Source organism: Bubalus kerabau, chromosome X (assembly GCF_029407905.1).
Source record: "Bubalus kerabau isolate K-KA32 ecotype Philippines breed swamp buffalo chromosome X, PCC_UOA_SB_1v2, whole genome shotgun sequence".
In the NCBI taxonomy this organism is placed as follows: domain Eukaryota; kingdom Metazoa; phylum Chordata; class Mammalia; order Artiodactyla; family Bovidae; genus Bubalus; species Bubalus kerabau.
In genome coordinates, this window is record NC_073647.1 from 111161765 (window position 1) to 111233853 (window position 72089).

Here is a 72089-nt window from a genome sequence, read left to right on the forward strand (position 1 = left end):
GCTGCTGCTGCTAAGTCGCTTCAGTCGTCTCTGACTCTGTGCGACCCCATAGATGGCAGCCCACCAGGCTCCTCTGTCCATGGGATTTTCCAGGCAAGGACACTGGAGTGGGTTGCCATTGCCTTCTCCGAGGTAATATCTGGGCACTGGTATTTTAACCGCCCCCCCCCCAGGTGATTCTGAGATATAATCACACTGAAAAACTCTGCTTTATGTATTTGATTAATTTGATATCATTCATCAAAGTTGATAAGAGTAACTTTCTGAATCTATAAAGTTTGGAATTTACCCTGAGTAATTAGAACCAATTTAACCCTTGAAGCATCTTCAACCACAGCAACATGGCTATGTGTCCCCAAATAGTATGAGAAGTATATACAAATACTTCTTCCTAATACCTGAAAGATAGAAAATATTTATCAAGTTTTTGGGAAAATAAATTGCTATTGACAATGTCTTTTTCATATCTCAGTTGTATATTGATATAACTCTCATTTTGAGAGATAATAAAAATTAAAGGGAGACAAAAAAATAGAAGTATGATTAACTGTAAAGCTCTATTTCCTTGTAACAGCTTTGAAAGTCAAGATGGGCAACAGCTGTGTTTGAGTTATGTGGTCCATGTATATTGAAGAAAGCAGCATCTGCTGTTGTAGTACTGTGGTACTACTGTTGGACACTTATGTGACACAGCAGTGGTATATAGTTCCATTGACCCAGCTTTGCCACAGGTAGCTGGGCTTTTAGATCTGTTTATAAATCATCTTCAGTAGTACCAGCCAGGAACTGCTTTACAAAGTAACATAATAATAAATTTAATACCAGCACTTTTCCTTTAGGTGACAGTGAAAAAGCCAATCAAGGAAGTGCAAGTGAGGATGGTGACCTCTTGAACTCCATGCATTCTGGTGACTCTGTTTAATTCTATCTTTGTTGTTTCTTTCACTTGCTACATCTGTCTCTCAACCCCACCTTGTTGCTACATCATTCCAGTTGCTTGATGATCTATGAGAATGCAAGACTAATTTCACTATTAGGTCATCAAGGGCATTTCTCCATCTCAGTCAGCACCAATGAGAGTCCTTTAATTTCCCAACTTCTCAGTCATGAGGTTGACTATCATAGCTTACTGGAATAGTCCTTAAGAAGAAATTCTGATAATAACCTTAAGAAAGTGCTGAAGGTCATGAGATAATGACCTATGAAGCAAGGTAAATAGAACTGGGATTTTATATTATAGAGAAGAAAAGTCTGGGAGGAGTATTAAGGGAAGGGGACATTTTAGTTAGTCATGGAAATTCATGCTAATGGCACCTACCTATTTTTCTGTTAATATTTAGTTGGTTTAAGCTACCATACAAAACATATCCTGTACTGGATTTAAAGGTGATATTAACGGACATAATTATAAGTGATCTCTCCACTTCTCTGCTTTCAGACTAGTCTGAGTATATATAACATGGTGCTAGTATGCATGCAGCCTAGAAGTCTGGTCCATTTTAGTTCACTGATTTTTAAAAAGTCAGTGTTCACTCTTGACATCTCTTTTTTTAAGACTTGCAATTTACCTTGATTCATGGACCTTATATTCCGTGTTCCTATGCAATATTTTTCTTTACAGCATCAGATTTTACATACATCGTCAGTCACATCCACAATTGGGCATAGTTCTCGCTTTGGCTCCATCCCTTAATTCTTTCTGGAATTAATTCTCCACTCTTCTCCAGTAGCATGTTGGGCACCTACTGACCTGGGGAGTTCATCTTTCAATGTCAAATATATACATATACATATATATATATATATATATATATATATATATATATATATATATAGTCTCTTCATACTATTCATGAGGTTCTCAAGGCAAGAATACTGAAGTGGTTTACCATTCCCTTCTCCAACTTCAGCATTAGTGGTTGGGACATAGATTTGAATTGCTTTGATATTGAATGGTTTTCCTTGAAAATGAACATAGATCACCCTGTCATTTTTGAGACTACACCCAAATACTGCATTTCAGAATCTTCTTTTGACTATGAGGGGTACTCCATTTCTTATAAGGGATTCTTGCCCACAGTAGTAGACATAATGGTCATCTAAATTAAATTTACCCATTTCCATCCCTTAGAAGAAATGGAGTGGCCCTCATAGTCAACAAAAGAGCCTGAAATGCAGTACTTGGGTGCAGTCTCAAAAATGACAGGATGATCTCTGTACGTTTCCAAGGAAAACCGTTCAATATTGCAGTAATTCAAGTCTATGCCCCAATCACTAATGCTGAAGAAACTGAACTTGAACAATTGTATGAGGACCTACAAAGCCTTCTAGAACTAATACCAAAAAAAAAAAAAAAAAAACTGTATTTTTCATCACAGGGGACTGGCATGCAGAAGTAGGAAGTCGAGAGATATCTAGAGTAACAGGAAAGCTTGGCCTTGGAGTACAAAATGATGCAGGTCAAAAGATGGCAGAGTTTTGTCAAGTGAATGCACTGGTCATAGCAAAAAACTTCTTCCAACAAGACAAGAGACGACTCTACACATGAATATAGCCAGATTGTCAATACTGAAATCAGATTTATTATATTCTATGCAGAAAAGGATGGAGAAGCTCTATACAGTCAGCAAAAAAAGAAAAAGACCAGGAGCTAACTATGACTCAGATCATGAACTCCTTATTACCAAATTCAGACTTAAATTGAAGAAAGTAGGGAAAACCACTAGATCATACAGGTACAATCTAAGTTAAATCCCTTATGATTATACACTGGAAGTGAGAAATAAATTCAAGGGATTATATCTGATAGAGTGCTTGAAGAACTATGGATGGAGGTTCAAAACATTTTACAGGAGGTTTTGATCAAAAACAAGAAAACAAAATGCAAAAAGGTAAAATGGTTGTTTGAGGAGGGCTTACAAATAGCTGAGAAAAGAAAAGCAAAAGGCAAATGAGAAAAGGAAAGATAAATCCATCTGAATGCAGAGTTCCAAAGACTAGCAAAGAGTGTTAAGAAAGCCTTCCTAAGTGATCAATGCAAGGAAACAGAGGAAAAAAATAAAATGGGAAAGACTAGCGATATATTCAAGAAAATTAGAGATACCAAGGGAACATTTCAGGCAAAAATGTGCACAATAAAGGAGAGAAACGGTATGGACCTAACAGAAGCAGAAGATATTAAAAAAAGGTGGCAATACACAGAAGAACTATACAAAAAAGATCTTAATGACCCAGATAACTACCATGGTGTGATCACTCACCTAAAGCCAAAAATCCTGGAGTGCAAAGTCAAGTGGGCCTTAGGAAGCATCATTACAAACAAAGCTAGTGGAGGTGATGGGATTCCAGTTGAGCTATTTCAAATCCTAAAAGATGATGGTGTAAAAGTGCTGCACTCATTATGCCAGAAAATTTGGAAAACTCAGCAGTGGCCACAGGACAGGAAAAGGTCAGTTTTCATTGCAATTCCAAAAAAAGGCAAAGCCAAAGAATGTACAGACTACCTCACTATTCCACTCATCTCACATGCTAGCAAAATAATGCTCAATATTCTCCAAGGTAGGTTTCAACATTACATGAACTGAGAATTTCCAGATGTTCAAGCTGAATTTAGAAAAAGTAGAAGAACCAGAGCTCAAATTACCAACATCCGTTGTAACATAGGAAAAGCAAGTGAATTCCGGAAAAACATCTACTTCTTCTTTACGCTAAAGCCTTTGACTGTGTAGATCACAACAAGCTGTGGAAAATTCTTCACGACATGGAAATACCAGAACACCTTACCTGCCTCCTGAGAAATCTGTATGCAGGTCAAAAAACAACAGTTAGAACCGCACGTGGAGCAACGGACTGGTTACAAATTGGGAAAGGATTACGTCAAGGCTGTATATTGTCACCCTGCTTATTTAACTTATATACAGAGTACATTATGCAAAATGTGGGTCCAGTGAAGCATAAGATGAAATCAAGATTGCCGAAAGAAATAGCAATAACATCAGATATGCAGATAACACCATCCTTTTGTCAGAGAGTGAAGAGGAACTAAAGAGCCACTTGATGAAATTGAAAGAGAAGAGTGAAAAAGCTGCATTAAAACCAAACATTCAGAAAACTAAGATCTTGATATCCAGTCCCATCACTTCATGGCAAATAGATGGGTAAACAATGGAAACAGTGACAGACTTTATTTTCTTGGGCTCCAAAATCACTGCAGATGGTGACTGCAGCCATGAAATTAAAATACACTTGCTGCATGGAAGAAAAGCTACTACAAACCTAGACAGTATATTAAAAAGCAGAGACATTACTTTGTTGAAAAAATTCCATATAGTGAAACCTATGGTTTTTCCAGTAGTCATGTACAGATGTAAGAGTTGGACCAAAAATAAAGCTGAGCACCAAAGAATTGATTTTTTGAACTGTGGTGTTGGAGAAGACTCTTGAGAGTCCCTTGGACTGCAAGGAGATCAAACCAGTCAATCCTAAAGGAAATCAGTCCTGAATATTCATTGGAAGGACTCATACTGAAGCTGAAGCTCCAATATTTTGGCCACCTGATGTGAAGAACTGACTCATTTGAAAAGACCCTGATGCTAGGAAAGACTGAAGGCAGGAGAAGAAGGGGATGATGGAGGATGAGATAGTTAGATGTCATCACTGATTTGATGGACATGAGTTTGAGCAAGTCCTGGGATTTGGTGATGGACAGGGAAGCCTGGTGTGCTGCAATTCATGGGGTCACAAAGAGTTTGACACAACTGAGCAACTGAACTGAACTAGACCTCTAGTTGGTCTTTGTGTCTATGTCTCATTTTATATTCTCTGTTTCCTGAAAACATGAATACTTTTTACTCACTTTTGTAATTCTGTCACCAGCTTAGGTTCAGGCACATGGTAGGTACTCAAGAACTGAATGAGTACATGGACAGGAGAACAAAATCCAGCAGTGAATAGTTTTTGAGAAAAATATAGAGTCTTATTCCTTAGAATATATAGCCTCTGTGGGCTTCCCTGGTGGCTCAGTGCTAAAGAATCCACTTGCCAATGCAGGAGATGCAAGAGACCCAGTTTCAGTCCCTGGATCAGAAAGATCAACTCAAGAAGGAAATGCCAAGCCACTCCAGTATTCTTGCCTGGGAAATCCCATCAACAGAGGAATCTGGCAGGCTACAATACATGGGTTCACAAAAGAGTCAGACATGACTTAGTGACTGCTGCTGCTGCTGCTCTTAAGTTGCTTCAGTCGTGTCCGACTCTGTGCGACCCCATAGATGGAAGCCCACCAGGCTCCCCCGACCCTGAGATTCTCCAGGCAAGAACACTGGAGTGGGTTGCCATTTCCTTCTCCAATGCATGAAAGTGAAAAGTGAAAGGGAAGTCACTCAATCGTGTCCAACTCTTAGCGACCCCATGGACTACAGCCTACCAGGCTCCTCCATCCATGGGATTTTCCAGGCAAGAGTACTGGAGTGGGGTGCCATTGCCTTCTCCGGACTTAGTGACTAAACAACAATAAATGCTTTAGATACAGGTTTGATTCATGTTTGAGCCAGGAAGAGAATGAACAAGATCTTAGAATATTCATACATTTACTCACTCAACAAATATTTATTAACCCTGAGAGTTTCTGTTTTAGGAACTTATGACATCAGTAAACATAATACACAGTATCCCTGCCTCAGGGAGTTCACATTCTAGCACATAATAAAATTTAGAATCTACCTGTCAATGTAGGAGACACAGAGATCCTGGTTCAATCCTTGGGTCGGGAAAATACCCTGGAAAAGGAAATTGCAACCCACTCTAGTATTCTTACCTGGTGAATTCTGTGGACCTAGGAGCTTGGCAGACTATAGTCCATGGGGTTGCAAAGAGTCGACATGACTGAGTGTCTAACACCTGCCTTCTGCTCGAATATGTGTGATAATAAAATTTATACTTAAGGACTTGAATAATAAAAGCCAGATGAGGAGGAGAAATTGGTGAGGAGCTTTGCAGACTGAGAAAAGATAGTAAAAAGTTTTTTTTCTTGTAGATTTAAAGATAAATTTGAAATAGTTATGTCCATGAGGAGAAACTGTTAAGAGACCAACAGTGAGCTACACAGAACCTCAATAAGAAATTTGACCATAAGGATAAAAGGGTGAGAGCAACACAATGAGGCACCTGGAAAAGCAGAGGAAAGAAAAAGGAAGAGTACCTACTACCTCTAAGATTAGGGATAAAATATTAAGTATAAGCATTGGAAAATAATTGTTTAGAACATTTCTGTTGATCATGTTCATGAGGGCATGTTATTTTTCTCCATTTCAACATCTGTGCTCCAGCTGAGCTTTGTCAGCTTTTGCTATTTCTGCTTTGCTTTCAAACCAGTAAGACAGAATAAACTGATTTGCTCAAGAGTTCTCAACTTCTGTGGTCAGTGAAAGCCCATGACCTAGTAGGACACACTCTTGGCTCAGTTCAGAAATGTCCCAAAACAGAACATAGGGAGTTCTACTTCCACTTTCTAGTCCCTAAAGCAAAGAAATAGTCTTGGTGTGTGAAAGTTGATGGCTGTGCAAGGGACTAAGGGGATACACCAGGGAAAGTTTACTTGCTCTCCACTTGAACTAATCTGGACAGTGTCATATGATATGAAGCAGCACAAACTTGGAGGCACAAAGAACAGGTTTAGATTCCTGGTTCCAATATGTTTGACCCTGACCAAGATACTAAATTTAAGATCCTCTGTATCATATACAGTGTTAATAACAACAGATAGAGTTTGGATAATGATGTAAAAATACTTCAGTTTCCAATAATCCTTAAGAATATAGATCTAAGGCTTTTCCATCTAGTATGCACTTTTGTAGGTTACCAGATACTCTTCCTCATAGGGAGGATTTTAAATTTCTACTGACTTTACTGGCTACTCTGATAAAGCCACCAAACCATTATATGAATGTAGGTTGTCTATTTTTTTCTTCACCATTTTCTCTGATATCAGCAACAATGCATGAAATTATTAAAATCAGAATAATACAAAGCAGAAATAGCTGATATTTATTGAGCATTTATATGCATTTCCATTTTATCTTCAACACAGCCTTATGAAATATGCACAAATTTTAGCTCTCTATTACATATGAGAAAACTGAGTTTAGAGAGATGAAGTGATTTGCATAAGGTCCTAGGCCTTAGTAAATAGAATATCTAGGATTAAAACTCAATCCTCCTCCTTCATATAAAGTGAAAGTCTCCTGTAAATCCACCCTATAGATTAGAGTTTAAAATTTGCCCCCCCCATGTATATACATATATGTAATACATAAAAGAACTCATACATTTAAAATTTGCTCTTTATTCAGTTAAAAATATATTGTAGACCTTTCTGTATCTGTGCATATAGGTTGACCCCTTTCATTTTGTTATTTTTTTTAGTTATTAGGTGGGGAGAAATTAACAAGATAGCATCAGTCAGGCTCTCTTTCCCCACATTCTCACACCCTCTAGCCCCATGTTCTGTAAACAATGACTTTGTAACAGCTGAGATCACATATAGCACTGCACGTGTGCATCACAAGGTACTCACTTGGTCGTGGGCTTCTTTGTGCAGTACACTTATACATGGGCTACTTTGTGTGGTACACTTATATGGGCACCATCTGGGAAGGTTTTGCTGCTGCATTAGAGCTACATTAGAGTGACACCAAGGTTATGTTATGTGAGGTTACTCAATAGCTACATTATGGTTATGTTATGACTGCTGCTACAGCTGCTGCATCAGCAAGGAAAGAGGCTGTGTTATGTCTGCCATGCCAGCCAGGAGAGAATAAATGTCTCTGCATTTCCTACGGTTCCTTGAATCGTCTTCCAGCCTCTTAGCTTGAGCCTTACCTACCCTGTGTTCAGCGGAGTGTGTGAATAGTATACTTTTGTTATTTGAAATTTAGATCCCTAGATATTTGCTTTAGAAGTGTAAATATGAGCAAATAAGCATTGTGTCCATTATTAAGTATTAAACACTGCTATGTGGAGATATCTTTATCTCCCCCTTTCCTCATGTATTCTTTATTATACTGATAAACTGCAATTTATTTAAATTATATTAAATTATTTAAATAATTCTAAATTATAGTTTGTATCAATGGACATATTCACTTCTATATTGATTTGCTCCTTCTAATTTTCCCTATTATAAGGAATGATGCAATAAACATCCTTTTTGTATTTCATTGTATCATGTCTAAATGTTTCTGTACAATGATGTCTTAAAATTAATTTTAAAAATTCAATAGCTCAGTAAATATGCTTATTTAATACTGACAGATATTGCCCATATTGTCTTCAAAAATGGTGGCACACATCTACACTCTGGCCATCCTCATGAGAGACTGCATCTTTCCCCACACCTCTACCAACAATGGACAATAACAACTGCTTTTATCTTCTGTCTATTACAGGTGAGGTTTAGCATATTTCCATGTGTTAGCTAGCCAAATGTATTACTTCTTGTGAATTTGTCATCTAACAATTGCTAAAATTTTCATTGGTTCATATCAGTTCAATTGCTCAGTTATGTCCAACATTTTGCAACCCCATGGATTGCAGCATGTCAAGCTTCTCTGTCTATCACCAGCTCCTGAAGTTTGCTTAAACTCATGTTGATCGAGTCAGTGATGCCATCCAACCATCTCATCCTTTGTCATCACCTTCTCCTCCTGCCTTCAATCTTTCCCAACATCAGGATCTTTTCCAAGGAGTCAGTTCTTCACATCAGGCGGCCGAAGTATTGGAGCTTCAGCTTTAGCATCAGTCCTTCCAATGAATATTCAGGACTGATTTCCTTTAGGATTGACTGGTTTGATCTCCTTGCAGTCCAAGGGACTCTTAAGAGTCTTCTCCAACACCACAGTTCAAAACCATCAATTCTTCAGCCCTCAGCTTTCTTTATGGTCCAACTCTCACATCCATACATAACTACTGGAAAAAACATAGCTGAGCATAGGCCCCAGGGGTCGGACTCTCAAGGAAATCAGGACTAAAGCTGGCTGGGTGTCTGGACACAAACTACAAACCTAATTACACCTGAGGAACCCTGGGTATTAATAACTGTGGGGGGAGGAGCAATCAGTCAATTTTCTTTTGGACACTGGAGCAACCTTTTCTGCCCTCAGTGAAGCCCCTGGTCCACTTTTCTCCTGACACACTACCATAATTGGGCTGTTTGGATAAGCCAAACGTTATTGTTTCAGTTTTCCTCTAAGCTGCAACTTGGACTCTGTGCTGTTTTCTCACGAGTTTCTCATCTTGCCAGAGTCTCCCTCACTCCTTCTGGGGAGGGATATACTGAGCAAGGTTTAGGCATCTGTCTTCATGAATATGGAGCCTACTCTTTCTCCCATTAATTGAACAAAATGTAAATCCTAGAGTGTGGACTGATGGAAAAACTATGGGTCGAGCACAAAATGCTGTCCCTGTGGTTATCAAGTTCAAAAACCCTCACCTATTTCCACACCAAAAGCAGTATCCACTAAAGCCCAAGGTTTAGGAAGGGTTAAAACTCATCATTGAAAATTTTGTTAACATTTTTTTTATAGAGTATATGAAGAAGTGAAGTCGCTCAGTCATGTCCGACTCTTTGCAATACCATGGACTGTAGCACACTAGGTTCCTTGGTCCATGGGATTTTCCAGGCATGAATCCTGGAGTGGGTTGCCATTTCCTTCTCCAATCATTGAAAATTTAAAAGCACAAGGGCTATTAATTCCCTGTAACAGTCCATGCAACACTCCTACTTTGAGTATAAAAAAGTCAAATGCTAAGTGGAGACTTGTTCAAGATATATGAATAATAAGTGCCTAATCCTTATACTTTACTGTCTGAAAGTCCTGAATGAACCAAATATTTTTCAGTCATTGATTTGAAGGATGCTTTCTAGAGTTAAGCCTATACTAAATAATCCTCTACCTATGACTTCAAGACTACTAATAGGATTCTTGGACTTTACAGTCTATTGCTGCATTTGGATTCCAGATTATGGGGAACTTTTCTCACTTTTATATACACTTCTAACTGAAACTCAACAGGCCAAGACTGATAAGCTGGTTTTGTCATGAGAGACTCAAAAGGCTTTTAAGACTCTTCAAGCTGCTCTCTTGTAAGCTCCTGCTTTAAGCACCCACAGGGTTAGAATTTAATCTGTTTGTTACTGAAAAAAAGGTATGGCCTTGGGGGTGATGATACAATCCCAAGGGCCTCACCTACAGCCTGTAGCTTCTATTGGTTTGCTAGTGCCTAAAGCAAATATTTACTAATGGGTGAAAACTTACTGTACTGACTTCTAATGATATGAGCAGAACCTTAAACTCTAAAGTTCAGAGTGACAATGGCTCCACCTTTAAAGCTGCTGTAACTCAAATCATTTTTATTTACTGGTATATATTATTATATACAATGGGTATCATAGTTTTTTTTAAATGCTTTTTAAAATCTGTTTATTAAAATAATATATTTTAATTTCAGAAAATTATGAAGAGTAACAAGTACAAAAGAAAATTTAAGCCTGCCAACTAAAAGCACATATTAATATTTTATGCTTATTTTCCACTTAATATAATTACAAAAAGAAATTATTAAAGAAAATATATGATCATTGGGAAAAATGGGAAAATTAAAAAAAAAACTTTAAAGTTTTTTTGAAGCATTATAGTCAAGTACATCATATATTTAATCTAATTAAGATCATAACATGTATAGTTTTATACTACACTTCATTGCTTAATATTAGATTATAAATTTTTTCCTAAACCTTTAAAAATTTCTCCAAAACTGTAATGAACTTTTTTACAGCTTTATTGATATATATTTTACAAACTATAAAGTTTACTTATTCAGAGTATACAATTTAATCATTTTAATATATTCACTGAGTAGTATAATCATGATCCTAATCAATTTTAGAATATTTCATAACTCCCAAAAGAAAAATTTACCTATTAGCAGTCGCTCCTTATCCTTTCCCCTATCTCCCAGTCCTAGGCAACAACTAAATCTATCTTCTGACTCTGTATATCGTCCTATTTGTTAATGAAATTTTAATAATGACATATTTGTTTCTACCTACCAATATGGGTACGGATATTTTCTTAAAATCCTCCAGATGATGTGTGCTTGGGGAATGTAAACTTATGCTTGGCACAGTAGAAATGTTATCACATGGTGCGCAATTATGTAGCTTTTGGTGTGTCATAGGTCAAATCCTGTCTGAAGGCAAAATAGCTTCTCATATCTGAAGGCTAAAATCTAGCATGTTAGTCAAGGGTATAAGTGCTGAAGAGGAAGTCATCCATCCATGCAAAAGTGGCCCTGTTCCACCCTGAACTTGAGCTTGAAGAAACCACCATTCCCCCCAGTTCTTCCTATAGAAGATCCATCACATCTTCAAAGTTCATTTCAAATGTCAACACATTCTGCTCAAAAGTTTTCATAATCTTTTGGGAATTTAATTATTCACTCTGCTATGACTTTATAATATTTTAAACTCTTAGTTATAGCACCTTCTAATTTCAATTTTGTTAAACCTATCAGACACTAAGCATCTGGTACATACCAGGCCCTTGGCTGGGCCCAGAATTATATAGATTCAAGAGGGAGGACACATATGTACACCTATGCCTGATTCATGTTAAAATACAGCAGAAATCAAACACAATATTGTAAAGCAATTATCTTTCCGTTAAAAATAAATAAACTTAAAAAAAAAAACCTCATAGTACAAGACACAGTATTGATAGGAGTAACTCAAAATATGGACTCTGACTACAGACTGCATAGTGCATAGGTTTAGTTCTCAACTCTGATTAAAATTAGGTATAAAGCCTCAAGAAAGCCATCTACATTCCACAATGTAGATATATTACCCTGATCACCTGTAAAATATGAATAAAATTAGTACCTTCCTCTGGAGAAGGCAATGGCACCCCACTCCAGTATTCTTGCCTGGAAAATTCCATGGACAGAGGAGCCTGGTGGGCTGCAGTCCATGGGATCAGTAGAGTTGGACACGACTGAGTGACTTCACTTTCACTTTCCACTTTCATGCATTGGAGAAGGAAATGGCGACCCACTCCAGTGTTCTTGCCTGGAGAATCCCAGGGACAGGGGAGCCTGGTGGGCTGCTGTCTATGGGGTCACACAGAGTCGGACACGACTGAAGCGACTTAGCAGCAGCAGCAGCAGCAGCAGCAATTACCTCACAGAAGTTAAATTGGAGTCTTTTGACATGGGTCTCAGACACCAGTATTTTGTAAACTTCCCAGCTGATTCCAATATGCCTCCAAGTTTGAGAACCATTGCATTAGAGAGCAAAGAAGGCAATGGCACCCCACTCCAGTACTCTTGCCTGGAAAATCCCATGGACAGAGGAGCCTGGTAGGCTGCAGTCCATGGGGTCGCGAAGAGTCGGACATGACTGAGTGACTTCACTTTCACTTTCCACTTTCATGCATTGGAGAAGGAAATGGCGACCCACTCCAGTGTTCTTGCCTGGAGAATCCCAGGGACGGGGGAGCCTGGTGGGCTGCTGTCTATGGGGTCACACAGAGTCGGACACGACTGAAGCGACTTAGCAGCAGCAGCAGTACCTTCCTCATAACCTTAAGGTTTAAGGGTTAAATAAGGGACATAATCAATATAAGGAACCTAAGACAGACCTGACATAAGTCAGTAATCAAACATCTTAGTGAAATGAATTGGGATTAATTTGAAAGTCCATTCACGAGAGGGATGAAACTCCAGTACTTTGGCCACCTGATGCGAAGAGTTGACTCATTTGAAAAGACCCTGATGCTGGGAAAGATTGAGGGCAGGAGGAGAAGGGGACGACAGAGGATGAGATGGTTGGATGGCATCACCGACTCAATGGACATGGGTTTGGGTGAACTCTGGGAGCTGATGATGGACAGGGAGGCCTGACGTGCTGTGGTTCATGGGGTTGCAAAGAGTCGGACATGACTGAGTGACTTAACTGAACTGAAGAGAAATATTGGCAGGCCCAGACTGTCAGGGATCTTCCTAGACAATAGGATGTCAGGGTTTCTTGCTCAACTTTCCGCGTCAGTGGGTAAAATGAATGGAAGTAGCAAGCACATGAAATGTGGACAGTGTGTATACATCACATCCACCCACTTAGTCAGCACAAATGTCTCACTTCCTTTTTTCTGTGACTTTAAGAATCAGAGTAAGAGAAACTTTGCTTTTTATTGTTCAGTCCAAAACAAACGAACAAACAAACCTGGTGGCATATATTAATACTTGCTTCATTTTTAATTTTTTTGTTTGTTTTTCTTTCTTTGAACATACACGCAATCAATGAATCTAGTCTTGTGTGTGTGTTTATAACGTCCCCACATTTAAGGTACAGATATATCAACTCCAAAACTGTTTTTCCCTCTTGAACTTCAGGGTTTTCCTACTTAGCTCCAAGAGACATCTGACAACTCTTCTGTGCTTTTCAGAAATATTTTGCTTGGCTTCTTATTCTCTTATATACCCTTGTCCTTTCTATTCTAAGTGTTCAGTCATAGAAAGAGCTTTTGAATCAAGCACAGTTGAAATTGTAGCTCAGATTTGCTTGATTCCAAAGCTCTTTCTGTGACTGAAATCAATAATGCCTTCTCCATCCTCTTTGCCTAGCTAGTGCTAACAAAATCTCAGGTTCTAGTCCACATTTCAGCTATTCTCAGAAGTCTTCTTAAACCAGTGAAGTCCATAGGAATTTTTACCATCTCTGTGTACCCACTGCACAAATAAATTTCTATCATTCCCTTATCATTTAGTATGTGAGACCTGTTGTTAGTTTACTTTTAAATGGATCTCCCTCTTTTATGTTTCTTTGGTTAATGTTTGAGTTATGCTTTGTATCTGTGTGCGAGTGTTTGCACATGTATATACATGCTTCTGCTGTTGTCTTCTGTTTTGCTTGGATATATGGATCTGTGTTTCAATGCTTGTTTTTGAAAAGGTTGAAAGTCTTTAGGTTGTCCTATGGTTTATGGCTTCCCTGGTAGCTCAGTGGTAAAGAATATGCCTGCAGGAGAAGAAGCTGCAGGAGACACGGGTACAATCCCTGGGTGGGAAAGATCCCCTGGAGGAGGACATGGCAACCCACTCCAGTATTCTTGCCTGGAGAATCTCCATGGAAAGAGAAGCCTGGTAGGCTACAATCCATAGGGTCACAAACAGTTGGACATGACTGACAAAACTTAGCACAGCACATGGTTCTGTGTTTCAATCCTTGTTTTTGTGTTCATGTGTATGTCTGTGTATATTTGTGTGTCTATATGACTGTTTTATATGTCTGTATTTTGGTTTTTTTTTTTTTTTGCATGTATATTTCATGTGTTTTGTGGATAAGGAAATGGCAAACCACTCCAGTACTCTTGCCTGGAGAATCCCATGGAGGGAGGAACCTGGTAGGCTACAGTCCATGGGATCACAAAGAGTTGGACACGACTGAGTGACTTCACGACATGATGACAATTAATATTTATGCTTATGGTCATTATATACTCATATATATACATACATATGCATACATATATGGGACTTCCCATGCGGTACTAGCTGAGTGGTATGGGAGTGACTGTGAAGAGATACCCCACGTCCAAGGGCAGAGAAGCCTCAGCAAGACAGTAGGTGCTGGAGTGGTGGCTGCACGGTGCTCAATCAACTGTGAGGAGATATCTCATGTCCAAGAAGAAAGGAGAAGCCCCAGAAAGACAGTAGGAGGGGCAAAATCATGTTTAGAATCAAACCCCATACCCGCCAGAAACACTCAGAGAGCTCAAACAAACCTTGTGTCCACCAAGAACCAGAGACCCCACAGAGACACTACGGGTCAGCAGCGGACTGCCACAGGGGCAGGGGATCTGGGTGCAGTAGGCCTGCGTGTGGCATAAGCTCTCTTGGAGGAGGTTGCCATTAACCCCACCATAGAGCCACCAGAACTTACACAGGACTGGGAAACAAACTACAGGTGGGCACAAACAGAACCTTGTGTGCACCAGGATCCCACAAGAGACTGACCCAGACTTGCCCAAGAGTGTCCAGGAGTCTCTGGTGGAGGCATGGGTCAATGGTGGCCTGCTGCAGGGCCGGAGGCACTGAATGTAGCAATGCATGCATGGGACTTTTTGAAGGAGGTCAACATTATCTTCATTATCTCCACCATAGTTTGGCCGCAGGTCAAATAATAGGGAAGGAACACAACCCCACCCATCTATAGAAAATTGAATTAAAGATTTACTGAATATGGCTCCACCCATCACAAAAAGACCCAATTTCCCCCTCAGTCAGTCTCTCCCATCAGGAAGCTTCCATAAGCCTCTTACCCTTCTGCATCAAAGGGCAGACAGACTGAAACCCACAACAACAGGTAACTAACCAATCTGCTCACATGGACCGCAGCCTTGTCTAACTCAATGAAAGTATGAGTCATGCTGTGTAGGCCACCCAAAATGGACGGGTCATGGTGGAGAGTTTTGACAAAATGTGGTCCACTGGAGAAGGGAATGGCAAACTACTTCAGTATTATTGCGTTGAGAAACCCCTTAAACAGTATGAAAAGGCAAAATGATAGGGCACTAAAAGACAAACTCCCCAGGTCAGTAAGTGCCCAATATGCTACTGGAGAAAAGTGGAGAAACAACTCCAGAAAGAATGAAGAGACAGAGCCAAAGCAAAAACAACACCCAGTTGTGGATGTGACTGGTGATGGAAGTAAAGTCTGATGCTATAAAGACTAATATTGCATAGGAACCTGGAATGTTAGGTCCATGAATCAAGGCAAATTGGAAGTGGTCAAACAGGAGATGGCAAGAGTGAGCATTGACATTTTAGGAATCAGCCAACTAAAATGGACTGGAATTGGTGAATTTAACTCAGATGACCATTATATCTACTACTGTTGGCAAGAATCCCTTAGAAGAAATGGAGTAGTCATGATAGTCAACAAAAGAGTCCGAAATGCAGTACTTGGATGTGATCTCAAAAATGACAGAATGATCTCTGTTCGTTTCCAAGGCAAACCATTCAACATCCAAGTCTATGCCCCCACCAGTAATGCTGAAGAAACTGAAGTTGAATAGTTCTATTAAGACCTACAAGACCTTCTAGAATTAACACCAAAAACAAACAAACAAAAAAAAAGATGTCCTTTTCATTATAGAGGACTGGAATGCAAAAGTAGGAAGTCAAGACATACCTGGAGTAATAGGCAAATTTGGCCTTGGAGGACAGAATGAAACAAGGCAAAGGCTAATAGAGTTTTGCCAAGAGAATGCACTGGTCATAGCAAACACCCTCTTCCAACAACACAAGAGACAATTCTACACATGGACATCCCAAGATGGTCAATACCGAAATCAGATTGATTATATTATTTACAGCCAAAGATGGAGAAGTTCTATACAGTCAGGAAAAACAAGACCAGGAACTGACTGTGGCTCAGATCATGAATTCCTTATTGCCAAATTCAGACTTATATTGTAGAAAGTAGGGGAAACCACTAGACCATTCAGGTATGTCCCAAATCAAATCCTTTATGATTATACAGTGGAAGTGACAAATAGATTCAAGGGATTAGATCTGATAGACACAGTGCCTGAAGAACTATGGATGGAGGTTCATGACATTGTACAGGAGGCAGGGATCAAGACCATCCCCAAGGAAAAGAAATGCAAAAAGGTCAAGTGGTTGTCTGAGGATGCCTTACAAATAGTTGTGAATAGAAGAGAAGCAAAAGGCAAATGAAAAAAGGAAAGGCATACCTATTTGAATGCAAAGTTCCAAAGAATAGCAAAGAGAGATACGGAAGCCTTCCTCAGCCATCAGTGCAATGAAATAGAGGATAATAATAGGCTGGGAAAGACCAGAGATCTCTTCAAGAAAATTAGAAATACCAAGGGAACATTTCATGCAAAGATGACCACAATAAAGGACAGAAATGTCATGGACCTAACAGAAGCAGAAGATATTAAGAAAAGGTGGCAAGAATACACAGAAGAACTATACAAAAACTATTTTCATGACCCAGAAAATCACAATGGTGTGATCACCAATCTAGAGCTAGACATCCTGGAATGCAAAGTCAAGTGGGCCTTAGGAAGCATCACTATGAACAAAGCTAGTGGAGGTGATGGAATTCCAGTTGAGCTATTTCAAATAATAAAAGATGATTCTGTGAAAGTGCTGCTCTCAATATGCTAGCAAATTTGGAAAGATCAGCAGTGTCCACAGGACTGGAAAAGGTCAGTTTTCAGTCCAATCCCAAAGAAAGGCAATGCCAAAGAATGCTCAAACTACCACACAATTGCACTCATCTCACACGCTAGTAAAGTAATGCTGAAAATTCTCCAAGCCAGGCTTTAACAGTACATTAACCATGAAGTTCCAGATGTTCTAGCTGGATTTAGAAAAGTCAGAGGAACCAGAGATCAAATTGCCAACATCCACTGGATCATCGAAAAAGCAAGAGAGTACCAGAAAAATATCTATTTCTGCTTTATTGACTATGCCAAAGCCTTTGACTGTGTGGACCACAAAAAACTCTGGAAAATTCTGAAAGAGATAGGAATACCAGACCACCTGTCCTGCTTCTTGAGAAATCTGTATGCATGTCAGGAAGCAACAGTCAGAACTGGACATGGAACGACAGACTGGTTCCAAATGGGGAAAGGAGTACAACAAGGCTGTATATTGTCACCCTGCTTATTTAACTTATATGCAAAGTAGATCATGAGAAAAGCTGGGCTGGATGAAGCACAAGCTGCAATCAATATTGCCATGAGAAATATCAATAACCTCAGATATGCAGATGACACGACCCTTATGGCAAAAAGCAAAGAACTAAACAGCCTCTTGATGAAAGTGAAAAAAGAGACTGAAAAATTTGCCTTAAAACTCAACATTCAGAAAACTAAGATCATGTCATCTGGTTCCATCTCTTCATGGCAAACAGATGGGGAAACAGTGGAAACAGTAGCAGACTTTATTTCCTTTGGCTCCAAAATCACTGCAGATGGTGACTGCAGCCATGAAATTAAAAGATGCTTACTCCTTGGAAGAAAAGTTATGACCAACCTAGACAGCATATTAAAAAGCAGAGACATTACTTTACCAACAAAGGTCTGTCTAGTGAAGGCCATGGTTTTTCCTGTGGTCATGTATGGATGTGAGAGTTGGACTGTGAAGAAGGCTGAGCGCCGAAGAATTGATGCTTTTGAACTGTGGTGTTGGAGAAGACTCTTGAGAGTCCCTGGGACTGCAAGGAGATCCAACCAGTCCATCCTAAAGGAAATCAGTCCTGAATATTCCTTGGAAGAACTGATCCTGAAGCTAAAACTCCAATACTTTGGCCACCTGATGTGAAGAACTGACCCATTTGAGAAGACCCTGATGCTGGCAAAGTTTGAAGGTGGAAGGAGAAAGGGACGACAGAAGATGAGATGGTTGGATGGCATCATCAACTCATGGACATGAGTTTGAGTAAATCCCAGGAGTTGGTGATAGACAGGGTGGCCTGGTGTGCTGCAATCCATGGGGTCTCAAAGAGTTGGACAAGACTGAGCGACTGAACTGAAGTGAATTTATGTGGTACTAGTGGTAAAGAATCTGTCTGCCAATGCAGGAAACATAAGAGTTGCCAGTTTGATCCCTGGGTCAGGAAGATCCCCAGATGGAGGACATGGCAACCCACTTCAGTATTCTTGTCTGGAGAATCCCCATGGACAGAGGAGCTTGGTGGGCTACAGACCATAGTTCCACAAAGCGTTGGCCACAACCAAAGCAGCTTAGCACACACACATATTTATACATGTATATATGTATTTGTCCTTATGTATATTCACCTATGTTTGTATATGATATTTATGGGTTTATGGGTTTGTATGTATGCATGTTCTTGAGCAGGACTTGTGTGGATTTCCTTTTTGCACCACTGCTTCCTTCCAGCTCAGTCAAACCCAAGGTACTCACACACACTGTGCTTAACAATATCATTTTTGGAGACATACGTATATGCATTTGAATCTTGTCTAGGTAGCTCTATACAGGTAACTGATTTCAGTATTTTGGGCTTCCGTCTCATTTTTAAAATGGTAACTTGTGCAATTCATTCATGAAAAATCTTTTGAGTATCTATTATATGTTAGTCACTGTTCTAGGCACTGGGGATATCGTATCAAACATGTCTTCATAGTGTTTACATTCTAGAGTGGAGGACAGACAACAAACAAATAAACCAGTAAATATACAATCTGCCAAGTAGTGACAAGTTCTAGAAAGAAAAAGAATAATAGCATAAGGAAGAATAGAGTGACAAAAGAGACACAAGCATGAGTACAATAATACCATAATACCTACCTAGGAGATTGTAGATACTAAATGAAATAATCTGCACCAAGTGCTTAGTACAGTGCCTGGGAAAGCAAATGATTAAGAAATAGTAGCTGTCATTGTTATACTTGTTACTCTAAGTATATTATAGTTTGATTTTTAAATATCAGAAAAGATACAAATATCAAGTTTAGCAGTGCTCATGTTGCAATTGGGGAAGTTGAGGTACAGAAAGATTTAACTTGTCTAAAGTCTCAGAAAGATGCAGAGTCAGGTCTGTCTCTAGGATTTCTAACTTCACCTTCAATGGAATTTCTAACTTTCCCTTCAATGTTCTTCTTTCTCAACAGTTACTGAACCTACTTCAGGACTGTAAGTCTTCCCCAGAGAAATGTTGTGCATGCTCTTGAGGACCTTTATTTATGTTCAGATCTAGGAGATCCTAACAAGAGGCAAGAGGCAGTTCAATAATGCAATCACCAGGCCAGACAGAAATTGACACCAGTCCAAGGGGGCATGGGGTTCCAGCTCTTCATCAGGCAAAGACTGTCTAGGTGAAGAGGGGTGTGTGTGTGTGTGTGTGTGTGTGTGTGAATGGTGGTGATGGTAGTAGGATGTTGGTTGGAAAATACAAAAGCAGGGTTTTTCAAAGTTCAGGGTTCCCTGAGTTACCTGATGGGAAAGAATGACTAAAAGTTCCAGTGAGGTAGACTAAATGAAGTAACCAAAAAGCAAGGGACAGCCATACAAGGGAGACTGAATTTGGAAGCCAGAGGGACTTAAGAGAATCCCATGTGATAATGGCAGAATCTGAAATGCTAGAGTCGCCTCTTAGCCCTTGTCCAGCCCCAACTCATTTGTATGTAACCACTCCTTGACAGGCACTAGAGGTGGTTACACACAGGAGTGGAGGAGATGATGTCTCTCTTTGGAGACCCACTGCAGTGTGAATTTGTTGGGTGTATTTTTCCTCTTGGAAGTGTTTATATTTTCAAAGATTAGTGAACTGTTAGCAGTGCCAAACCTAGAGTTAGACTTCTGGTGGACTTAAAGTCACCCTGAGGCTTATGAAGAGAAGTAATTAAGCTTCTCATAAGGCTTAATATAACTTTTACGGGTCAGGTGTATGTATCAGTGTAAAACCATTTAAAAGGTCAATCTAATAGAGCATACCACTGTCAAATCAATTGGTAAGTACACTGAATGCCAGACCTAACTTTCCAACTAAAGAAATAAATAAAAGATTCCTTGTGAGCAGTAATGAAAACTTTACTCTTACCACCAAAGAGGCAGAGCTATCAGAGAAAGCTTTCCCTATAGGAGATGTGGGGGTATATTCCCCCATAACAGCATTATTCATGGGCTTACAAATTATTTAAGCACTGATATATAAAAATATATTTCATAAACTTAATCTCCTGCATTCTGAGGCCCATAGACACCCATCTCCAACCCTTTGTTTATTTGAATAGACTGAATAGACAGGGGTTAACAGTACGACTGCTGAATATTGCATAGTCCAGCAAAGTTGATCTATTCTACCTGGGCACACCAGGAAGGAAAATACTTCCATAGTGGAGGGAGCACACTTATCCCAAAGTTATTCCTCAACCTTATCTTGTTGAGGAAACACAAAATAAACACAGCTTGGGAAATCAAAGACCAGAAACTCCTATTGGCTCCAGGGAAAGTCAAGACAATACTTTAGCAAGGGGAAGAATTGCTTCACTCAGTTAAAACTCCAACCCCAGGCAGGGTAGGGAGGGGGTGCTCATGTGACTTGTACTGAAATAGGGAAGGAAGGGGAATGTTAGATGAGACTTGGAGTCTGTGTGAGAGATATAAGGAAGAAAAGGAAGTAAGCAAGCACAGACTCTGGAAGCCATCAGGAGTTCATCTATTTAATATCAGGAGGCTAGAAGAAAGGACAGAAGTGGCTCTGGCTGTGATGGGGCTCTTACTGGGCCTGCTGCTCCTGAGCCACCTACTGGTGGTCATCTATGGTAAAGTAGCAAAAGGGGGCCTGGCTGCCACTTTTGACACAGGCAAAAATGGGGGAGTGGGGAGAGGTGGGATTGAATACCTACTGAGGAAAGCCTACTCCTGCTAAATGAGTGACTGTTCTCAGCCAATGCTCCAGATTCTATCAGCTTTGGGCAGAAGGGAGGGAAGTGGTTGAAGGTTATTGAAGAAGCCAGGAGATAAGTTTGGGTAGAAACTGGAAAGGATCCTCCCCTGTAAAACATACACATTATTTTCTAGTATTTGTTGTATCTCAGGGACACTAAAAATGTTCCTAACTTCCTTGTGTTGAACTAAATCAATTCCTTTGTGGCTTCTATCAAAGGATCCCAGCCCTGTTTCTTGGAGACACAAAAAATATATCTTTTCAATGTTGTGACAGGTCTTTAGAATGCTGTGGACAGAATCAATGTTCCCTTGATTCATCTTTTCTCCAAGTTAAACAGCTTTAGCTCCTTCAACTGTTCTTCACAAGACTTGGTTTCTTATCATTTCCTAGGATGACTCACTTCCCTGTGGACATGGCCCAATTTGTCTGGGGTAATTTGTCCAACTTAATGCTGGACTTATATACCAAAAGAGGATTGACTATCTCATAGCAGCGTTATTTTCTGAAATCCTACTGTATCTTCATTTATACCCTTGAGAACTGAAATAGCCTTTTAGGAAACTGCTGCTGCTGCTGCTAAGACACTTCAGTCATGTCTGACTCTGTGTGACCCCATAGATGGCAGCCCACCAGACTCCTCTGTCCCTGGGATTCTCCAGGCAAGAATACTGGAGTGGGTTGTCATTTCCTTCTCCAATACATGCATGCATGCTGAGTCACTTCAGTCTTGCTTGACTCTGTGTGACCCCATGGACAACAGCCCGCCAAGCTCCTCAGTCCATGGGATTCTCCAGGCAAGAATACTGGAGGGGGTTGCCATTTCCCTCTCCAGTGCATGCTAAGTCACTTCAGTCGTGCTTGACTCTGCGATCCCATGGACAGCAGCCCTCTGGGCTCCTCTGTCCATGGGATTCTCTTGACAAGAATACTGCCTTGGGTTGCCATTTCCTTCTCCCTTTAAGAAACTAAGCCTGAGTAATAGCTAAGTGAAACTCACGATAAGGTAAAAGGATCCTTGATTCATCCCTGATTATTCCATATCCTTAGAGGGAGAGACTAGATGAGTGCTAACTTGGTGCTATTTATGTTGTTAGAAAGAATCCAACTTTCCATAACTGACTCAGATTAAATCACCTTGTCCTGGGGCTCTGTCATCCATCAAATTCTAGAACCTCAGAGTTAGAAGAGACACTGAATTAAGTCACCCAAGAAGGAAAATAATTTTTTCCAGGCCACAGAGCAATTATTGTTCTTTCTACAACTACAATATTTTCACTCTCTAATACACTTTAGAGTGCACCTCTCTACTTTCTCCAAATCAGTTGATTTGAGTTGGGAATTAAAGAGACAGGACTGGAGCTCAGAGAACCATTTTGCAAATGTTAAATTTAAATCACATGTGTGTATGTGTGTGTGTGTGTGTGTGTGTGTGTGTGTGTGTGTGTTGTTCCCTCCACAGCCTGTGGAGGTTATTTAGACCTAGAAGCAGGTCTATCATTTGTGTAGAGAGTCTTACACCACAGACCTGAGACTGGGAACAAACTGGCCGATAACACTTTCCTTCTCCCTTAATCTCAGTGTCCCCAGCTCATTTGTATAGTGAGGAGATCAGTTTGACTGATCTCAAAACACCCTGCCAGGTGGAAAGCTCTGAAGGACTGTGGCTTCACTTCTAAAAAGTCTCTCGATTTAAGACATATGTTTAAATAATAAAAATAAATCCTAACATTTGCATTTTATAAACACTATAAAAAATTTTCAAATATCTATTATGTAAGCTAATCCTCTATTGAGTGGTCATTATAATAGGGGGAGAGAGACCAGACACAGATGTTCAGGGTCATCAGAAGATGTGACTGCCTGTTTGATGATATGAGGATGAAAAGTTTAAATGGAGCCCATAATGGATCTCATAACCACCCAAACCAGGCCTTTCCTCGCTTTAGGATCAACACACAAGCCACAGATCTCTTTACTTTTTAAAGTCCAGGTCCCAGGAATAGTGTGGGCCTCAGTACTAACCCTTCTTTCTCAAGTCAAAACACTTTCCAACAAAGCCCTTTGAGTCAATGCCCAGCCCTTTTCTTTCTTCTGAAGGGATGAAATAGTTGAATAATATTCAATCTCCTGAGGGAGGAGAGCTAAGCTCTGAAGTTCTGGGAAAGATTTCTCAGAAAGCAGTTGGCAGATGAGAGAATTATTTTTTAGGCTGTCGAGAGGATATTTTCCAGTCCTAGGATAGCACTGTTCAGTTCAGTTCAGTTCAGTCACTCAGTCGTGTCCGACTCTTTGCGACCCCATGAATCGCAGCAGCCAGGCCTCCCTGTCCATCACCAACTCCCGGAGTTCACTCAGACTCACGTCCATCGAGTCAGTGATGCCATCCAGCCATCTCATCCTCTGTCGTTCCCTTCTCCTCCTGCCCCCAGTCCCTCCCAGCATCAGAGTCTTTTCCAATGAGTCAACTCTTCACATGAGGTGGCCAAAGTACTGGAGTTTCAGCTTTAGCATCATTCCTTCCAAAGAAATCCCAGGGCTGATCTCCTTCAGAATGGACTGGTTGGATCTCCTTGCAGTCCAAGGGACTCTCAAGAGTCTTCTCCAACACCACAGTTCAAAAGCATCAATTCTTCGGCGCTAAGCCTTCTTCACAGTCCAACTCTTACATCCATACATGACCACTGGAAAAACCATAGCCTTGACTAGATGGAACTTTGTTGGCAAAGTAATGTCTCTGCTTTTGAATATGCTATCTAGGTTGGTCATAACTTTCCTTCCAAGGAGTAAGCGTCTTTTAATTTCATGGCTGCAGTCACCATCTGCAGTGATTTTGGAGCCCCAAAAAATAAAGTCTGACACTGTTTCCACTGTTTCCCCATCTATTTCCCATGAAGTGATGGGACCAGATGCCACTGTTAAACCATATCAAATAGATCCAGATAAGAAGGTGCTGGTTTCAGTTGTGGCTGGTAGATTAATCAGTTTAAAAAGTAAGGAGGCAGTGTGGAATCTGAAAGACTTCATTCTAGTCCTCCAGGCCTGGCTGTGCCCTTACTTTCTGTATGACTTTGAGTAAGCATCTTTCTTTCACTGAGCCTCAGCTTGTCCATATGTACCATGAGGGAATTTGTCTAGGTGGATTCTAAAAGCCCTTCTAGCTATGCCATACTGGAAGCCTCCAAATTCCATCCTGCCTGGTACTTCAAACCCTGTTGTACCAAGTACCTCACCATTTGGTGGTTTGCAAGGATCCATAGTGGGCAAAGTGTCTCCCCAAGTGTTGGGAATTTCCTGAAATAGATTTTCCCCTACCCAAATTTCCAGGAAAGTGATGAGTATTTCTTAATTTGACCTACATTTCACATTGGCTGCCAAGCTGCCTTGTTGCTAAAGTGTCCTCTCTAGTTTTCCTACAACCAAGGGATGACTTATTACCTGTTCATAACTCGATAGGTCCCAGCAGGTTGTAAAGGAGATGTACTAGAGTGTCTGTTGAGGGCACAGGCCAAAGGCTAGACTTTAGTGTTCCCATTGATAGAAGCCCTGGTATTTGGCAATACATTCTGAGAGCTAGAACACATGCCCCCACTCTATCTTTCGTCTGTTTGATTAAAGCCTGGGAATCTTAGGCTATATAAAAATCTTTTATTTGATAAGGGTTTCCCTGGTAGCTCAGATGGTAAAGAATCTATCTGCAATGCAGGAGACTTGGGTTTGATCCCTGGGTCAGGAGCATCCCCTGGAAAAGGGAATGGCTACCCACTCCAGGATCCTTATCTGGAGAATTCTATGGACAGAGGAGTGTGGTGGGCTACACTCCATGGAGTTGCAAAGAGTCAGATATAACTGAGCGACTAACTCTTTTACTTTCTACACTTTGAAACTACCTCTCCTAAGAGAGATATAAAAATGTATCTAAATACAATCCCTGGTTCCTGACTCCAGTTAAATAAAACACAAAATTCTCAAGATATGAGCTTATGGATGGAAATTGTTGATGGAAGGTGGTATCTCTCTCAATATCCTCAACTTTTCCCCCTTAGTTTCCTTTCTCAGCAAGCCAAGAAACAATCACCCTTTGGCCCTATCACCATTCCTACCAGTCAGCTCTAAGATTATACTCAGAACCTTTTCCCTTCCAAATATTTTCCTCTCCATTCCTCCTCAGGATGAAATTTTCCAATGTACTTTTGCTGAGAACTCAGAGAAACAAAAATGAAGATAAAGAAAGGATAGAAATCAGAAAAAATATCAAGCTTACAAATTGTATGTTTTCAGCATTTAACAATAGCTGATGATTTTACTAAACAGAAATGCATCTTATACAAGTTTCCACCCTGAGAATTGTCCTTTGCCTGCCTCTTTCTTCCCTTCCAGAAAATAATTTTAGTGCAAGGACCCAATCACTGAGCCTTTCTGAGGGAGCAGTGAGGAATAAGCAGGGTAGATAGTCTTTTCTTTCTGAAACCTGAAGCCACCGCATTTCTCCAAGTGCATAATTACATGCAGTAAAATAGCTCAGACCCAATTGCTCAGCGTTTGCTCCCATACTTCTTTTGGAAAATGTTGAAAGAGGTTTTTCCCATGGATTTACAGAATATTAGAGTTTGTAGGATCCTTAGAGATCATTCCATTCAGAATTTCTATATAATATATGAAAAAAATAGGTCCAACATGGTGTAAATTGACTTATACAGGATCACTTCAAAGCAAGGAAGTGATAGGAAAAGAACTTGAAACTCACAAGTGCTAAAAACAAAACAAAACCAAAAAAAACAACTTTAGGGCTTTCCTTCTAAGGACTGGTTCTGATTGATAAGAGAGCTGGCAGAGAACAAAACGTCATGGAAAATATGAACGTATGAGTTAAGGGTGTGTTTCTCAGAACCCTCTTGAAGCCTGCCACTGCCATCTTAGCTCTCAGATGAGTGTACCATCTGTGTCTTCTCCCTTCTTCTGTTCCCTTCTCTTCAGGACATCCCATCCTGGAAGTGCCTGAGAGTGTGACAGGGCCTTGGAAAGGGGATGTAAATATTCCCTGTACCTATGGTCCTCTGCAAGGGTATACACAAGTCTTAGTAAAGTGGCTGGTAGAACGTGGATCTGACTCAGTCACCATTTTTCTACGTGACCCCTCCGGAGACCATATTCAGCAAGCAAAGTACCGGGGCCGCCTGCATGTAAATCATGAGGTTCCAGGAGATGTGTCCCTCCAACTGAATACCCTGGAGATGGATGACCGGAGCCACTACACATGTGAAGTCACTTGGCAGACTCCTGATGGCAACCAAGTTGTGAGAGATAAGATCGTTGAACTCCGTGTCCAGAAACGTGAGTCACTATGGGTGTTAAGAAAGTACTGATAAGCAAAGACCCAATAAAAGACTGCAATCTTAGAAAGTCCTAAGAAACCCAGAGACCTTGGTTTACCTCTACATAGTCTCTCTTCAGTTATATGTGCTAATCAGAGGTAGTGAACAGGATATTCTCAGGGTTATCACTCTCGTGGCAGAATTTAATAAATGTTGGGAAGGCTTTTTGGCCTTCAAATCTCTACCCCTTCACGTGTCCCAGAAATTCCAGGACCCATAGCCTGATTGTACCCTTGGACTCTCTTAAAACTCATAAAAATAAGTATATCTGATCAGGTTATCAGAGAATGTAAAAATGTTGGCAGAGAAACTCTGGGGAAGGGTATGCATGGATTAGTAAAAATAAGCTTAGCTAGCTTGACAATTTTACAAAAATCTAACCCCTGGTCATCCAAAACTTCAGATAAACCAAAAACTCTGAACAAAAACAAGCAAACAAAGCAAAATGAAAAATGAAACCAAAACAAAAAAACTGTTTGGGCTTTGTTTTAGTCAGTTTATTTTTTAAACAACAGATAGCACACATCCCCAAATAATATAAAATGACACTTACTCTTTCCAAGGAAATTATTTTTATTTAAGTTGTCTTATTCCCTTTTATTCCCCACATCAGCAGACCTTTTTTTTTCCCTTTGCAGAGATATTTATAACCCTAGACTCAACATGGATGACAGCCTTGTGTTTTCATATCCTTGTAACTTCCCAGAGCCTCCTCTTTTGTCTTCCCTTTGCAGTATCTGTTTCTAAACCCACAGTGATGACTGGCAGTGGCTATGGCTTCACAGTACCCAAAGGAATGAGGATTAGCCGTCAATGCCAGGCTTGGGGTTCTCCCCCCATTAATTATGTTTGAAACAAGGAATAGACTAACAACCAAGTACCCATCAAAGTAGGAATCTTCAGTATCTTACTTTTGAAGTCTGCAGTGGTAGATGACTCAGGTTCCTATTTCTGTACTGTCAAGGGCTGGTTAGGCTCTGAGCAGCACAGTCACACTGTGAAATTTGTGGTCAAAGGTGAGCAACATTCTTTCTTGATGAGAATCTCAGTGGACTACCTTGCTCCAGAGATATATCAACATAATGCCCTTATCCCAGAGAAAATAAATTGGGGCAGAGTGGGGAGGGAGTCCTGGGTTATTCAATTACTAAGTAAAAATTCTGGACTGGCACAATAACACTGGAGACATTTCCTGTCGTGTTGTAGGTTAAGTAGATGAAGATGGTAAAGGGAAAAGTAATAGTTACTAAGTACCCTTTTTTGCCATATACAATGCACAAGAAGTTGGCACATGTTTTCTCATTGAATCTCACAATTATCTCATGAGATAGCTATCATTACCCTTATTTTACAGAAGAAGAAACTACACATCAGAAAGGGAAATCTACTTGTCCAGGGGCTTACTGTTTGGAAGTTCAAGGCAGGATTTGTACTCAGGTTTCATGTTCTTCCACTATGTCTGATTGCCTCTCGTGATTGAACCTATATCAGTTTCTGGGCACCCTTTGGGATACTTTTTATTGGTTTGTTTTTGTTGTGCTTTGATTGTTTGTTTTTTTGCTGTTATTGTTTTTATTTTGTTGGTTGATTGTTCAGTTTTGCTTTATGAAATAAAGCCCAGATCTCTGCAGTTTCTTTAAATTTCCCCTCTTTTTCCCTAAAGCCAAATGCAAGTTCTGGTTGAAGTCTAATCAAGGTCTGAATGTTTATTACAGAATTATTTGGAAACACTGCAAACTGTGTACATAATGATTGTAGACTGGAATTTAAATGAACAGCCCAGCACTGATATGGCCAAATGAATCTTGTTGCACTTAAAGAAATCTCCTTGGAAGGGAAGATACTTATTCCAAGATGGTTTTTATTTCCCAAAACAAGTTGAGGGCTAACTTCCTTTATGAGATTACCCTCAGAGCCTCCTGAAAATTATTATCCTCAGAGGATGTCTCTGTGTAACAAAAGTAAGCAAACTGTCTCCTTCCACTTGGGTTCAGTTCAGTTCAGTTCAGTCACTCAGTCGTGTCTGACTCTTTGTGACCCCATGAATCGCAGCATGCCAGGCCTCCCTGTCCATCACCAATTCCTGGAGTTTACTCAGACTCATGTCCATCGAGTCATTGATGCCATCCAGCCATCTCATCCTCTGTCATCCCCTTCTACCCCTGCCCCCAATCCCTCCCAGCATCAGAGTCTTTTCCAATGAGTCAACTCTTCGCATGAGGTGGCCAAAATATTGGAGTTTCAGCTTTAGCATCAGTCCCTCCAATGAGTTTCCCTGGTAGCTCAGAGGTTAAAGTGTCTGCCTACAATGCGGGAGACCCAGGTTCAATCCCTGGGGTGGGAAGAGCCCCTGGCAAAGGAAATGGCAAGCCACTCCAGTATTCTTGCCTGGAGAATCCCATGGACAGAGGAGCCTGGTGGCCTACAGTCCATGGGGTCACAAAGAGTCAGACATGACTGAGCGACTTCACTTTCACTTTCACTTTCCAATGAACACCCAGGACTGATCTCCTTTAGAATGGAATGGTTGAATCTCCTTGCAGTCCAAGGGACTCTGAAGAGTCTTCTCCAACACCACAGTTCAAAAGCATCAATTCTTTGGCACTCCGCTTTCTTCACAGTCCAACTCTCACATCCATACATGACCACTGGAAAAACCATAGCCTTGACTAGATGGACCTTTGTTGGCAAAGTAATGTCTCTGCTTTTGAATATGCTATCTAGGTTGGTCATAACTTTCCTTGCAAGGAGTAAGCGTCTTTTAATTTCCTGGTTGAAATCACCATCTGCAGTGATTTTGGAGCCCAAAAAAATAAAATCTGACACTGCTTCCACTGTTTCCCCATCTACTTCCCATTAGGTGGTTGATATTGGTTTGAGAGTCCTGTTTGGCCTGAAGGGATTTGTTTGCCAAAGTTTAGATGTAGTGAGGATGTGTGTGCTGTAAGTTTTGGTCTGTTAGTTTAGGAAGGAATAAGGGGAGTCTCATCCTGAAAGAAATTTATGGACACTGGTCCAGTTCTTTGAGAGATGACAATCTGGTCAAGCAGAGAAAGACATGGCCAGAAAGCAAAAAAAAAAAAAAAAAAAAAAAAAGTGTGCTTCATAAAGAGACAAGTTGAACATTCTCATCTTTCTATAAGTGTGTTTCTAGCCCATTTGGGCATGACCTTGCTCACAACCAATCAGCCTGTCTATTCCTTTTCCAGTCCATGTTTACAGACAATAAAACTGTTAGGCAATGCTCACAACTGACCTCTAGTGACAGATAAGGAAATTGAGGCCCAGAGAAGTTACATCCTTTCCTGCTCTCTGATCCAAGTTACTTTCTCTTGGCTTCCTCTACCTGCCTTCTCTTCTACCTCAACATGGTTCCTTAAGTCTGGTCACCTGATTCATCTCTGTCCTACATACACTTCACACTCTGTGTTATTCCCCAATTCTGGAAAAAGTACAGAGATGCATTGGCCCCGCTTTAGTTTCATACTCTGTGTCATCTACTGCCTGTCCCTATGCTGTTTGTCAATCAATTTGCTCATCTCTTTCTGACTTATTTCATGTTTCAGCCCTGTTCCCAGAAGATGAGGTCACCTTCTTCTTAACTTGAGAAGACCCAGATCCCCACCCTCAGATGTGAACTCTATCAAGCACCCTCTCTGCTTCGACATTCCCTTGCTCATTCCCTCTTGGCTCAGTGTAAGTTATATCTTTTTCTCCACAGAAAAATCCTTTACCTCAGCTCTTAACCTCATCTACTCTAACTCCATGCTTCATCCATTATCCTCTACCTAAGCCTAATATATATATATATATATATATATATATATATATATCACACACACACACATATATATATGCTGCTAAGTTACTTCAGTCGTGTTCGACTCTGTGTGACCCCAGAGACGGCAGCCCACAAGGCCCCCCCACCCCCGTCCCTGGGATTCTCCAGGCAAGAACACTGGAGTGGGCTGCCATTTCCTTCTCCAATGCAGGAAAGTGAAAAGTGAAAGTGAAGTCGCTCAGTCGTGTCCGACTCTTTGCGACCCCATGGACTGCAGCCTACCAGGCTCCTCCGTCCATGGGATTTTCCAGGCAAGAGTACTGGAGTGGGGTGCCATCGCCTTCTTCGATTATATATATATATATATATATATATATATATATATATTATATATATATATATAATTGATGTATATGTGTATTATGTAAACCTAATGTACATATATATGTAAATAACATCCACAGTGGCTCAGATGGCAAAGAATCTGACAGAGAGACCTGGGTTCAATCCCTGGGTTGGGAAGATCACCTGAAAGAGAGCATTGGAACCCACTCCAGTATTCTTGCCTGGAAAATCCCATGAACAGAGGAACCTGGCTGGCTACAATCCATGGGGTTACAAAGAGTTGGACACGACTGAGTGACTAACACCTTCATTTCAACATATGTGTCATTAAATAAAACTTTACATCTGCCACCCAATCTCTCGGCTGTGGCCACTACCAACCTACTAAAACAGGTAGTTTTTATTGTCTGTCCCTCCTTATTTACCCCAATATAACTTTGTAAACTGGAGTCATCACTTACTTCCAAATCTCCAATTTCACATCTTTGCTCCTCCTCTCTATTCGCATCTTTGCTCCTTTGTCATAAATTAATTGTCCATGTAAGTGTGAGCTTATTTCTAGGCTCTCAGTTTTGTTTCATTGATCTGTGTGTCTGTTCTTGTGCCAGTATCATACTGTTTTGATTACTATAGTTTTGAAGTATAGTTTGAAATCAGAGAACATGATGCCTCCAGCTTTATTCTTTTTTCTCAAGATTGTTTTAGGTTATTCTGCATTTTTTTGTAGTTCCACATAAATTTTAGAATTGTTTGTTTCAGTTCTTTGAAATGTACCATTGGAATGTGGACAAGGATAGTATTTAATCTGTAGATTATTTTGAGTAGTATAGATATTTTAAAAACATTAATTTTTCTGATCCAGAAAAATGGGATATCTCCTTATTTAGTTGTGTTTTCAATTTCTTTTGTCAGTGTCTTACAGTTTTCATTGTACATGTCTTTTAACATCTTGGCTAAATATATTACTAAGTATTTTAATTTTTGATACAATTATAAATTGGATTATTTTCTTATCTTTCTGAGAGTTATATAAAAATACCACAAATTTCTGTATATTGATTTTATATTTTATTATTTTACTGAATTCATTTATTAATTTTAAAAGATTTTTGGTGGTCTTTAGGACTATCTTTATACAGTATCATGTCTCTTTTCAAATAGTGAGAATTTTGCTTCTTCCTTTCCAATTTGGGTACCTTTTTATTTTCAAAATTGTTTCCTTAATTTTATTTTTGGGTTGTTCATTGCTAGGGTACAGAAGTATATTGATCTTATATCCTACAATTTTGCTAAACATTTATTTGCTCTAATCATTGTTTTGTGGATTCTTTAGGTTTTTCTAAATATGATTTTGTCATCTGAAAATAGAAATAATTTTATTCCTTTCTTTCCAATTTAGATGCCTTTTATTTGTTATTCTGGCACAATTTCTCTGGTTAGTACCCACAGTTCAATGGTGAAAAAAGCATGGCAAGAATGGGAATCATTGCCTTCTTTGTGATCTTACAAGAAAATATTCTTTCTTTCAACATTAAATATGATGACAGATGCCTTTATTTTGGTAAATGTTGCTTGGGTTGAGAACATTTCCTTATTCCTGGCTTTTTGAGTGCTTTTATAATCAAAAGGTATTGAATCGTGTCAAGTCATGTTCTGTGTCTATTGAAATGATTGTGTATTTCTTGCCTTCTTTATTTTATTAAGAGAGTGTATTATCTTGACTCATTTTCAAATGCTGAAGCAATCTTGCATTCCTGGGATAAACTGATCATGGTACAGAATCCTTTTAATATGCTGCTAGATTTGGTTTGCTAGTATTTTGTTATGGAGTTTTGCATCTATATTCATAAAGAATATTGGTTCTTAGTTTTCTTTTGTTTTTTATGTCATTATACAATTCCATGTGATATGATAAAAATGATCTCATATACTGAGCTAGGAGGTGCTACCATACCCATTTTTTGAAAGAATTCGTGAAGAGTTGGCATTATTTAAAAAAAAAAAAAGTTTATAGAATTCAACAGTGAAACCACACCTGGGCTTAATCTTTACTTTATATGAAGTTGTTTGATTAGCAATCCAATCTTTTCACTCATTAAAAATCTGTCTTTTTTGATTTCCTATTTCTTCTGTACTCAGTTTCAGTAGATTGTGAATTTCTAGGAATTTACTGTTTGTGTCTTAGTTAATCCATTGTCATACAATTATTCATAGTATTCTCTTGTCATTCTTTTTACTTCTACAAAGTAGATACGTCTCCATTTTCATCAAAGACTTAAATAATTTGAGCCTTATTTCTTTCTTTTTAGTTTGGTCTTGCTAAAGGCTTGCCAATTATGCTGATCTTTTTCAACAATCAAACTTTGGTTTTGTTGATTTTATTTATTTATTTATTTCAATTTTCTATTTCATTTATCTCTGCTAAATATTTGATTTCTTCAATATGCTTATTTTCTGCTTAGTTTTCTCTTCTATTTTTAATTTTCTTTTTAAGGTGAAAGATTAAGTTATTAATCAGAATTTTTTTAATTTTTTGGTGTAGGTATTTATAGCTAAGTACTATTAGCTATAGTACCTAAGTAGTACCAAAATACTATTTTCACTGTGTCCAATAAGTTTTGATATGCTGTGTTTTTATCTTCAATAATTTGCAAGTATTTTCTAATTTCTTAATGATTTCTTATTTAACCCATTGATTATTTAGAAATGTTTGACTTTCACATATGTTTGCATCTCCCTAATTTCCTTCTGCTATTTTTTTTCTAATTTTACTGTATTATGGTACATTATTATAATTGCTTCAAATTTATTGAGACTTATTTTATGGCTTAACATATATGGTATATTCTGGATTATGTTCCATGTGCACTTAAACAGGATGTGTATTCTGCTGTTGTATTGTGGAGTGTCCTGTACATGTCTTTGGGTCCATTGGTTAACAGTATTTTTCAAGTCTTTGATGTCCTTGCTGATCTTTTAGCTAGGTGTTCTATCCATAGTTGAAAATGTAGTATTCAAATCTCAAGCTGTTACTTTTTAATCAACTACTTCTCCTTAAAATGCACTCATTGTTTGATTCATGTTTTGTTGTTAAGAGCATACATGTTTATAATTGTAGTGTCATTGATTGACTGATCCTTTCATAATTATAAAATGTGATTCTTTGTCTCTAATAACAATTTTTTGCTGCTAAGTAAAACTACTATTTTGTTTGATAGTAGTATAGGTACTCTGGCTCTATTTTGTTTACTGTTTACATGGCATATTTTTTTCTTTCTTTTAATAACAAATCACTTGTGTCTTTTGAATCCTAAATATACATAGCTTGTAGTTGAATTATGTTCCTTATCCATTCTGTGAATCTCTGCCTTTAAATTTGAGAATTTAATCTGTTTATGTTTAATGTAAGTGCTGATAAGATAGGGTTTATGTTTGCCAATGTGCTATATATCTTGTCTTTTCTCATTCTTTTGCTCCTTCATTACTTCTGTTTTGGGTATTAAATAGATATAATATAGTGTACTATGCAATTCCTTTTGTTGTTTCTCCCATATATATTTTGTAACTTTCTTGGTGGTTGTCATGGGGATTACTATTAATTCTTAATTTACTACAATCTAGTTTGAATTCTTGCTAACTTAATTTCAATAGCATATACAACTTTGTTTATTACATAATTCCATTCTCCCTCTTTATGCTGTTATTGTAACAAATTACATCTTTATGTATTATAACCATATCAACATAGGCTTTTAATTATTGTTCCTGTATTTGTCTTTTAAATCAGATAGAAAAAAGGGGTTACAAACAAAAAAATACATTTATACTCTTTCTATGTTTATTTAGATAAATTACCTTTATTTGTGCTTTATTTCTTAGCTTTGATTCAAGTTACCATTCACTGTCCTTACATTTCACCCTGAAGAATCCCTTCAGGATTTCCCACAGTACAAATGTGCTGGTAACACATTCTCCCCATTGTCTTGGAATGTTTTAATTCTGCTTCGTTTTTGAAGGACAATTTTGCTAAATATAGAACTATTGATTGATATAATATGTACTTTGAATGGGGCTTCTCAGTTGGCACTAGTGGTTAAAAAAACAAAAACAAAAACAAAAACCTGCCTGCCAATTCAGGAGACATAAGAAATGAGAGTTAGATCTCTGGGTTGGGAAGATCTCCTGGAGGAGAGCATTGCAACCCACTTCAGTATTTCTGCCTGTAGACTCCCATGGACAGAAAAGCCTGGTGAGCTACTGTCCACTGGATGGCAAAAAACTGGACACAACTGAAGCAACTTAGCCTGCACATACTTTGAATATGTAAGCCCTCTGCCTCATGACCTCCATTGTTTTCAATAAGAAATCAGCTACTGATTTTTTTTTATGGTTGCTAATATTTTATTTAGCATTTTTGCATTGATTTTATTGTGGTATTGTTGGTGTACAATATTAAGCTTCTGGTGTACAATGTCGTGATTCACAAATTTTAAAGGTTATACTCCCTTTACAGTTGCTATGAAATAGGGCTATATATTTGGGGTTCTACCATGTATCCTTGTAGCTTATTCATTTTATACATAATAGCTTGTAACTCTTAATTATCTACCCCTTCTTGCCCTTTCCTCTCCCCATTCACATATTATTTAATCCATTTATCTGATGATGGTCATTTACGGTCTCTCCATGTCTTGGCAATCATAAATGGTGCTGCAATAAAAATTGGAGTGCGATTTTTCTTTTTTTCAAATAAATTCCCAGGAGTGGAATTGTTGAGTCATATTATAGTTTTATTTTTAGTTTTTTTGAGAAACATCCATGCAGTTTTCCACAGTGGCTGTAACACTTTTACATTCCCTTAAAAAGTGTGCTACAGTGCCCCTTTCTCCATATCATCATCAACACTTGCTATTTGTGATCTTCTTGATAATACCCATTCTGATAGGTGTGAAGTGATATCAAATTGTGCTTCTAATTTCCATTTCTTAGATGATTAAAGATGCTGAGCAACTTTTCATGGGACTGTTAGCCATCTGTACACTTCTCTGGAAAAAAATGACCATTCAGATCTTCTGAAATGAAAACCACTAGTATTCTTTCCTTGAGAAACCCATGAACAGTATGAAAAGGCAAAAAGATAGGACACTGAAAGATTAACTCAGTAGGTAGGTGCCAATGTGCTACGGGAGAAGAGTGGAGAAACAACTCCAGAAAGAATGAAGAAATGGAGCCAAAGCGAAAACAGCACCCAGTTGTGGATATGACTGGTGATGGAAGTAAAGTCTGATGCTGTAAAGAGCAATATTGCAGAGGAACTTGGAATGTTAGATCCATGAATCAAGGCAAATTGGCAGTGGTCAAACAGGAGATGGCAAGAGTGAGCATTGACATTTCTTTTATTTAATTAATTTATTTATTTTACTTTACAATATTGTATTGGTTTTGCTATACATTGACTTGAATCCGCCATGAGTGTACATGTGCTCCCCATCCTGAACCTCTTCCCTCCTCCCTCCCCATCCCATCTCTCTGGGTCATCCCAGTGTACAAGCCCCGAGCACCCTGTATCATGCATCAAACCTGGACTGGCGATTTGTTTCACATATGATATTTTACATGTTTCAATGCCATTCTCCCATATCATCCCACTCTCACCCTCTCCCACAGAGTCCAAAAGACTGTTCTATATATCTGTGTCTCTTTTGCTGTCTCACATACAGGGTTATCATTACCTTCTTTCTAAATTCCATATATATGTGTTAGTATACTGTATTAGTGTTTTTCTTTCTGGCTTACTTCACTCTGTATAATAGACTCCAGTTTCATCCACCTCATTAGAACTGATTCAAATGTATTCTTTTTAATGGCTGAGTAATACTCCATTGTGTATATGTACCACAACTTTCTTATCCATTCATGTGCTGATGGACATCTAGGTTGCTTCCATGTCCTGGCTATTATAAACAGGGCCACGATGAACATTGGGGTACACGTGTCACTTTCAATTCTGGTTTCCTCAGTGTGTATGCCAGCAGTGGGATTGGTGGGTCATATGGCGGTTCTATTTCGAGTTTTTTTTTTAAGGAATCTCCTCACTGTGCTCCATAATGGCTGTACTAGTTTGCATTCCCACAAACAGTGTAAGAGGGCTCCCTTTTCTCCACACCCTCTCCAGAATTTATTGCTTGTAGACTTGAACCCAAAGATAGCAGCCATTCTGACTGGCATGAAATGGTACCTCATTGTGGTTTTTATTTGCATTTATCTGATAATGAGTGATGAGCATCTTTTCATGTGTTTGTTAGCCATCTGTATGTCTTTTCTTGAGAAATGTCTGTTTAGTTCTTTGGCCCACTTTTTGATTGGGTCTTTTGTTTTTCTGAAATTGAGCTGCAGGTGTTGCTTGTATATTTTTGAGATTAATTCTTTGTCCGTTGCTTCATTTCCTATTATTTCCTCCCATTCTGAAGGCTGTTTTTTCACCTAGAATAAGCAAACTAAAATGGACTGGAATGGGTGAATTTAACTCAGATGACCATTATATCTACTACTGTGGGCAAGAATCCCTTAGAAGAAATGGAGTAGTGATGATAGTCAACAAAAGAGTCTGAAATACAGTACTTGGAAGCAATCTCAAAAATGACAGAACGATCTCTTTTTATTTCCAAGGCAAATCATTCAATGTCACAGAAATCCAAATCTATGCTCTGACCAATAATGCTGAAGAAGCTGAAGTTGAATGGATCTATGAAGACTTACAAGACCTTCTAGAACTAATACCCAAAAAAGATGTCCTTTTCTTTATAGGGGACTGGAATGCAAAAGTAGGAAGTCAAGACATACCTGGAGTAACAGGCAAATTTGGCCTTGGAGGGCAGAATGAAGCAGGGAAAAGGCTAATAGAGTTTTGCCAAGAGAATGCACTGGTCATAGCAAACACTCTCTTCCAACAACACAAGAGAAGACTCTACACGTGGACATCACCAGATGGTCAATACCGAAATCAGATTGATTATATCCTTTGCAGCTAAAGATGGAGAAGTTCTATACAGTCAGCAAAAATAAGACCAGGAGTTTACTGTGGCTAAGACCATGCACTCTTTATTGACAAATTCAGACTTACATTGAAGAAAGTAGAAAAAGCCATTAGACGATTCAGGTATGACCTAAATCAAATCCCTTACGATTATACAGTGGAAGCGGCAAATAGGTTCAATGGACTAGATCTGCTAGATGGAGTGCCTGAAGAACTATGGACGGAGATTCATGAAATTGTACAGGAGGCAGTGATCAAGACCAACCCCAAAGAAAAGGAATACACAAAGGCAAAACCGTTGTCTGAGGAGGTCTTACAAATAGCTGTGAAAAGAAGTTAAAGGCAAAGGAGAAAATGGAACATATACTCATTTGAATGTAGAGTTCCAAAGAATAGCAGGGAGAGAAAAAAAGCCTTTCTCAGGGATCAGTTCAAAGAAATAGAGGAAAACAATAGAATGGAAAAACTAGAGATCTCTTCAAGAAAATTAACATTACCAAGGGAACATTTCATACAAAGATGGGCATAAAAAGGACAGAAATGGTATGGACATAACAGAAGCAGAAGATATTAAGAAGAGGTGGCAAGTATGCACAGAACAACTATACAAAAAAGATCTTCATGTCCCAGATATTCACGATGGTGTGATCACTCACCTACAGCCAGACATCCTGGAATGTGAAGTCAAGTGGGCCTCAAGAAGCATCAGATCAGATCAGATCAGATCAGTCGCTCAGTCGTGTCCGACTCTTTGCGACCCCATGAATCGCAGCACACCAGGCCTCCCTGTCCATCACCAACTCCCGAAGTTCACTCAGACTCACGTCCATCGAGTCAGTGATGCCATCCAGCCATCTCATCCTCTGTCGTCCCCTTCTCCTCTTGCCCCCAATCCTTCCCAGCATCAGAGTCTTTTCCAATGAGTCAACTCTTCGCATGAGGTGGCCAAGTACTGGAGTTTCAGCTTTAGCATCATTCCTTCCAAAGAAATCCCAGGGCTGATCTCCTTCAGAATGGACTGGTTGAATCTCCTTGCAGTCCAAGGGACTCTCAAGAATCTTCTTCAACACCACAGTTCAAAAGCATCAATACTTCGGCGCTCAGCCTTCTTCACAGTCCAACTCTCACATCCATACATGACCACTGGAAAAACCATAGCCTTGACTAGACGAACCTTTGTTGGCAAAGTAATGTCTCTGCTTTTGAATATGCTATCTAGGTTGGTCATAACTTTCCTTCCAAGGAGTAAGCGTCTTTTAATTTCATGGCTGCAGTCACCATCTGTAGTGATTTTGGAGCCCAGAAAAATAAAGTCTGACACTGTTTACACTGTTTCCCCATCTATTTCCCATGAAGTGATGGGACTGGATGCCATGATCTTCGTTTTCTGAAGGTTGAGCTTTAAGCCAACTTTTTCACTCTCCACTTTCACTTTCATCAAGAGGCTCTTTAGTTCTTCTTCACTTTCTGCCATAAGGGTGGTGTCATCTGCATATCTGAGGTTATTGATATTTCTCCCAGCAATCTTGATTCCAGCTTGTGTTTCTTCCAGTCCAGTGTTTCTCATGATGTAGTCTGCATATAAGTTAAATAAACAGGGTGACAATATACAGCCTTGATGAACTCTTTTTCCTATTTGGAACCAGTCTGTTGTTCCATGTCCAGTTCTAACTGTTGCTTCCTGACCTGCATACAGATTTCTCAAGAGGCAGATCAGGTGGTCTGGTATGGACAAAGCTAGTGGAGTTGATGGAAAAACAATTGAGCTATTTCAAATCCTAAAAGATTATGCTTTGAAAGTGCTGCACTCAATATGCTGGCAAATTTGTAAAACTCAGTAGTGGCCACAGGACCAGAAAAGGTTAGTTTTCATTCCAATCCCAAAGAAAGACATTGCCAAAGAATGCTCAAACTACCACACAATTGCACTCATTTTGCATCCTAGTAAAGTCATGCTCAAAATTCTCCAAGCCAGGCTTTAACAGTACATGAACCATGAAGCTCCAGATGTTCAGCCTGGATTTAGAAAAGGCAGAGGAACCAGAGATCAAATTGCCAACATCTGCTGGATCATCGGAAAAGCAAGAGAGTTCCAGAAAAACATCTATTTCTGCTTTATTGACTACACCAAAGCCTTTGACTGTGTGGATCACAACAAACTCTGGAAAATTCTGAAAGAAGTAGGAATACCAGACCTCCTGTCCTGCCTCTTGAGAAATCTGTATGCAGGTCAGGAAGCAACAGTTAGAACTGGACATGGAACAACAGACTGGTTCCAAATCAGGAAAGGAGTACATCAAGGCTGTATATTGTCACCCTGCTCATTTAACATATGCAGAGTAGATCATGAGAAACGCTGGGTTGGATGAAGCACAAGCTGGGGTCAAGATTGCCAGTAGAATATCAATGAGCTCTGATATGCAGATGGCACCACCCATATGGCAGAAAGTGAAGAAGAACTAAGAGCCTCTTGATGAAAGTGAAAGAGGAGAGTGAAAAAGTTGGCTTAAAGCTCAACATTTAGAAAATGAAGATCATGGCATCTAGTCCCATCACTTCATGGCAAACAGATTCTGCAACAGCTGAAACAGTGAGAGACTTTATTTTTGTGGGCTCCAAAATCACTGCCGATGGTGACTGCAGCCATGAAGTTAAAAGACGCTTGGTCTTTGGAAGAAAAGTTATGACCAACCTAGACAGCATATTAAAAAGCAGAGACATTACTTTGCCAACAAAGTTCCATCTAGTCAAAGCTACGGTTTTTCCAGCAGACATGTATGGATACGAAAGTTTGACTACAAAGAAAGCTGAGCACCGAATAACGGATGCTTTTGAACTGTGATGCTGAAGAAGAGTCTCGAGAATCCCTTGGACTTCAAGGAGTTCCAACCAGTCCATCCTATAGGAAATCAGTCCTGAATATTCATTGGAAGGACTGATCCTGAAGCTGAAACTCCAATCCTTTGGCCACCTTATGTGAAGAACTAACTCATATGAAAAGACCCTGATGCTGGGAGAGATTGAAGGTGGAAGGAGAAGGGGATGACAGAAGATGAGATGATTGGATGGCATCACGGACACAAAGTACATGAGTTTGAGTGAACTCCAGGGATTGGTGATGGACAGGGAGGCCTGGCTTGCTGCAGTCTATGAGGTTGCACAGAGTCAGACTTGACTGAGCGACTGAACTGAATTGACGATTTTCCAATCAAGTTATTTTTTTGTTGTTATATTGAGTTATATGAGCTCTCTATATTTTAGGCATTAACACTATCATTCTTAGTTGCAAATATTTTCTCTCATTCAGTAAGCAGTCCTGTTTCATTGATTTTTTGTTTGTTTGTTTGTTTGTTTTGCTGTACAAAAGGATTTAATTAGGTCCCATTTGTTTATTTTTGCTTCTTTTGTTTTAGGAGACAGATGAAAAATAATACTGCTATGTTGTTGTTCAGTTGCTAAGTCATGTCTGAACCTTTGCGATGAGACCCCATGAACTGCATAATACCAATCTCCCCGGTCCTTCACTATCACCTGGAGTTTGCTCAAACTCAAGTCCATCGGGTCAGTGGTGCTATCTAACCATCTCACCCTCAGCCACTCACTTCTCTTTTTGCCTTCAATCTTTCCCAGCATCAGAGTCTTTCCAATGAGTCATCTTTTCACATGGGGTGGGCAAAGTATTGGAGCTTCAATTTAAGCATCAGTCATTCCAATGAATATTCAGAGCTGATTTCCTTTAAGATTGACTGGTTTTATCACCTTGCAGTCCTAGGGACTCTCAAGAGTCTTCTCCAGTACCACAATTTGAAAGCATCGATTTTTCAGTGCTCAGCATTCTTTATGGTTCAACTTTCATATTTGTACATGACTACGGGAAAAACAATAGTTTTGACTGTACGGAACTTTGTCAGCAAACTGGAGTCTCTACTTTTTAATATGTTCTCTAGGTTTGTCATAGCTTTCCTTCCAAGGAGCTAGTGTCTTTTAATTTCATGGCTGCAGTCACTATCACCAGTAATTTTGGAACCCAAGAAAATAAAATCTGCAACTGCTTCTCTTTTTTTCCCTTCTAATTGCCATGAAGTATAGGACCAGATGCCATGATCTTTGTTTTTTGAATGTTGAGTATTAAGCCAGCTTTTTCATTCTTCTCTTTCACCTTCATCAAGAGGCTTTTTAGTCCCTCTTTACTTTCTGCCATTACAGTGGTATCACCTTTGTAAGCATAGTGATGTATCTGCATTTTAACACATTGTATATGCATTTATTTAACTTCTATGCAAAGTACATCATGTGAAATGCCGGGCTGGATGAATAACAAACTGAAATCAAGATTGCCAGGAGAAATATCAACAACATCAAATATGCAAGCAATATCACCCTAATGCAAGAAACCAAACAGGAAATAAAGAGCCTCTTGATGAAGATTAAAGAGGAGAGTGACAGAGCTAGCTTAAAACTCAGTATTAAAAAAAAAAAAAAATGAAAATCATGACATCCAGTCCCACTACTTCATGGAAAATAGATGGGCAAGCAATGGAAACAGTGACAGATTTTATTTTCTCAGGCTTCAAAATCACTGCGGATGGTGACTGCTGTCATGAAATTAAGACATTCTCTCCTTTGAAGGAAAGCTCTGACAAACCTAAACAGTGTATTAAAAAGCAGAGACATTACTTTGCCTACAAAAGTCTTTTTAGTCAAAGCTATCATTTTTCCAATAGTCATGTACAAATGTGAGAGTTGGACCATAAAGAAGACTGAGCACTGAAGAATTGATGTTTTTGAACGGTTGTGTTGTAAAAGACTCTTGAGAATTATTTAAATAGCAAGGAGATCAAACCATTCAATCCCAAAGGAAATTCATCCCAAATATTCATTGGAAGGACTGGTGCTGAAGCTGAAGCTCCAATACTTTGGCCAAGAAGACTCATTGGAAAAGACCCTGATGCTGAGAAAGGTTGAGAGCAGGAGGAGAAAGGGCTGACAAAGGGTGGGATGTTTGGATGACATCATGGACTTAATGGACATGAGTTTGAGCAAGCTCAGGGAGATAGTGAAGGACAGGGAAGCCTTGTGTGCTACAGTCAGTGGGGTTGCAAAGAGTCAGATGGACCTGCAGTCAATGGGGTTGCAAAGAGTCAGACACAACTAAACAGGAATAAAAAAGTAATAAAAATAAAAATGTCAATAAAAAATAAAAATGTCAAAAATTTTTTGACATTACATAGCATTTTAAAATATTTTGTCTGTGCTTTTCTATCCTCTTCTGTAACTTCCATTATGTGTATATTGGTACACTTGAAGATGACCTGCAGTTCTCTGAGGTGCTGGTCATTTTTCTTCATTCACTTTCCTTTCTGTTTCTCTAATCTGCTAATTTCAATTGTCACCAGTTTTACTGATTCTTTATTCTGCCTGTTTAAATCTGTTTTAGTGAATTCTTCTTTTTAGTGGGTTTTATTCTTTCAGTTGGAGCTTTTCAGATGTCAGAAGTGGTAAAGAACCCAACTGTTAATGCAGGAAATATAGGAGATGCCAGTTTGATTACTGGATCAGGAAGAGCCCCTGAAGGAGGGCATGCTTACCCACTCCAGTATTCTTGCATGGAAAATCTCATGGAGGGAGGAACCTGGCAGGCCACAGCCCATAAGATTGCAAAGAGTCATACATGACTGAAGCAACTTAGCATGCATGCATTTTGTTCAGTTATTGTATCTTTCATCTCCAGGATTTCTAGTTTTTTCCTGTTTTATAATTTTTGTTTACTGACATTTTCTACTTGGTTTGAAGTCTGTAACATTGCACAGGAAGATGTGACCAAAACTATCCCAAAGAAAAAGAAATGCAAGAAGGCAAAATGTTTCTCTGAGGAGGCTTTCCAAATAGCTGAGGGAAGAAGAGAACTGAAAGGCATGGGATAAAGGGAAAGATATACCCAACTGAATGCAGAGTTCCAGAGAATAGCAAGGAGACATAAGAAGGTCTTCTTAAGAACAATGCAAAGAAGTATAAGATGACAATAGAATGGGAAAGACTTGAGATTTCTTCAAGAAAATCAGAGAGATCAAGGGAACATTTCTTGCAAGGTTTGGCATGATATATGACATAAACGGTAGGAAGTTAACAGAAGCAGAATAAATTAAGAAGTGGCAGAACTCTACAAAAGAGGTCTTAATGACCCAGATAACTATGATGGTGTGGTCACTCACCTAGAGCCAGACATTCTGGAGTGTGAAGTCAAGTCGCCTTAAGTACATGACCACAGACATAGCTAATGAATATGATGGGATTTTATCTGAGTTATTTAAAATCCTAAAAGATGATGCTGTAAAAGTTCTGCACTCAATATGTCAGCAAATATAGAAAACTCAGCAGTGGCCACAGGACAGGAAAGGCAAGTTTTCATTCCAATCCCAAAGAAGGGCAATAACAAAGAATGTTCAAACTACCATACAGTTGCACTCATTTCACATGCTAGTAAGGTTATACTCAAAATCCTTCAAGCTAGACTTCAGCAGTACTTGAATTGATAATATCCAGATGCACAAGCTGAGTTTAGAAAAGGCAGAGTAACCAGAGATCAAACTGCCAACATTTGTTGGATCACAGAGAAAGCAAAGGAATTCCATGAAAATATCTACTTCTGCTTCATTGACTACACTAAAGCCTTTGACTGTGTGCATCACCACAAAGTGTGGAAAATTCTTAAAGTAATGGGAATATTCATTGGAAGGACTGATGCTGAAGCTCCAGTACTTTGGCTATCTGATACAAAGAGCAAACTCATTGGAAAAGACCCTGATGCTGGGGAAAATTTGAAGAGAAAAGAAGAGCATTTCAGCAGATGAGATGGTTAGATAGCATCACTGACTCAATGGATATGAATTTGAGCAAACCCTGGGAGATAGTGAAGGACAGGGAAATTTGGTGTGCTGCAGCCCATGGGTTCACAAAGAGTCAGACACAACTGAGTGACAGAACAACAACTTGGTTTGAATTGCCCTCGTTATTTTAGTTTTTTGGACATAGTTTCCTTTGATTTATTTCTTTTTTTTTTTTTAATAACAAATTTAGTTGATTTAAAGTATTTTTTTCTAATGAGTCCAGTATCTGTACTTCCTCAGAGAAAGTTTCTATTCATTGCTTTTTTTATATATGTTTACAGACTATATTTTCCAGTTTATTTTTTTAATTTTATAAATTTATTTTTAAATTAAACAAAGATGAATATTTTTAAAGATAAAAAGTACAATTCACAAAGATAGATATCATAAACCATGAGGTACCTAACAGAAAAGAAACAAAATACATAAAGCAAAAATCTCAGAAGAAATATAAGGGAAAAGAAAAAATATATAATCATAGTGAAACATATTAACATTTCTCTGAGAATATTTTATCAAATGCAGAAAAAAATAAGAATAGGAGCATATTGATGATGTAGTCAATAATTTAAATACAATTGATTTCTATTTATATAAATGTACATAATTTTATATCCTACAAAATGTATTTAAAATTTTATATCTCTTACGTTGCTATTAGATGTCCATAGTACATTTATAAAAACTGGTAAACAATACTAAATTTCAAAATGTAGAAATTGTGTGTGATTCAGTTATGCATATATTCATATATTATCTTTGAAATTATTTTCCATTATAGGATAATATAAGATATTGACTATATTTCCCTCTGCTACATAGTAAACCTTTGCTGCTTCTTGCCTATCTATTTTCTTAAATTATAAATCTAACATTCTATTCATACTAAATCAAATAAGTGGAATCAAACTGTCACACATTTTTTTAGTTAGGCAAAAGTTCATAAGTTTTCTAAAATATATATACATATTATTTACAGTTGTGCAAGCCTCATGATGGGAGGGACTGGTGGTGGGAAAAACTGAATACTCTACCCAGCAAGACTCTCTCCTTAAGATTTGATGGAGTAATCAAAAGCTTTCCAGACAAGTAAAAGTTAAGAGAGTTCATCACCACCAAACCAACTTTACAACAAATGCTAAAGGAACTTCTCCAAGCAGGAAGCAAGAGAAGGAAAAGATCTACCTACAGAAAATGAACCTAAAACATGAAAACTGTAGTTTTGCACTTAAATGCAAATGAATTAAATGCACCAAACAAAAGACATAGACTGGCTGAGTAGATGAAAATATGTGCATGTATGTACTTCCACTTATCACTCTGCTTGATCCTCCCCCCGAGTTGTATGTAATTATTTTATATTATTAGGCTAATCATGTTCCCATTATGGCTTGACATTGCAATTATCTTTTATTTATTTTTTTTTTGTCTGTCTGTCTTCATTTCTTTTCATTCTTTTCTCTATATTCTGTTCTCCTGCAGTGATTTTCACCTTTCTGTCCTCCAGGTCAGTTATCTGTTCTTCTGCCTCAGTTATTCTGCTATGGATTTCTTCTAGTGTATTATTCACCTGTTTGTTCTTCAGTTCTTGTAGGTCTTTGGTAAACATTTCTTGCATCTTCTCAATCTTTGCCTCCATTCTTTTCCTGAGATCCTGAATCATCTTCACTACCATTACTCTGAATTATTTTCCTGAAAGTTTGCCTATCTCCACTTCATTTAGCTGTTTTTCTGGGGTTTTATCTTGTTCCTTCATCTGGGACATAACTTTCTATTTTTTTTATGATGATTAACTTTCTGTAATTTGGTCACCGTCAGACTGTGCCTCTTCTCTCTTCTCTGTTTGCCCTCTGATGAAGGATTATAAGAGGCTTGTGTAAGCCTCCTGATGGGAGGGACTGGTGGTGGGAAAAACTGGGTCTTGCTCTGGTGGGCAGAGCCTTGCTCAGTAAAGCTTTAATCCAATTATCTGCTGATGAGTGGTGTTGCACTTCTTTCCTGGTAGTTTTTTGGCCAGAGGTGACCCAGCCCTTGGGTCTACAGGTTCTGTGGTCTGGCTAATGGCAACCCAAGAGGATTTACACCAAGGGGGACCTTCCCAGACTGATGTTGCCAGTGTCCCCATCCCTGTGGTGATCCCCTGCAGGCACATGCCTCCACAGGAGACCCTCCAACACTAGCAAGTAGTTTTGATTCAGTCTCCTGTGGTCTCACTGCTCCCTTCCTCTGAGGCTTAGTGCACACAAGCTTTTGTTTGTGCCCTCTAAGACTGGAGTTTCTGTTTCTCCCAGTCCTGTGGAAGTCCTATGATCAAATACTGCTGGCCTTCAAGGTCAGATTCCCTGCATATTCCCAGTCTGTTTGTTGGGTCCCCAGGCTGGGGAGCCTGACATGGGGTTCAGAACCTTAGCAACAGTGGGAAAACTTCTTTGGTATGATTTTTCTCCAGATTGTGTGTCACCCACCTGGTGGGTAAGGGATTTGATTTTATTGTGATTGTACCCCTCCTCCTATTTTGCTATGGCTTCTTTGTCTTTGTATGTGGGGTGTCTTATTTTGGTAGGTTCCAACATCCTCCTGTTGATGATTGTTCAATAGCTAGTTTCAATTTTGGTTTTCTCGCAGAAGGAGATGGTGCTCTACTCTGCCATCTTTAACCAGAAGCTCCATACTTTCTAGTTTCTTTGCATGTCTCATATTTTGTTGAAAATTTGACTTTTTAAATAATATAATGTGACAAATTTAGAATTCTGAGTCTCTGTCTCTCTCCAGGGCTTGCTTTTGTTGCTGCTTTCTATATTAATTGCTATTTATTTGTTCAATAACTGTCTGAGCTAATTCTATGTAGTCTCTTGTATTCTTTGTCATGGATTGCCACTTAAGTCTCTGATCAATTTAGTGGTCAAATATTTATTGGACAGATATTTCTTTAAATAGTTGGAATCAATAAAACTCCAAGGGTTCTGTTGCTTGTTTAACTGTTTTCAATGCTTACCTAGGAAGTTTATAACTGTGCTGTAGCCTTCATTTCCTGCTAATGCAGAGCCTCAAGGCTAGTCAGAGATAAGAACATATGACATTCTCATGTCTTTCCTGAGCATGCACACAATACTATTCATGTCTTGGCTTTCCAGATTTCATGAATGTGTCAGAGATTTTCAAAGTCTCTGAACATTTAATTACTTTTTTAAAAGCTTTTTGGCAAGTCTCTTGTTTACCTCAGTTGTTGTTTAATGCTCCAGGCACCTGTCTGACAAATACACCCCTTCCCTGGCAAAAGTTTTAGCACTAGATGATCAATGAAGATAAGCCTTTTGAATCAGGTCTTTCAGGGAACTGCCACAGAAGTCAAATAATGACAATTTTGGGGGGAATTAAATCTGTTCTGTTCAGTCTAGCACCTTGAACAAGGCTTATTTTCAAGGCTACTACTGGCCTGGGACAGGGTAATAGAGCTGGGGTAAATTAAAATGCAACAATACTTGCTGTACTTAACAAGATTGGAGTGTTTTTCTTCCATAAATGCTACCTGGGTTGATTCAAATCTTTGGCTATTTTTCCAAAATCTTAAAGAAAAAAAGTTAAAAAAAAAAAAGTGTCAGTCATTTCACTGCTTTTGTGAAGAAGTAAGTGTTTGGAGGTTATTACTCTATTATCTTTACTAACTCACTACAGACACCTTCTTTGTAATATTTCTAAGACCCTCTCAAGAGAATAAGTAGCTAAATTTCAACTGGAAGTTAGTTAAAACAAAATATTTTCCCCATCCAGATTAATTAAGTATCTGACTGGCCATTAATTATTTTCCATTTTTTCCTAAAACATTCAACTGTCCACTCAGGGGTGCCAGGGCCCTTGAAAGGACTCCCTTTTCCTTGCAGATTCCTCAAAGCCACTTGAGACCAAGACTAAGTCACTTCCAACCACGCAAACCCCCTTGGAAGGTGAGTTTTACTGGCGTTCTGTGGGAATAGGGAAGGTCTGAAATGGTGTCATGGAAGCCAAGGGAGGAGGCTCAATGCCATTAGACAGGTAATAAGAGGTCACTGGGTTCTTCAGAAGGAACATAGTAATAAAGACATGGAAATAAAAAGACCTAAGGGTCATGAAGAAGTGAATCATATATATATATATATATATATATATATATATATATATATATATATATATATATTCTCTGTAAAAATGTCTGAGGCAAAAAGGATAGAATTTGAATAACTCTATAGGAAAAGTGAAAAAAGAAAACTGACTTCTGCTCTGCTTCTAGTCTGAATTGCTATGGGACTTCAGGTATATTTTCTCTCCTCTATGGGCCTTCTTCCCACCAACAGTAAAAAAGCAAAATAAGCTATCACATTATTGTATTGAATTGGCCAAAAAGTTCAATCAAGTTTTTCTGTAAGATATTATGGAAAAACCCAAATGAACTTTTTGGCTAACCCAATAATAGTGGTTAATGACATGGCCAGGAATTCTGGAAATCTTAGCACAGATACCCATAGAAGAACTGCAATCTTTGTAGCCACCCTCCATCTTGAAAGTTCCTATCTGGAAGACAGATCTCTGACCCTAATAATCCTGTTGTTATAGTAACATACACAGTGAATATATCCTGGGGCAGAACAACTGAAATGGATGGTGATATTGGAAAGACAAGTGCTGGACCAGGTAAGGGAAATGTTAACACATCTATTCTTCCTTTTTGGCTCTTAACTTTGCAACAAAAAGTTTCCACTATACACACTATTCTATGCCATTCTACTCTGCAAACTGTTACCTCCTATGTTCCAGGCTATGATCAAAGGTCCTAGAGACAGATGAGATGGATAGAATGGAGAAAGGATAGGGAAAGATACAGATACAGGGATGTTCAAAGTCAGAATGGGTTTAAGGGTAGTGATATCTGTGTTCTTATTTCTCTGTTGGCATGATAATGTACTTCCTAAACATTCTATGTAAGAATTGGAATGGGACTATGGTTTCAGCCAGCTCTCCCAGGGAGACAGGCATTGGAACAGGTAAGGGTAGTGGCAAGGCTTCATTACTTGAGTTATTCTTCAGAGGTCACCAAGCAGCTTGTAGCTGATTTCTGATTCCTTCAAAGTTTCAAGGATCCCTAAGTCAAAGTCTCAGAGATGCAAACCCCAAATATAAGTTCTTTGGGTTTTCACCTGGAGCTAATAGCTGGTATGCAGTGGTTTGAATACATTGATTATTAAAACAATGAAATACTTATATTTTATATCATTTTATTTCATCAACAATACTAGTTGATGCTAGATGTTTCTTTTAACCACTGTTTCCCATTATCACCTTGGCTGCCTTGGCCCATCCCTCAGAACTCTCTAGACCACCCCCATGGTCTGGCAACAAAAGTATTGATGCCTGGAGACCTCTAAGACTCCAGGTCTACAGTAGGTATCTGTTTTGATTGATAGGTACATAATAGTTTGATGACTATCACTCCTGGTCTTATCCTCTGGTTGTGTGTCATTGATGGTGGACTTCTTAATGCCTCTGTACTTCTGCCCTCCTGGTTGCAGAGTTTCTTGGTAGTCTCAGGTCACAGCTGAAGCTTGTTTTGTGTTCCATTTCTGTGTTGTCACTTTTGGCTTGAAGACTTCTATAGTTCCATGTCTCCCCTATGGCAATATCCATAGAAGAAGCGGGGCTAGAAGATACTTCTTACGACAGTTGATTTGAGAAGATGGGAAAATAACTTTTGGAAGAATGGATACTCTAAGATTTGGAGTTTATGCTCTACATCCTCTATTATTTATTTTACAACTTGACTCTCTCCAATGAGGAACCTTCCCTTGATCTGTATCATTTTATAGCTTGGGTTCTCTCAACTCCAATCAGAGCTCTAAGGACCACAAATACCAGATATCTAAGATATAATATTTGGGGATCTAGAGAAAACAAAGTCAGTTGCAGCAGTAAATCCTAAGGACACTGGGATTCCTTTCCCTCTCCATCCATATCCCTGACCTCACTCCCTAGATTCAGAATATTATAGCTACAAGTGCATTAAACATCATCCAATCTTTTCACTGAACTTATGGGGAAACTAAGGTATTAGTAAAAAATCTGATTAAAGTCACTGTATTTATTCTTCTATGACTTCTATGTATTTAGCCTTCTAGGACTACTGAAAAAGTACCCCATACTTAGCACCTTAAAATGACACAAATGTATTATCCTATACTTCTGGACATCAGAAGTCTGACACACTGGGCTAAAATCAAGGTATAATTGGGCTGTGTTATTTTTGGAGACTGGGGATAATCAGTTTCTTTGTCCTCCTTTCAGTTCCTAGAGGTTACCTTCTTTCTTTGGCTTCTGGTTACCTTCCACCAGTTTCAAAACTAGCAATGTAGCATCTTCAAATATCTCACTATCATCCCCTTTTCTGTTTCCTTCTTCCACTTTGGGGAGACCCTTGAGATTCCCTTGAGCCCACCCAGATATTTCAAGATAATCTCCCCACTTCAAAGTCAATGAATTAACAACCTTAAATATATCTGCAATCTTAATTCTTCCCTACAATGTAAACTAACATACTGGGGATATGAATATGAGCATCTTTGGAGGACCCTTATTCTGCCTACCACAGTCATACAGCAAATAAATAACAGACCCAGGACCAGAAGCCTAGTCCAGGGGTTTCCTTCATGATTTAGACAGGTAACCCAGGAGACAGTGGAAATATGTTTTGAGGATTAAGAAACCTGAATACTTGGGCAGAGAAGTAATTGATCGTAATCTCAATACGGTAGTATTTTTGTGAAGCTGGGAAGCACTTTCTCCTAAGAAAATGTGAGAAACCTCTTGTCTTGGCCCCATGGAAAGCATGGAGTACTGGTTCAAATGTCCAGGCCAATCAGCCATCAATGAGTGGACCTGAAATAACTTGCATGTACATGGAGTCTCTAGCTTCTCTCAAGTCTTTCTCATGGATCCAGGGTTTTGTTTGTCTCTCTGTCTAGCTAAATAAGTTAGGAGAAGATGAAAAAGAAAGAACTGTGAGCTAGTCTAGACTGATCCTTGGAGTCTCTGTTTCTGGACTGTTTTCAACCAGATACCACTTGGTTTTGTTTTGCCCCTTAGGAAAAGGCCTGTCTATCTTTGCCATAATTCTCATCATCTCCTTGTGCTGTGTAGTGTTCATCACCATGACTTGTATCATGGTCTGCCGGAAGACATCCCAACAGGGTGAGTGATGAATATGAATGGGTGGCTTTTGCTTATTATTTCATTCAGCAGTACAGATCAGATCAGATCAGTCGCTCAGTCGTGTCCAACTCTTTGCGACCCCATGAATCGCAGCACACCAGGCCTCCCTGTCCATCACCAACTCCCGGAGTTCACCCAGACTCACGTCCATCGAGTCAGTGATGCCATCCAGCCACCTCATCCTCTGTCGTCCCCTTCTCCTCCTGCCCCCAATCCCTCCCAGCATCAGAGTCTTTTCCAATGAGTCAACTCTTCGCATGAGGTGGCCAAAGTACTGGAGTTTCAGCTTTAGCATCATTCCTTCCAAAGAAATCCCAGCATAAACTCTGTATCAAGCACTATGTTAGGCACTTCAAAGGGTCCCCAGCCTAACCTGAAAGTGAGTATAGGAAATCCATGGAGACAGACATGCAATAAGAGTACAACATATGAAAGTTAATTCACAAATCTTTTTACTCAACCTGGCACAGCATCTACATAGTCACACACCACATAGTGGATTTTTAATGAGGATGCAAGAGAAGGAGAAGCAACAATTACTTGCCTCAAGTTATTTACAGTTTAATTAATGTAATCAAGGTAGAGTCATGGAGTTTATCAATAACAATACATAGCTATAAAGGTTGTGAACTCAAAGCTTGGAGAAGATAATCAATGCTAAAAAGATCCAAAGGATAGGAGAATCAGTTAGGGGTAGAATAATTATCAAGGGCTTTCAGGAGGAGGCAGGACTTAGACCATACCTTGGAGGATGAAAGCCATTGATAGGGGACAGTATTCTACAAATACAAGAAATTACATGAATAAAGGGGTGAAATTGTAAAAGATAAATGTGAGTGGAGTCATCAATAGAGAAAATTCATGTAGCCAAGCAATAGAGAAATACAAAGGAAAAGATAAGTTCATTCCTGATTCTAGAAAGTCTTGAATGACAGGTTAAGGAATTTGGAATTTCTTCTCTAAGCCTTGCATTAAAAATCACTTAAAAAATTTAAGCCAGGCAGTGACATGATTACACTATAGTTGTCAGGGTCATTTAACATCTGTTTGCCAACAGAAGAAAAAGAGACTCTTAATGTTTACTTCTAAGTAAAGCCTAACTACACCTCAATTCCTTTTGCACTAGTCATTTTAACTAGCATTTATGTGTCTCTTCCTTTGAAGTAGCTCCTACTCCCTAATAGTCTGATTTCTACCATAGGTCTCTCCAACCCAAAAAGAGGAGGAAGTCTTGGGTTTCTCCTTGTCCTGGGTTTGAAGTAAAAACTCTTGTCTTGGCCAATTACCATGGCTATGATCCATGAGGCTAAACTTGGAAGTGGAGATATCTTAAGTTGCCATAAATCCTAGGTGTACTAAAAGGAAAACATTCATTATAGTCTCAATAAGACTAAGTATAAACTGTAACAATATTAGATTATTTCTCTTTCAAAAACAGTCCAGGGCTCCCTATGACTCAGAGGACAGAGGTCAAAATGTAGCATCCCATTGAAGGCCCTCTGTAATGTGGCTCTGGCCTATCTTGTCAACCCCCACCATTCTCTTAGACCTAGTTTCATTCCCAGTCACTGAAGTCAAACAGGCAAATAGGTGACACACCTCATGTCTTTATACTTTTTCCTCCCTGGATTGCCTTTCCAGAATTCCTGCATTCTATCTCTGTATAAGGGAGACAGCCTCAGGGCATCATCTTGATTTAACAGGTAGCTTCTGAGTACCTACTATGTACCATGCACTAGGCATATAAAAATGAAAAATATCCTACAGTATGAAAGCTGCAGAGCCAATCAGGGAGGTAAGGCATGGAAATGTAAGGCTTTATCACAAAACAAAAGACCTGCAGCATTCTGTTTTTGCTTTGTTGTGGTTTAATGCTTACATTCCCAGTTGCATCTCTGAAAGATTACAAGCACCTAGAGGGCAGTACTAAGAGACATCCATCTTTGTACCAGGCTATAGAGCTTCCCTGGTGGCTCAGAGGTTAAAGTGTCTTCCTGCAATGTGGGAGAACTGGGTTTGATCCCTGGGTTGGGAAGATCCCCTGGAGAAGGAAATGGCAACCCACTCCAGGATTCTTTCCTGGAGAATCTCATGGGCAGAGAAGCCTGGTAGGCTACAGTCCATGGGGTTGCAAAGAGTTGAACATGACTGAGCGACTTCACTTCTTACTTATAGAGCTTTTAAGCCAATGTAGAATGTAGAATGTAGGTACTTCTCCTCCACAGACACTAGGGGGCAATGGTGATTTATTCCAAGATCCTTCCTGGATGCAGGATGGGGATAAATGCACTTGAGAATGACTCAAGCTATAGTCTCTATAGAATGTAGAATGTAGGTACTTTTCCTCCACAGACACTAGGGGGCAATAGTGATTTATTCCAAGATCCTTCCTGGATGCAGGATGGGGATAAATGCACTTGAGAATGACTCAAGATATAGTCTCGGGCATCAGACTGATAATTCAGGCCCTTTTGTCTGGGGTCTGAATGGCTGCCAAGTTTTTCATAAAGACTCCCTGAAGGATATTTGGCAAGACTCCTGGGTGGAGAGTGGATCCAGTTCCAGTGTCCCTCCCCCCATCACACCAAGCTCTAGCCCAATGTCCAGAGTCAGACTGTGCCAAAGATGACAGTGATCAAGTGTGCTTCCTCTTCCTTTCCAAGATAAATCTGCATCTGTTGAAAAACAGGTAAATCTGTATTTCAACCCACCTTCTTAACAATTTCTATTTGTTGGAAGGCTGAGACATATTGAGATTCCCCCTTTCTGTCTCTTCTTCCCTTTTCTTTTCACAAGGACTTGCATTTGGCCCTTACCCATTCCCTATGGAGACTTCTGACTTGATTCTTGTTTTTTTTTTTTTTTTTTTCTAGATCATGTCTATGAAGTGGCCAGGTAAGATAGCTTCTCATCTTCTATCTTCTGACCTGTTCCTTGTCCTCAAGTTTGTTGATTATTGGCATAGAGGCAAAGGGGTTTGGTACAGACCCAATATTAAGCCTAGAGGCCTTCAAGGTCAGGGCACAACTTTCTTCCTTCTCAGAAGCACCTCCTGTGGTACTGTCCTGACCCAGTGAACACACAAAATAATCCAAGTCCATCATACCTCTGTTCCAAGAATCCTTGGGTGGCAGGTGCCTGGTGGTCAGTTGTCAATAATTGGGGCAGAAAAGTGGGAAACCAAGGTACCAGATTCAAGTTTCTTCTCATGGGTGGTGGGCTCTTGGACCACAGGTTTCATGCCAGGGAGGCCAGTGACTCTGGTGAAACAATGAGGGTGGCCCTCTTCACAAGTGGCTGCTCCGATGAAGAGCCAGCTTCCCAGACTCTGGGCAATGACTACTCTGATGAGCCTTGCCTGGGCCAGGAGTACCAGATCATCACCCAGATCAACAGTGACTATGCTCATCTGCTGCATACAGATTCCCTGGATTATGAGCTTCTAGCCACCAAAGTCAAGAATGTCTGCTAAAAATGTCCTACTGAGGTGATGTCTATTGACATAATTGCCTATTCAGCCCAGGAATTCTACATGGCCCCTTTCCCTGCTGTTTCTTCCTGGTTAGTCCAACATCTCTTCCTTGCCAACAATGGGGTTCCTAAAAGTAATCGGTTTTGCCTAAGAAGTTGCCATATGTACCTCAAGCAAGCCTGCTGCTGGGCCATGCCCTAGACCCTTCTAGTTGTCCTGCCTACAGCTTCCATTGCTTTTCTCCAAACATCAGAAGAAAGTGCACATAACACTAGGACTTGGTCACCATGCCTCCAGATGCCACTCAACTTTGGCCTCTTGGCACTGAACGACCAGAGAGAGGCTCAGCTCTGCCAGGTCAGAGGATGAGTTAGGTTCAGGTCACTTCCCTTTCCCTAGTGCCAGATAACTTTGAATCAAGATTATCATGAAACAGACCAGGATTCAGATCTGCTCCTGTACTATGAGCCTAGTGCTCTGGTATTCTTTTGATGCTCAATAAATATCTAAGCATAATAACATTGGTCATATTGGTCCTCTCTCAAGTACCTACCAAGAGTGATTAAAGTAAGACTAGTTGAGATGATTGAGGCCCTGGGAGTATGGATAGAACCTTTTCTTTTTTTGTTTTTTCTTCCCTTGCACCCATGCTATCCTTACTTCATTTCAGCAGTGAGCTCACTGAAACACAATAAACCTTTGGTAAGAGAGTACTCAACTGCCTTCTATTCTTCTCTTAATCATCCCTCCAGCTCCACCTGGGTGACTCTACCCAGGTTAATTGGAAACCATAAAAAAAGGAGTCTTTCTTCTGTCTCAGGGACTGTGGGTCTACAGATAAAGAGCTCTCCTTCTTTTCAAACTATAGATGCATCACCCTCAGAGATTTTTACTTCCTAGATTCCTGACATCTTTGGAAAAGTTATACTTTTCATAGGTCATCTTTATCTCCTGACCCCTTCTTATAATGTGAGGTGAAGGTCACAGCATGAAAGTCTTTCTTCTCAAGCAGGAATAGATACTAGGAGTCTGTGTGTGTGTGTGTGTGTGTGTATCTTTCTGAATATGTGTTCACGCAATGTACTTTTTAAATCATTCTCCTGGGTGAAGACCTGTTCTGGACAAGTTCAACTTTTCCTCAGGTAATTCATGTCAAATCAACTTCTTCACCCTCTGTGGAAGCTGACGTGTACCACTTTTGATTACAATGCAACTCCAAGGTCATTTCAGATTTAACCAACAGCTGCCCCCCATACACTGATTACAAAAGTCAAAATTATACACAAAAGTGAGCAAGGAGCCCTTTGTTTTATAGGAATGAAAGTAATGAATCAAGAAGCACTTCCATCACCAGGGCCTGTATGCATTTTTTTTGTTGCTACATAAATTGTTCCAGAGTAGAAAAAATTGAAAGCAAACATTTAAATTATTTTAATGATGCCAGTTAACATGGATGCTACAAGTTGATTAAATGTCACACAAAAGATAAAATTACAGACCTAGGATCATATATATATTACAGCAGGAAACTTCCAGAGATCGTCTCTGTCCAAAACCTGATAATTTTTTACATATAAAATAAGTTAGTAAGAAAGTCCTAAGTATAGACCTAGTCCAAATATACAGTATAGAGTAAACAAAAATGATGTGATAACATTGGACCTGTTTTAGGCAAGTAGCTGTTTGGTAAAAAGACAAGATCTCCAGAAGAGAGGAAAAATATAAAGTTCCTCTAAGGTAGTTTCTCAAATTTTGTTCCGTGAAATTCAAGACCCAGGAAATGGATCACCAGAAAAAAATTCCATAATCAGATAAGCATGGGAAATGTTTCACTCTATGGCTCTCTCTTGGAGATTTCCAAAGCAATATTTCAATATTAAAGTCTCTGAAAAATCCTGCAATAAAGTATCTATATAATTTTTGCTACCAAGTGATTCCAAAACTTACTTGCTCTCTGAGTCTACTTTTTTGCTCTCATCCTCTGACTCTTGACCCTATTTCTCAGGGATAAAACCCTCCATATTGGCAGTTACCTCACACACCCTATAGCATTGTAGTTACCAAAATTGGTTTTTCACAAAGTTCCTGGGTAGCATTTGACCCAAAGGTCCAAAGCTAAGGGACTAGTGGAAAATTTTTCTATCAATAAGCATTTATTAAGTATTTTCTGTAACTAGAGCATTGTGCTGAGGTTGGAGTAGGGATGGAATGGGGAGAGAGCAATCACGGAAAGAGTATTGTTCTCTAGGAGTTCACAATCTAGTGGGGAACTAAAAAAATACCTCCCTTAGGATTCATGTTGATGTATGGCAAAACCAACACAATATTGTAAAGTAATTAGCCTCTAATTAAAATAAAAAATTTAAATTTTAAAAAAGAAATTATGAAATATTTGAAATATTGTTAGAAAACTTTGTCCAAAATATATGACTTCAGAATATATCCATTATTGAGTGTCAGAAAAGCTTGAATTTGTTTAAGAACTCCTTCGAGGTTGTTGTTGAGAATTCTGCCATTAAAAAAATAATAATAATAAACAAGACAAACCAAAAAAAAAAATAAGCTCACTAACAATTCAAAAGGTACCATTGGCCAGTAAGAGATAAATGGGTACATACAAGCACCCAGGCAAGGCGTGTGTTGAAGAATGAAGCAGGAAAGAATATAAGTTAACTTTCAAGTCTTTGGAGATGCTGGACTTTGGCTGGGCCAGGAATTATGGGAAAGAATTGGATGAGAAGAGAGAAATAAAGAAGGTATTCCCAGAAGGAGAAACAGCATGAGGAAAAGGAGAGAGATAAGTAAGGTCAGAGTGTGTTTAGAAGTCAATATTAAGTGTCAAGAAATTGGGTTCCTAAGTCCTGATGTCCTTGCTAGGTGACTCTGGGAGGGGAGTGTGAAGGAAGAAAGTATGAATCAAAGAACGTTTACATCCCTTGAAAATGCCCAAATGCCTTTTCAAGACTATTGTGTCGCCCTAGGGCTCCCACTGTGTGTAGCAGAGCTGCTTCATTTTTCCCCCACACCTTCATGTATAATGGTTTATTTCCCTCAAAGTCACCAAAAATAACTTCTGAGAATTTAGTTGGTATTTGCTGAGTGTTCTTGTATCCAACTGTCTTTCTTCTGTTGTATCTCAAGTGTCCCGGCCTGGAGCTGCTAGGCATATGCCACACTTGGGGTATTTGACAAACTGACACTACTACATGGAGTGTCCAACTCAGCTTGTCAAATACACGGAGCATGACACTGCAGGAGGCTGGGCCAGGGGCTTCAGTGGGGAGGCGAGATCATCCTGGAAGATGTGACCTTGGAGGGAAAGAGAGAGAAAGGAGTCACACCCTGAGCACCAGGGAAACTGCAGAGGCTGTAGGGACTAGGTGAATCACCAAAATAAGGAAGTGAATGAAATAGGCAATAAGGCTTTTAACAAGAAGGATCTTTATGGTATATGTGGAAGGCCCAGTTGATACTGCAGGTGAAGTCCCAGTGCCCAGTTGGGGGGTTCTCAGGCCTGAGTCCTATAGCTATGGCATTTCTAGTGGTCCTTAGCTACAGTGAGGTTCTCTGTGCAGGAAAAGACCAGGTCCCAGAGTAAATGTCCATGTCTCACCTTCCTATGGTTCTCACAGTGTTCTCACAGTTCGCACAGTGTTCTATGCTATGTGTGCTATGTGTGCTACTCAGTATGTTATGTTCTTACAGTGTCATGGCTATGAACAAAGGCTTTTAGGCTAAGCTTGGGCATGAATTCTGGCTCTTCCATTAAGTAGTTGAGAAATCTTGGATAAATCATTCCATCTCTCTGAACTCTAGTTTTCCACATCCACAAAATGGGTGTAAGTATTGTTGGCAGTGGACTTGGCAGTCAGTTACTGGGATCATTCAATGCAGTCATATGAAAAATAAAGAAGCTACCAGGAGCATGATCATGCATGCCTGGAACTTCTGAGAGAATTCCCTTAGCAATGCCCAAATCCTGTTCCTAAAAGTTCTGGGTTGTCTGTGTCAAATTCTTCCCCTCCCCAAGTGTGATATTTGATATATGAGAAAGTAACTGGCTTATATTAAATACTGGCATGAAAACTGCAAACATTCCAAAGAATATAAAACTGTCCCATGAGGCGAGAAGGCCTTATCCTAGATAAGACAAGGCAGAGGGACTTCTCTGTCACTGAAACAGCACAATGTATTTTTGTAAAAAATAAATAAACCTTAACTCTTTCAGTTGAATATATGTTGGTAAGGGGGTGATGTGTGTGCATGCGTGCTATGTTGCTTCAGTTGAATCTGACTCTTTGCAACCCTGTGGACTGTAACTCACCAGGCTCCTCTGTCCACGGGATTCTCCAGGCAATAGTACTGGAGTGGGTTGCCACGCCCTCCTCCAGGGGATCATCCCACCCCATGGATCGAACCCGCATTTCACGTCTCCTGCATTGGCAGGCAGGTTCTTTACCACTAGCACCACCAGGAAGCCTCAAAGGGGTGACATGCTCCTCCAATTTGATATCTGAGAGTAACTTCAAACTTAAAGCTCTAAACAGTATTTTCCACCCTCTACCTCTCTACCTATCCAATCATTTCCCTCTCTACCTATCCAATCCATTCCAAGTGACCCAGAAGTGTGGCTTTTTCAGCCAAAGCAACAATCATGATCACCAGATAGGCCATAGTGGAAAGAATCAGACAAACTTTGTCTGATTTAGAACAAAGACAAACTTTTATACAAACTTTTCTAATGCTGCTGAGGGCACCAATTAGCCAACTGTGGCTTTGGGAAAGTTTTCCCTTAGGTTTAAGTTGTCCTTTGAGCTTCAGTTGTCTCCCCTGGAAATGGTAACAAGAAAACTTACCTGGAAAAAGCGTTGTAAAAGTGTCTGGTGACCTTTCCAGAGCCTTTCATATAGGAGTTCACGGACACCTTAGCTCGGTCCCTGGAGAAGCCAGCCAAGGAAGCTGATTAACAGAGTTTGAGTTCAGGGTGGCCAGAGAGAGAGAACTGTACTGATGCCTTTCTTCTATTATCATTGTTATTGACTACCAGCTTTTGTGAGAAGACCTGGATAAACTGGATGTGCCCACAGCCTTCTGAACACCCTTTCTGACTTCATCAAAAAGGAAGAGAGATTTGAAGAGGTTAAAGATTCTTTTTTAGTACATGAAACTTAAGAGCCTTATAGACCATTTCGTCCCAGTATTAATGGAGTCAGTAGTTGAGCTGAAACTACACTGGTTTTATTTCCACTTTTGATGTTCTAGTCCATGCCTCTCCCACAGAGTATAATGAAAGCAAGTTTAGCTGAGAAAAGCTGGCCAAACCCATAGGAAGAAGAGGTGGATATCTACATGGAGCAGTATTGAGGGACACTGAAAGCTTTTCTCTTGGTCTGTTACACTACATAAAATATCATCTGTTCTCTGCCTGCCATGGGAGGTCTAATACACCAAGTAGTAAGACTTGCCCTGCAACTGACCCAGTTGTGCATCCTCACACTGGGAGCAGTATGGATTTTTTTTTTTTCAGGCATAGTTAAACCCCCTGCTCAGCCTCACCCAGAGATATTTACTCAGCATCACTTTCACATCCCTTCTCAACAGAGGGCTGACAACCTTCAAAATAAGAAATATAAAAATTAAAAGAGTCTCTGGACACAATTCATCTAATCTTTCCCCTCCCATTTTTTGCAGAAAAGGCCAAAAATATGTGTCCTAGAATAGAGAAAGGACTTGTTCAAAGATACATAATGGGTAAACAGCAAAACCAGAACTGCTATTCAAATATCCTGACTTCTGGTTCCAGAGAACTTTTCACTCCCATTTGACTGTCTCCTAAACTGTCTGTTATTACCATTTTAGGATTCAGGACAGAAGGGGACCAATGGGACCCTTCTTCTCCCCCACCCTTGATCCAGGATTCATGAGAAGTGTCCAAAGAGAATGAGATGAGTGGATCCAAGCCACCTTTAGTAGCCATAGACACTGCCCTAGTTTGGGAACCCAAACAGAGAGGGCAAGTGGATACTATACCTGTTACTGAATTGGTGCCTTCATCTTGTAGGAAGCATAGGTTCCCTGGTGATGCACCATCCTGCAGAAGTCAGAGGGAACTGGGCTTTATGCTTTGAGCAGGAAGGTCCTATGTTTTGAAGGGCCTTTGGTGTCTTCAAGAGGAAACAGAAATGAGGAAGATAAGGCTGAGGTTAGCCAACGGAAATCTGAGTGCAAAATGACAAAACAGTGCCGTTGTGAAAGGGTCTCCTACTGCAGCAACAGTCCCCACTGCTATGCCCTTGCCCACTGCCACTAAAGTCCACCAGGAACTAATTCCCCAAGCTTCATAAAGTCAGAGTAGAGAGCTCTGGCTGCCCTAGGTTCTGCCTATGGCCAGAGAGGTTTCCTCAGAATTATTGAAAGAGTCCTGAAATGTCAAAGCTAAGACATTGTCAAACAAAAATTGTCAAAGTTTAGAAACTGATCCTCTGAAGGATAAAAGGAAATGCCTGATATAAAAAAGCAAGATAGTGGCATACATAGAACTTGAATCTATTTCTGTCAACTCCAAATTCATGTGTTCTCTCACCCTGTCAGAATGTTTCCTGTTCCTAAAACATTCATTTTAAGTCCATTGGCACAAAATATAATTTACAGGGGTAAATTTACAGGTACAAAATGAAGGGCTCCTTGTAAAAAAAAAAAAAAAGAAAAGAAAAGAAAATCAAGATGGTGACAGCAGAACATTAAGCTAAGTTTGGGGTCTTTTTTAAGCATGAAGCCCTGTGAAATTTACAGAGCACATACCTTTGAAGCTGGCCTTGCTAGCACAGTTCTGCCCACAGGTTGCATTCTGGCATCTAGGGAACTTAAGACAGAATGAAAAAAGAAATGTCATACCTACAAAGCATTTATTATATGTTTTGCATAATGCTTTTATTATGTGTTTTACATGTGTTATTTAATCAACAACCATTTAGTATGGTACTATCATTTTTCCTATTTATAGGTGAAGAAACTGAGACACATAGAAGTAAAGTGGCTTTCCTAAAGAAACAAAACTGGGAAATAATTGAGAAGGCAGAATTTGCACTCAGGTCTTTCTGATTCCAAATATTAGGCTTTTTGTACTCTCTCATTTTGATTACAAAGAAAGTAATTGACCTTAAGAAGGAAAAGATAATGCCAGACCCTTAAATTCAACTGTGACCTTCAGGATTCATGAGGAACATGACAGATATAAGAAAGTAAATGATTTCCTAGATCCTGTTGTTTGCAATCCTTGGGCAGTTTCCATTCACAGCCAGGAAGACTGAATTCCCATTATGCAGGCACTACATCATGAAACCTGATGGCATGGCAGATGGCATGTCATAGAGGCAATTCCTGCTATGCTTTCAGGCTATATTTGCATGATCACTGTCAATGATTGCAGTGCCCAAGACTCAGTGAATAATCTATCCAGACACATACAGTAGTATAAATTCAGGTTCAAGAGAAAAAAAAAAAAAAAAAACATCCTGGAAGCCAGGAGTTTTGTGTCCTACTCCCAGATCTGTCAGCTCTGTTCCCTCCCTTAATCTTACTTTCCATTTAACCAACAGAGATAGAGCTAGATGATCTTGGTGGCCTCTCCAACTCAAATATTCCCTGGTTACTTTATAACCCTTCCATCACTGCCACTCTCTCACTATGGTCTTCTCTGCATATGCAGGGCTTAGAGGCTCTAGGGGATAGCTTGAATAGGGATTCACTCACATTCACACTGCTCTGTAGAAAACTTTCTTCTACCAGAATAATTTATTGACTTAGTCCTTGAGACTAGTTTCCCCAGATCTATCTTCTAGAAAGATTCAGTTCCTTTTTTGTTGTTGTTGTTATTTCTTACTAAAACTTGGGGTGGAGTCAGGGTTGTCCCTTGACCACTATCCTAGGGAGGGACCCTTCCTCTCTACTTATATCCTAGAGATTGAGTAATTTCAGCTGCCCACTTTTTTTTTTTCTCATTTATCAGTTAAGGTACTCTCCTAGATTTTTAACAGGGACCCTCTGGAAACAACATCTTCAATTAAAGTAGCAATTGTTGTTACTGAGTTGCTAACTCATGTTTGACTCTTTTCTGTCCGATGGACTGCAGCATGACAGGCTTTCCTGCCCTTCACTATCTCTTGTAGTTTGCTCAGATTCATGTCCATTGAGTTGGTGATGCTATCTAACCATCTCATCCTCTACTGTCCGCTTCTTCTTTTGCCTTCATTCTTTCCCATCAGAGACTTTTCCAATGAGTCAGCTCTTCACATCAGGTGGTCAAAGTATTACAGCATCAGCTTCAGCATCAGCCTTTCCAATGAATATTCAGGGTTGATTTTCTTTACGATTGACTGGTTTGATCTCCTTGATGCCCAAGGGACTCTAGAGAGTCTTCTCCAGCACCACAATTTGAAAGCATCAATTCTTCAGTATTCAACCTTCTTTATGGTCCAACTCTCACTTCCATACATGATACTGGGAAAACCAGAGCTTTGATTATACAGACCTTTGTTGGCAAAGAGTTGTCTCTGCTTTTTAATGCTGTCTAGGTTTGTCATAGCTTTCTTTCCAAGGAGAAAATGTCTTTTAATTTCCTGGTTGTAGTCACCATCCACAGTAATTTTGGAGGCTAAGAAAATAAAATCTGTCACTGCTTCCACTTTTATCCCTTATATTTGCCATGAAATGATAGGACTGGATGCCATAATGTTAGTTTTTTGAATGTTGAGTTTTAAGCCAACTTTTTCACTCTCTGCTTTCACCCTCATCAAGACGCTCTTTGGTTCCTCTTCACTTTCTAACATTAGAATGATATCATCTACATGTCTGAGGTTGTTGATATTTCTCCCAGAAATCTTGATTTCAGCTTTAGATTCATCCAGCCTATAATTTCATATGATGTACTCTGCATGATGGCAAATTTGAGCTTCATAGTAGGTCCGTGAAAAAAGAGTGTTCAGAGTCAGGAGGATCTACAACTCATGCCTACTGTGCGAAAGGTCTGAACTACAGTAAATAGCATGGGGCTCCTCAGAGACTCTTTTTACCCCATAAACACAAAGCATGCTGGGAAGGGCCAAATTTGCAGCAATACACAAAAGGGACTTTTCCTTTAGGTCTGTTGTCCAACCAAAAGACATAGAATTCTTTCATTTTGGATGTTCTTTGGCTTGACTGTACTTATGAGACAAGATATGGGGGAAGTGAGGTGGATAAGGGGAGCAGGCAGAAGGTGCTAGAGTCTAATACTGTAGATGCATTCATTTATTCACTCAGTGTTGAAATGAAAAAATAAAAAACACTGAATTTTGAGTCAGAATTCTTATGTCTTAGATGCTGTGTTATAGCCCCTGGGTTATAGATCCATCTCTGAAACTGATTAATTATGTCTTTGAAAAATCATGTACAGCTTGTTTGAGCACCAGCCACCACATCATATCAAGGAATTCTCAAGCTAGAGAGGAGAAGGATGTAGGCATACATCCAAGGAAATAAATATTTCTACAGTGTGAGACAAGTGATTTGATGAAGGTACAAAATGCTATCAGAAGAGGGAGTGAGAAAGCCATGATTCTTCCAGGGCAGAGAGTAAGAAGGTGGTGGTGATTAAAAAGGTTCTTAGAAAAAGAAGGATAAAAATATAAGTAAAAACCTATATTTTTAAAGATGGATAGAGAAAGTAATGATGATTACTGTCCTTGGAAAGCCTTCTGTGACCACCCACTCTTGACAAAATTAATTGCTCCTTGCTTTGCCTGCCTCTTTGCCAGACCAAAAACTGCTAAATAGAGACTGTGTCTGATCCCTTCCTTTCTTCACAGGACCAAGAATGAAATAGTTGCTCTATAACTGTGAGTTGAATAAGTGAATGCATCAGTGCATAAACAAATGAATGAGCCCAAGATCCCCACATTCCTTAGCCTACCTCACCCCCATAAAAGAAATGAGAAGCCCCTCTCGACACTGAGTTCAACTCCCTGCTCATTTACCCCCACCCACTATAGGAAGCCTGTCAAGAAAAGGCCCCAGGAACAATTGCAATGCTGAGGCCACTTCCTGTGCAAGAAGCCAGTGTCCACACACTCCATCTCAACCTTGGTGATTGTTGTGTATATGATTGCACAGGGGCTTCCTGCAAAAGGAAACCCAAAGACTGATGCAATGCATAGGGCACCCTCAGGCCAAGATCGAAGAATTTCATGTACTCATAAGCTTGAGGGCAGATGGTTCACTGTGAGGTTCCCCAAAACCCAGTGAGAGTAACAAGAAACATGGCAGTAATTAATATACCAACTATAGCTCAAGTTTATTCAACATGTGTGTGTCGAGTACTTATCAGCTGCGAAGGTCTATAGTTGTTACCAAGGGGAAAATACATATATATATACATACATACATATATACACACATATACACACACAACAGAGCAGTAGTATACATCTAATAGAAATGTAACATAAGCCACAAATTTTCTAATAACCACATTAGAAATTTGAAAAAATAAACAGATGAAAGCAATTTTGATAGTATATTTTATTTAACCCAATGCATCCAAGATGTTTTCTTAACCAGTAAGCAATGAAAACATGTTTTAATGAGGTATTCTACACTCTAAAATGTTGTGTGTATTTTAAACTTACAGTTCATGACAATATTCAATCACCACATGTAGCTAGTAGCTACCACAATTGGACAGCAAAAGTACAAGATGTAGTCCCTGCTCTCAAGGAATTTACAGCCTATCCTAGGACTCAGATTAATACAAAGAACAAGTACTATAGTGGAGTGAATATAAGGAAAAGAGCACTGCACCTGAAGTCAGGAGACATAGACTCCAGTCTTCTCTGCCACTGATTCTTTATGTGACCTTGAGTAAAACCCTCTCCCTCTATGAGCCATATCTAAAATGAGGCTGGAATAGATGCATTCACTCAACAAATATGTGTTTGTTTGTTTGTTTTTTTAATATCAGGCATGATGTGAAGCACTCAGAGTACAGAGAACAAGACACATAAGATGCCTCCCTTCTTGGCACTTTCAATGTGGTGAAAAATAGTCATTGAACAAATAGTTACAGGTAAATATGACAAGAAAGGGGGAATCTCAGAAAGTTAGGACACAGGGAACCTAATCCACAAGGCTTGGATAGGTCGAGAAAACCTCTCAGAGGAAGTAAATTTTGAAATGAGACTGAAGAATAAGAAGGAATGAGCCAAGCAAATAATTGTGAAAAGCTATTCTAGACAGAAGAAACAGCTTATGTAAAATCTCTAAAGTGGGAAAATATGTGGCATATTCCAAGAAGATAAGGAGGTTGATGTGGTCTAGAACAGAGTAAGGAAAGGAAAGAATAGCTCAAAGCAATGTAAGAGAAGTAAAGAGGAGATCAAACTGAAGAAGCCCTTGTATACTGTTGAGAGTTTGAAATTTATCCAATGAGACATGAGAAACCAGAGAAGGTGCAGGTGGTTCAATACTCTTTCATCTTCAATACAAGGAACTCTGGAGTCAAGGGTGTGGAAAGAAAAATTAATTCCAACTGCTTGGAGACTTCACAGAAGTGGCAGCATTTAAAAAGAGCCTTGAAAGATAATTAAGATTAATAGTCAGAAAAGGACATTCCAGGCAGAAAGAAGAATAAAAGTAAAATTGCAGAGGTAAAAAAGAGCTTGGTGAGCTTGTATGAATGGAGGGACCACTGATATAACAGGGTAAATATAGCCCAAGAATATCTTTGAATATCTATAGATATACTAGAATAAGAGCAGCCCCAAAGCCTGTCCAACTCATCAAACGTGTTCTGGGAGAAACAAGGCAAAGGCCTTGTACTTACCAAGAAAATTTACTAAGTGCCAGGCACTGTCTAAAGCCCTTTGTATGTATTAGTTTATGCAATATCCTCACAACAACCTTATGAGGAAGATACTAAAATTAACCTCATATGACATATGAAGAGCTGAAGTTCAAGGAGGTCATGTCATTTGCCCAAAGGCTATGCAACAATTTATGAAGAGTTAGATTTTTAAAGCAATATACAAAAATATTTAATATGGCTCTGGTTAACAAACAGCAAACTCAAGTCAGTTATCATCTCAGTCTACAAGGGTAGTCATATACAGAAAAATCTCAATTAATTTCCAATTTATGACTATTAGAGGGTCTGAGCTGACCTTTGCTTAGTTTCTTGGAAAGAAAAAACTATATGTGTGAATGGGAATTCCCTGGTGATTTGGTGGTTAGGACTGCATGCTTTCACTGACTAGGGTGCAGGTTCGATGCCTGAAAAGGAAACTAAGACTCCACAAGTCAAGCAGTGCAATCAAAAACAGTAAATAAGATAGGAGTTCTAGAGAGTTGTTTAAGACTTAGAAAAACAAGTTGGTTGTACTCTTCACTTCTTCTTTTTAAAATTTATTTAATTGGTCAATAATTACTTTACATTATTGTGATGATACCTTACCACCAATCAGAGTTCTTCAGAAGCTTCCATTTATGACAGAACTAACTGAAGAAACTAGCCAAATACTCCTACAATGGTTCACCTAAAGGTAAAAACCCATAGGCAACAGTTGTGGACAGTGAAGGAAGGAAGGAGGAAAAACTTGTCATAGCCCATTGCATATATTTGGAAGGAATGAAATCGCATTTCTTTAAAATATATAGTCTCTAAATTCAGACTGGGATGGGTGCCCCTGGTATCACTGACTTGGCGTGCAAACCATGTTCACGCCATTTTCATCTTCCTAGTGTTTCCTCTGACTAAACAAAGGGCAAGAATGGTGCATTTTTGCGGACAAAAAAAGAATTTAGGCCAAACCTTTGTGCTTACACCACAGCTAATAATTACGATGAATGAACTCTTTTCATTAATGTTCCTGTCCCATATTGGCATGTTAGTTTCCACAGGCTTATCTAAGGAGTGTCAGCAATTAGTATAATAGGTAGTTCAGAATCTCCAATGAATATCCTGAACTTTTCTAACCCCTAAGAAGGTGTTATAATGTAGATGGTCAAATGTCTCTTGCTAATAGTGTTACAGTTAGATTAAGTGACAACAAAGATGCTAAAAGTGGGCACTTGATTGGTGGCAGACATTGAAGATTGTCACCTAAGGCCTTATACTATAGTGACAAGAGCATTGAGTTTGTAGTTCAAAGACCTGAATTTGAACTTCAGTTTGCCACTTTACAGCTGTAGGTAAATTACTAATGTTTCTGACTATGCATTTCCCCATCTCAAAATGAAACTAATAAATAGGTACTTCATGGGACTCAGCAGAATGACATAGCTGAGAATTCCTTCAAGGCCAGACATTACAAGGTAAGAAGAAAAAGAAGATAAATATTCGTGGAAGAAAAGGCACTGCTCCTCTATTCTCAGTTCTAGGCTGAATGAGATGTGGGAAATGGAAGGGAAAAAAGTATTGTTGAGTGCTTATTATATACTTCATACTCTCACATCTATTTTATCACTCCTCTCAATAAACTTGTAGAATTAGAATTATTCCCTGTTCACAAAATGAAGACACAGAAGCTCAAAAAAATTAAGCAATTTCCCTTAGAGTCACATATTTAGTAAGTGACAGAGCTGAGATTTAGACTCTTATTAGCTGTGCACCTAAGAAAGCATGAGAACGGCTACTCAAGGCTCACCATCTCCTTTGGTCTCTTAAAACCATGCAGTCCAGCCACTCTCCCTAACCTTTGAGAAAAGGGGGTTCTCCCAGTACATTACAAGTTCCATGAGGTCAAGAACCATCTCTGTAATATCCACTTTTCTATAAAGTTGCTGATTTATTTTTCCTGTGATTGAGAGTTCTTTATATATTAGATAGATTTCTCCCTTTGTATGTAATAAGAATTGCAAATGTCAATAGTTTAGCATTTGTCATTTGACCTTCCTTCTAACATTTCATATTTTTGTTCATTGTATGTGTCTTCTACCAAACTCCAGGAGGGCAGTGATTATAACTTATTTACAGCTATAACTCTAGTGCCTTGCTTATAGTAAACGTTCAATAAATATTTGTTAATGAAAAATAATTATTAATGTTGTACAGGCCTGAAAATGAGGTGACATGTAAATACTGAGTGCCTTGACCATCCCTTGACCCTGGTTCCTAATGACCTGGGATCTTAATTAATCAAGATTAAAGATTCATTGAAGAAAGTCCTGGACACAGTGGCAGGAGAGCTGAGTTCCAGGCTCAACTATGCCATGGCTTATAGTATGAACTTGGGGAATTTCCTTCTTTGCTCTTGTTTATAAATTTGGCAGACTAGATTATCTTCAGGGCTTTCATGGTGGCTCAGTCAGTAAAGAATCTGCCTGCCATGCTGGAGACCTGGGTTTGATCCCTGGGTTGGGACGACCCCCTGGAGGAGGGCATGGCAACCCACTCTAGTATTCTTGCGTGGAGAATTCCCATGAACAGAGGAGCCTGGTGGGCTACAGTCTGCAGGGTCACAAAAAGTCTGGCATGGCTGAGCAACTAAACACAGACGGTCTTCAAGAACCCTCTTTTCTCATTTATGAATTTTTCAAATGGTCTGAGTGATAGAGATATCAAAGATAATACAATTGACCAGGACACTACACTCCCAGATTTCTTGCTCTAGTGAGAGAAATAGGCACTCACCAAACAATCTTACAGTAAAAAATCAAGATTTATGTAGGATAAATATAGAGCCTTATAAAAGAAAATGATAGTAAATCTAATTTTGCATGAGTTTAGGTAAGTCTTCCTTCCAAACTGTCTAAAACTGAGATCTCGAGGATGACCTAGACTAAGTAAAGTTCTCTGGGTTTTGTTTATTTAATATAAATCTGTGTATGTGTTCAGCTGTTCAGTCATATCTGACTCTTTGCAACCCTGTGGACTGTAGCCTGCCAGACTCCTCTGTCCATGAGATTCTCCAGGCAAGAATACTGGAATGGAGTGCCATTTCCTCCACTAGGGGATCTTCCTGACCCAGGGATCAAACTGGCAGCTCTTATGTCTACTGCATTGGCAGGAGGATTCTTTTACCACTGAGCCCCCTGGGAAGTCCTTGTTTAATATACACATATACATTAAAATTAATTATTTTGTGTATATATTGTATTCTTTACTATGTATATTTATTATATAATTTACAATTTTATTATAAATAATATTTATATTAAACACAAACATATACACATAAATCCTAACCTAACATGTGAAATAAGTTTTCTAAACTGTAAAATGATACTATGAATGTGAAGGATGACATTTTTCATGTGGCTGGGGATTTCTCTGGACCTGTTTTGAGACTTTACTCTAAGACCCTTTGAGGCTGAACCTGAGGCTGAACCTGAGTCTCCCTGAGACTTGTAGGGGGATCTTCTGTTACTTTTAGTAGTATAAAGCAAATGCCATCTGTCTGACAGGCAAAGACCTATTCAGAAGCCTGAGAGTCTCTAACTACTAATTAGGCCCACTTCTCTGACCCACTGATGCTATCAGACATCTTGGAAAGCTGCCTGGTTTGACTCAGTGCTTCGTAAAGAAGGTAGGTTGAGGGGTGCTCTGTGGGCTCCTCTGGATAGTTTGACTCTGTCCAAGACATGCTCAGCTCTTGTACATTGTGGCATGGATTCCCAGCATCCACAGGTTTTCTCACATTTTCATTATCTATTAAGTATAAATAGGGAGAAGAAAGGGGGAGCAACATCTGGAGACTCCAGCATTGTGTTGATAGGACTAGGGAAACAAAGGAAGTGGGGGAAGGGAGCTAACAGTTGGCTAATGGCTATTATGTCTCAGGCGCTGTGCTGGATACTTTTATGCGCATACTCTCATGTAACCTTCACAATCATTCTAGGAGGTAGGAATTGTTCTTCCTTTCCCACAAATGAGAAAAATGAAGTTCAGAGTGCTCAAAATGATTCATGTCAAGTCATTCAGTAGCAGCTGAGCAATTCTCTTACTTTCTTCTATACCAAATGCCACTTGAAAGAGTCATTTTAGTAACTTCTGTAACTTCCACTGCCTCCAGGCTGGATAGTAACAATTTTTATTGCAAAGTATAGGGAGAATTATTTATACATTTGGGGAGGGGATTGGAAATATAGAGTTTCTTTCACTTCTCTTGCCATGAGCTATGCTCCACTGGCAGGAAGTTGATCCTCTCATCTCATCTGAACCATGCCTGTTGTGGTTTAAGTCAACTTCCTCTCCCCTTATCCTACTTCTCCTCCAAATATGTGTCCCTGTGTTGCAAGCCTCCAACTTCGTATGCCCTTTTGAACCTCCCACTTTTACTCCTAAGCCAAACAAAGTGGTTTCTGAACTCAGGTTAAGGCCACTCTCACTTCACCTGCTTCCATTACTCCATTGGCTCTGCTTACACAAAGCTTACCAACTCAATGGCCTCTTATCAGATGTCATTCTATTTGGTGTTTCAT

The 72089-nt window shown here is 39.3% G+C and overlaps 1 protein-coding gene across 1 annotated transcript; it reads left to right on the top strand.

Moving 5' to 3' along the window:
- Positions 1-20981: 20981 nt before the first annotated feature.
- Positions 20982-56142, top strand: VSIG4 (V-set and immunoglobulin domain containing 4). Its single transcript, XM_055563587.1, has 7 exons — positions 20982-21380; positions 26483-26839; positions 48811-48873; positions 49520-49597; positions 52040-52144; positions 55039-55060; positions 55400-56142. Exons 1-7 carry the CDS (start codon positions 21185-21187, stop codon positions 55635-55637), a joined length of 1059 nt encoding a protein of 352 aa, XP_055419562.1. The 5' UTR covers positions 20982-21184; the 3' UTR covers positions 55638-56142.
- Positions 56143-72089: the final 15947 nt, after the last annotated feature.

What these genes read in the sequence shown, in the direction of transcription:
- VSIG4 (XM_055563587.1), top strand. Translation starts at nt 21,185, where the DNA reads ATGTTAGATGAGACTTGGAGTCTGTGTGAGAGATATAAGGAAGAAAAG. An exon ending in CACGCAAACCCCCTTGGAAG is followed by an intron (nt 48,874 to 49,519) that starts GTGAGTTTTACT and finishes CTGTTGTTATAG; the next exon opens with TAACATACACAGTGAATATA. An exon ending in CATGTCTATGAAGTGGCCAG is followed by an intron (nt 55,061 to 55,399) that starts GTAAGATAGCTT and finishes CTTGGACCACAG; the next exon opens with GTTTCATGCCAGGGAGGCCA.